Source organism: Primulina huaijiensis, chromosome 18 (genome assembly GCF_012295235.1).
Source record: "Primulina huaijiensis isolate GDHJ02 chromosome 18, ASM1229523v2, whole genome shotgun sequence".
NCBI classification, from domain to species: Eukaryota; Viridiplantae; Streptophyta; class Magnoliopsida; order Lamiales; family Gesneriaceae; genus Primulina; species Primulina huaijiensis.
In genome coordinates this window covers 8,334,952-8,388,834 of record NC_133323.1, presented here as the reverse complement: position 1 = coordinate 8,388,834, position 53,883 = coordinate 8,334,952, and the positions used below count along the sequence as shown (strand labels likewise).

At 35.7% G+C, this 53,883-nt stretch overlaps 4 protein-coding genes and 1 long non-coding RNA gene across 14 annotated transcripts; 3 read left to right on the top strand and 2 right to left on the bottom strand.

The window, feature by feature from the left end:
- Nucleotides 1–8,079: 8,079 nt before the first annotated feature.
- LOC140964424 (probable protein S-acyltransferase 22) lies at nt 8,080–13,132 on the top strand. Its single transcript, XM_073424201.1, has 9 exons — nt 8,080–8,881; nt 9,029–9,142; nt 10,198–10,596; nt 10,720–10,788; nt 10,865–10,936; nt 11,393–11,521; nt 11,622–11,702; nt 11,790–11,966; nt 12,089–13,132. Exons 1-9 carry the CDS (start codon nt 8,840–8,842, stop codon nt 12,860–12,862), a joined length of 1,857 nt encoding a protein of 618 aa, XP_073280302.1. The 5' UTR covers nt 8,080–8,839; the 3' UTR covers nt 12,863–13,132.
- An 11,346-nt stretch (nt 13,133–24,478) lies between these two features.
- On the top strand, nt 24,479–25,237 carry LOC140963898 (uncharacterized). The gene has a single exon (XM_073423382.1). The coding sequence runs from the start codon at nt 24,479–24,481 to the stop codon at nt 25,235–25,237; it is 759 nt and encodes a 252-aa protein (XP_073279483.1).
- A 3,392-nt stretch (nt 25,238–28,629) lies between these two features.
- Nucleotides 28,630–29,762, bottom strand: LOC140963789 (uncharacterized). Its single transcript, XR_012172755.1, has 4 exons — nt 29,713–29,762; nt 29,443–29,618; nt 28,910–29,364; nt 28,630–28,807 (listed from the first exon to the last, which is right to left on the bottom strand). It is a non-coding gene; the product is annotated as an uncharacterized lncRNA (long non-coding RNA).
- Nucleotides 29,763–33,067: 3,305 nt separating this feature from the next.
- On the bottom strand, nt 33,068–34,345 carry LOC140963897 (uncharacterized). Its single transcript, XM_073423381.1, has 4 exons — nt 34,171–34,345; nt 33,593–34,085; nt 33,343–33,513; nt 33,068–33,262 (listed from the first exon to the last, which is right to left on the bottom strand). Exons 2-4 carry the CDS (start codon nt 33,851–33,853, stop codon nt 33,068–33,070), a joined length of 627 nt encoding a protein of 208 aa, XP_073279482.1. The 5' UTR covers nt 33,854–34,085; nt 34,171–34,345.
- Nucleotides 34,346–34,782: 437 nt separating this feature from the next.
- On the top strand, nt 34,783–37,767 carry LOC140964892 (homoserine kinase-like). 10 transcript variants are annotated; one of them, XM_073424866.1, is made up of 2 exons: nt 34,783–36,149; nt 36,856–37,767. In XM_073424866.1, exons 1-2 carry the CDS (start codon nt 35,013–35,015, stop codon nt 36,964–36,966), a joined length of 1,248 nt encoding a protein of 415 aa, XP_073280967.1. In that variant the 5' UTR covers nt 34,783–35,012; the 3' UTR covers nt 36,967–37,767. The 10 variants fall into 10 exon arrangements, with proteins under 10 accessions (XP_073280967.1, XP_073280972.1, XP_073280976.1 ...); XM_073424871.1 differs by having other exon boundaries at nt 34,783–36,171; XM_073424875.1 differs by having other exon boundaries at nt 36,954–37,764.
- Nucleotides 37,768–53,883: the final 16,116 nt, after the last annotated feature.

Genomic DNA, 53,883 nt, shown 5'->3' with positions numbered 1-53,883 from the left:
TCACTAAATCGGCCGAGATGCATAATCACATGCATAAAATATTTTGGAACCATTTTAAAAGTAAATCACCCAACTAACATTTGAAAATCAAAGGAAATAGCCCATACTATAACCTCTCAAAAACCACTCATAAATAATTAAAAGTCATAAAAATATTCTTAACATAACTTAAAATCATAAATAATAACTAGCGCGGAAAACTAGCGTCGGTCCTCGGGTTATGTGCACCTTCAGTCCAGTCAGATCAACCACCAAGACCTCCATAAACATAATCATCATAATCACATGCATCAATCACACCTAGTGAGTCTAAAGACTCAACACGTCATATCCTTGATAACAAGTAATACGTAATACAGTTCACATACAACAGTGAAAAATACTTGTACTTAAAATATCATTTTCATGAAGATGCATAAATTTTAAACAAAACCATTTTTATGATGCATAAACTTTAAATAAAAACTTTTTCATAATGATGCATCCTCTTTAAACATAAACATTTTCATAAACTTTTTCATATCAACATAAACATATTCATATTCATATCCATATCCATATTCGTATCCATATTCATATTCATGTTCATATTCATGTTCGTGTATGTTGAATTCAGATCGTGATTGTGACTCGTATTCTTAATCTTAATGGGCGATGGATCCATCTAAAGAAACCACAGTACTGGGCGGCGGGGGACACCAGCAACACTCTCACCGGTCAACTGGGTCCTGGCCAACGTATTAACATATTCGTATCACGTATTCGTATTCGTATCCGTATCCAAGGAAACACGATCGTCGGGCTCCCACTGGGACCATAACCCTCACGATATTTCCAACATGTAGTAGTCACAATCCCTTCACGTCCTTCAACATGTCGTATTTCCATCACTTAACAAAAATATGCATATAATATCGTTTTTCTTTTAAACCAAACATGCAACATATCTTTTAAATGTCGATGTTAAATCATAAAAATCCATAAACATTTAAAATAACATTTTGACATTTAAATCATAAACCTTTAAAATAACCATTTTAACATATAAGAATCCTTAACATTTAAAATAGACATATTAACATATAAAAATTTATAAACATTCATAATCATTGAAAATAATCATATTAGCATATAAAACAGCATTCAGGACACTGCCATGACGATTACTAATTTATAAGTGTGAAAAGACCGTTTTACCCCTAGACGTAAAATTTCACGTTTTTGACATTTTCCTAATTCCATTGACTCTAACATGTTCCAAATAATTATTTAAGCTTACATGAATTTTCCTATATTTTTATTTAGCTTAAAACGAGGACTTTTAAATTAATCTTTAAATGTGAAGTATTAATGCGTTTTAATCCCGAATTAAACCAAACCTTAATATAAAATTTCCAAATTAAAAACTTAGACTTATAATAATTATTTAAGCTTAACCCTAATTTTTCATAATTTTATAAGACTTAAAACTAGGCGTTTCAATTAACTCGTTAATTAGTGTTTCGTGCGGCGATTAAATCCCGATTACATCCAAAACTCGTTATTTTGATCTCAAATTTTTAACATAACCTTTTTATTATTTATTCTACCCTTCCAAGTCATGAGCCACCCACGTGGACCCTTGGATCAATTTTTCTTTCTTAAATTTTCGTTTTTGACACCTTATCGAACACACCGAGCCATCTCCTAATTTACTCGAGCCACGCCCGAGCCACCTTGAGCCAAAACCTAGCCAACACACCTAGGGACCCTACTGACCAAGCCCAGACCGTAAAACAACCCCTGGCCCGACCAAAAGCTTGCTGGAAACTCACCCAATTTACATGCATGTGTACGTGTGTAGTGTTTTGGCACAATAGGACTCCTCCTCCTTCTAGGACACTACCAGCTGTTAAACACTTGACCCAACCTGACCCTAACCTTCCCTAGACCATGACTAGACCACAGCTAGACCATCCCCAAGCTTCCTCACCCAGCAGCGAAGCACCTGAATCAGAAAACACCAGCTGCGCACATGCTGCCTCCAAGGTGCTCCCCTCACGTTTTTGTGTTTGGCTCGAGCCAGCAGCGACCCAAGCCACTCCAGACCCTGCCCCAACCCTGGAACATCTCCCTGAACCCTGACCGACCACCTAGCCCAGCCCAACCCGAGCTACAGCCCCTGAAACTCCCGAGCAGAACCTGCGCATGCTTTGGGGGAGAGTCCCACTTCACGTGGGCTCTTCCCCAGCCCAAGGCTCGAGCCCTAGCCCTCTAGGACCCTTCCTAGGACCTAACCATTACCCCTAGGACCCAACCACCAGGCCTGGTCGAGACCCAAGCCCCCATGCAACACAAACAAACCTTGCACCTTACAAAACCCAAACAAAACCTACGGCCCCCTTTTCCTGTTTCTCTTCCTTCGATTTCAGCCTGGTTTTCTTTATTATTTATCATGTTTTTGGCTATAAACCATTCCATATTAATACCCTAGCCATGGCAGCCCCTTAAACAAAATAAAAACATATTTTTTTAACTAAATAACACAAGTTTAACACCTATATGCACATAGTTACGAAAATAAAATTGTATGTCATATTTTCTTTCAAATCATGATCAAATAAATATTATGGTGTGATAGATGTTTGAAAGAAAGAAATATGGCGTGCCTTTGCGTATTTTACGCACGAAAACGAAGCGATGATGCGACATAGGCTGAATTTTTTCTTCAAAAGACCGAAGCTTTTCCTTTGTAATTGTGATGTGTGTGTCGTGTTGCTGAACGGAAAAAATTTGTATTGTAAAGGGGTGTGGGGCGTGGGGTTTTTGTGGGGTTATGGGTAGGTTTAGAATATTATATAGTTAATTAAAAACCTTAATCAAGCTTAGGACCATTAGGAGGTTAATTAGGCCCATTAGTGCTTAATTAAAGTATTTAAAATAATTTTGTTTAAATAAGTTTGTGAATTTATTAGCTGGGTTGCCAAAACGTTCGTATTTTTGTTGAAAAACCAACACCGATAAAATTTACGTTCCGGCGTATAAAATCACCTCAAAACCCCTTATTTTTAAAAACACTAAAAAGCATCGACCATATTTTAAATAATTAAAAATAATTATTTAATAAAAACATTTTACATTTTTCAGCCCTCGGTCCCCGTTCCTCGATCGTCACTCGAATAACCTTTAAAAATATATTTTAATGCAACCATGTAGAAAAATATATTTTAAACATGCAATTATGTACAACATAATTAATTAATGCAATTAAAACATTTAATTAAAATACAAGAGAATTTAATAATTGCATGCATGTGGTTTGCGTGGACCTTAAAATTTTCGGGGCGTTAGAACAAGAACATGTTGAGTCTGAAGTTTCCAATGTGAGGCAGTCAACTCGAGACAGAAGACCACCAGGTTGGCTTTCAGATTATGTCACTGAAAGCAATATTGCATATTGTCTATTATCAGAGGATGGTGAGCCATCGAGTTTTCATGAGGCTACTCAAAGCTCGGATGTATCCTTGTGGATGATAGCAATGCAAGAAGAGTTGGAGGCATTAGATAGAAATAAAACTTGGGATCTTGTTACACTACCACGAGGAAGGAAAGCCATTGGAAACAGATGGGTCTATAAGATCAAGCGTGATGGCAATAACCAAGTGGAGCGGTATCGTGCTAGATAAGTCGTAAAAGGGTATGCTCAAAAAGAAGGCATTGACTTCAATGAGATATTTTCTCCTGTGGTTCGGCTTACAACAGTCAGAATAGTATTGGCATTGTGTGCGGTGTTTGACCTACATCTAGAACAGCTAGATGTGAAAACGGCGTTTCTTCATGGAGATTTTGAAGAAGAAATTTATATGCTCCAGCCAGAAGGTTTTGCGGAAAAAGACAAAGAGAACTTAGTTTGCAGGTTGAACAAATCTCTGTACGGTCTCAAACAGGCGCCGAGGTGTTGGTACAAGAGATTTGATTCCTATATCATGAGCCTTGGATACAATAGACTGAGTGCAGACCCTTGTACGTATTTCAAGAGGTCTGGTGATGATTATATTATTTTGCTGTTGTATGTGGACGACATATTGGTAGCAGACCCCAACAAAGATCAGGTCCAAGGATTGAAGACACAATTGGCTAGGGAATTTGATATGAAGGATTTGGGACCAGCAAACAAGATTCTAGGGATGCAAGTTCACCGAGACAGAAGTAACAGAAAGATTTGGCTTTCTCAGAAAATTTATTTGAAGAAAGTCTTGCAATGCTTCAACATGCAAGATAGTAAGCCAATTTCGACCCCTCTTCCTGTTAACTTCAAGTTATCCTCCGAGATGTGTCCTAGCAGTGAAACAGAGAGGATAGAGATGTCTCGAGTACCATATGCATCAGCAGTGGGAAATTTGATGTTCGTTATGATCTGTACAAGGCCAGACATTGCTCAAGCAGTGGGAGCAGTTAGTCGGTATATGGCGAATCCTGGACGAGAGCATTGGAACACTGTCAAGAGGATCCTTAGATACATTAAGGGTACCTCGAATGCTGCATTATGTTATGAAGGATCAGATTTTACACTCAGGGGCTATGTCGATTCAGATTATGCAGGTGATCCTGATAAGAGGAAATCTACTACTGGTTATGTGTTTATACTTGCAGGAGGAGCAGTAAGCTGAGTTTCAAAATTGCAGACAGTTGTAGCGTTATCTACAACGGAGGCAGAATATATGGCAGCTACTCAAGCTTGCAAGGAGGCAATATGGATTAAAAGGTTATTGGAGGAGATCGGACACAAACAAGATAATGTTCCTTTGTTTTGTGATAGTCAGAGTTCCTTGCACATCGCAAGGAATCCAGCCTTTCATTCCAGGACGAAACACATTGGAGTTCAATTTCACTTTGTGCGGGAAGTAGTCGAAGAAGAAAGTGTGGATATGCAAAAGATCCATACAAAGGATAACATAGCTGATTTTCAGACCAAGCCAGTGAACACTGATAAGTTTGAGTGGTGTAGATCCTCAAGTGGTCTAGTGGAAACATAAGTAGCAGAGAATGGCATGATTGAAAGGATGTGTGGAGATGTATTTGATTCTCAATCAAATCTCCAAGTGGGAGAAATGTCGGCAAGAGTTTTAAATGAGGTGGGGACAACATGTTTTGAAATAATTAAAACGTGGGTTGGCTATTTCGTGGAAAGATGGAAGACGCGTTTTATACGCGTCTTCAAACGGTCAAGGGGCTCTATAAATAGAGCTCCCCCCTTCATTTTGATATCATCCCTTCTTCGAGTTTTCTCTCATCTTATAGCATTCTATAATATTTATGAGGTGTTTGTTCTCCTGTATTAAGAGAGTGTTTGTTCTCTTTGGAAACACAGTGAGTGAGTTGTACACCACAAAATATTATAGTGGAAATTCTTTTCATCTTGCCCGTGGTTTTTACCCTAATAATTTTTAGGGGTTTTCCACGTAAATCTCGGTGTCCAGTTTATTCTTTATTTTCGGGGTTTTATTATCTCAAATTCCGCACGTGGGACCAACAAGACATTGTTTGGTGTGCATGATAAGGGGTGATTGATTTTTAATCTTTCACTTGTCATGTATTTGGTATGCATGATTATCTTCTTGTTGGTGGTTATGTAATCCTTCGAGGAGAAAAGATGATGTTTGATTAATTTAAATTTTCTTTTAANAATATTTTAATTTTATTTATAATTTTTTAAATAAATTGATTCTAGAAATTTTATTTATTTATTCAATCATTTTAAGAATATATTACTAATTAATACATGATGATGGTATTTTAGTAATCATAATATAATTAACAAAAATAATCAAACAAGTTAAAATCATGTCAACAATCATATAATTTATCATAATGTGTTATTTATCCTTACTTTTTATTTTATAATAACTCTTATTATATATCATTTACTTATCCTATCACACGAATCAAACGATGCCTAAGAGTACATCTAGCAAGATTACTGGAAAAAATTTGAAATTCAATGTATATTTTTTGTCCAACCCCATTATATTGCTAGCACACTGCGTATTTTAGGAGACACAAGTCAAATAATTGGATTTGGATTTGGATTTTTTATTCATAGATTTGGAATTCTGTGTTTGGTTCATTAAAAATAATTTATTTTATATTAAAAAAAATCTTGTATTGCTGTTTTTTAAAATTATTTGTTTATTAACGATATTTATATAAATATTCTTATTTTTTTTATCAAGGAAAAAAATTATTTTCAAACATATAAAAAATATTTTTAATTAATTTGTTTAATAAATGAAAAAATTATAAATTTTATCATTAAAAATAAATTTATCAAATTTTGAAAATTTAAGTTTTTATTATTAAAATAAAAATTTTTTAATAGAAATGTCTTATTTGTAAAAAAAATTAATATAAAATATTTAAAATTGATTTTGAAATATTTTTATAAAAAATACATATGATATAAATGTTTGTGAATTGATAATATATATTTTTGGATAAATAATACTTTATGAAATTTGAGAAGAACATTTAAAATTTATGAGCAAATTATAAAAATTTATTAGTAAAAATATTTTTATTTCTTTCTTGAGTAGGTCTTTCACAAGAATGTCTCACGGTTCTTTATTCATGAGACGGATCAATTATATCCATATTTACAATAAAATTAATATATTTGACATAAAAAGTAATACTTTTTCTTGGATGACCTACATAAAATATTTGTTTCACAAAATTGAATCGTGACACCGTCTCACATGAGTTTTTGTGTTCTTTCTTTGACTCAAGTTCCATGAAATCTCGTGAAATCTTACCTATTTTGCAAAAAATTCACTTAGTTAAATCGAATCTCATCAAATTCCACCAAATACCAATCTCATTTTGAAATTTCATCTTTCCCAAAATTAAAATGGTATTTTCAATTCCAAATCCCACCAAATCTCTTTAAATTCCATGATTCCAAACACACTGCTAGGGTTTCTTAGCTGGATGTGAGAGAAGATTTTGAGATGAAATGATTTATTTACAAAATGATCCGGTTCATGACCCGTTTGACTCATGTTTTTTTTTCCTTAGCTAGATGTGAGAGAAGATTTTGAGATGAAATGATCCATTTACAACATGATCCGGTTCATGACTTGTTTGACTCATGTTTTTTTTTTAAAAAAAAAACACCAAAAAACACCTATCTTCTATTCTCTTAAAGACATATTTAAAAAATACTTTATTAAAAAATATTTTAATAAGCTTTTTACCAAAATATAGTCCAAATATATTTTAAAAGTTTTTCACTCGTAAAACACTAAAAACGTTTTATAACATAATTTCCAAATAGACCCTATATATTTTAAAATTCAGACATAAAAACTCTCTGCAAATAGACAAATATGTCTGAATTTTTAAAACCCAAGATTTTAAATTACATTTAATTTAATGTTTGAGATTTTATACTTTTTTGGCTATATTAAGTCACTCATAGTTATAATTTTTCTTATTTTAATAACTACTTCCTCCCTACTCGATGCATTAAAGACTATCAATCAATGTCGTCCTCCATCACCAATTCCTTGACATTACTCCAAAGTGTAATTCTCATACTTTCAAGATCAAAGTATAAAATCGATAATAAAAAAAAAAAGAAGAAGAAACTTTTATGGAGCAAGTGTTGATCTTATTCCAAGCTACTCCTAGATCCAAACTGCGTCCATTTTAGGCAGTAAAAAATAAAAATTAACAACTCCCTTTGGACTTTTAGGACAAAACAACCGAGATTGAAATATTTCTTTAATATCCCAATAATTCAAATAGGATTTTGTTTTCTTTCATTATTAAATATATCCCGTGGATTTGTTTTCGAATATTATCGTATTTTGAATGAGTTAAATGTTTTTCAACTTTCATATAATCCGAATAAGATGGCATAATCATGTAGTTTTTTTTAGTAAATTATTGAAAAAAATCGATTTTTTTTAATAAACTATGATATCAACTTGTGGCAGTAAAAAAATTATTTGACTCTTCTTCTGCTGCTGCATTCCCAGTAAAAGAAAGTTGCATAAAGAAACAATGAGAGAGAGAGAGAGATGGCCAGATAGGAGTAAAGGAAAGCAATTAATGAAGTCGTTAGAGTTTTAAATCACTGCTCCCAGGGAAATAAATAATAAAAGAATAAAAAAAAGGGAGCAGAATGTACAACTGGCTGTGTGGCGGGTGTATCTCTGACCTGTGACAGACGATATATTGAATTTTTCTGGCCAAGGAACGGAAAAAGACAATGCTAGAAACAAGGGAAAAAAGTGAGAGGTGGTAATGTTGTTGAGTAGGTAATTCAATTGTAGGCTTAAGAAAAAGCAGAAATTACCAGTCTCTCTCCTCTCTTTGCTTTGCTTTGCTTTGCTTTGGTGGAAGCGAAAGGCTTGTCAAGAAACAGGGAGAGAAAAAAGAAGAAGAAAAGGAGAACACTCATGCGTTTAATTATCATTTCAACCCCAAAGGTGAAACCCTTTTTTGTTTTCTTTTTTCACTGTTCACCATCAATGTGTAGCCTTGAATTGGTTGGTGGGCTATGATTGAGTTGAACAGAGGTCTCAGCACATCTTGATGGCTTCATTTCCGGACCCCACTTTGGGAATGTGTTTTCGTTCGATCTCAGCTTTTCAGGAGGCAAGTTTTTATGGGATTTTTTGATGTTACCTTTTTCTGGTGGAAGATTCATGAAATGAGCTTGCAAGAAGTTTAGGTTGGTGTACAGTAGAACTTGTTTTTTAGACTAGTAGTAGTAAAAAACTTGGCCTTTTTTTTCCTCCTTACCCGTACATTTTCTTGAAAACAAATTTCTTGGTTACGAAGTCCAATCATAACAATGAGGAAGCATGGATGGCAGCTTCCCTACCATCCTCTCCAGGTATTATTTTCTTCGTTTTTACACAGTTACTCTCAAATGTGTGTAATGTTCTGCGAATGGATGCATATATTTATATTTCTATATTTGGCTTTGGATTTCTTTGAGATGTTGAAAATGGTTTGAACTCAGATGTGTGTGTGTGTGCAGGTGGTAGCAGTTGCTGTTTTTCTTGCTTTGGGATTTGCTTTCTATGTTTTCTTTGCCCCTTTTCTGGGAAAGCAGTTGTTCCAATACATAGTCATGGGGATTTACACTCCTCTTGTAAGCACCGTGCTTCCTTCTTTTGAGATTATTTTACTTTCCCTTTTGGCATTGACGTTTACATTTTTACTGGGCTGTTAGAAAACGTAGATCTGTGATTTCAAATCTTGATTCTTTCTGATTGATCTTCCCTTTATCAGTTTAATATACCGGATGAGTCTCTTGTTGAACTTCACTCCTCTTTACTCTGTTTTTTCATTTTCAATTTTTTTTATTTTATCTTTAAAGAAAATTGTAAATTGTAGATAAGTATTAAAGTTACTGAGGCCCGTCACCGATGTAAAGGACTCTAAGATGCTTGTTCTTTGGCGATTTGTCACATATACAGGGGCATTAGGGAGCCACAAGTTCCTCCATCAAAGATTTCACTAAAGTAATTTAAAGATTATAGTTTGTCTATATTATTATTTGCTTTCGGGAAGTACAGAATATTGATTTTTTACTGTCTTTTTATCTTGTAACTTTACTTTTTCATGCACTGGTCCTGGTTCCATCTGTGCTGAGAAGTAAATGGATTTATTTTTGAAAATAAAGGAGTCCTAATGGTTCAAATTATTTAAATTGAAACTGCCCAACACGAGTGATAATTTAAAATGTAAGGCTTCTTGGTTGGCTGCGAGCTGTATTCATGAAATACATTGGCCGGTTAGGTGTAGTAACATGTCAAACTTTGGAATGCTTGACAATTTGTTACTCGAAGTCTGTGACATTAGCAACATTTTCCACATCTTTTGAAACTGATAGCTGAGGCGGCTGGTGCATATAATCTAATTCACTCTAAAATGTTTTACATACAGACCACATGATTCAATGGCAGCAATAAAATTAAAATATGGAGTTGCCTCGCTTTCCTACTTTTTCTTTTCTTGTTGGTGAGCATCATCATGTATTGCTAATATCCAAGTTAATTAACCTGAAAGAAAAACTCATGAAGCATAGTAAACTTAATTGGTGCTTGGTTTTTTGTCATTCAGAATATTCTTTTGTATGGTTGTGGGGTTGAAATGTGAATATGTACTTATATACTCTTACACTTTTGTGTTACTGTTTCACAGATTATATGTGTGTTTGGTCTATATGTATGGTGTGCTGCTGCTGATCCTGCGGATTCTGGAGTCTTTAGATCGAAGAAATACCTTAAAATTCCTGAAAACAAAAAACAACCCGAATTGAATGTGCCTATACACGGTGGACAGTCAACTTCTTCAATTCAAGACACCAATATTACCATAATCCGGGAGGATACTAATCAGGGGAGCAAAAATGGCATTCAGTCAACAGCAGAATGTGTTGCTGAACCTGAAAAGAAGAATCCCTCGCTTCATCATAAGCCCTTCTTCATTCCTCTGCTGGCTTTATTTCCTTGTGCTTATGTTTGTAACTCTCATGAAGAATCTTCTGAGCAACAAATGAGTGGAGATGGGATGTTCTACTGCAGTTTGTGTGAAGTAGAGGTATGTCGTAATTGCTTTCTGCATCAAGATCTTCATCCCCACATATATCTAAGATGTTGCACTAGACATTGACTATAAATTTCTTAGGTTCAAGTGGTTCAATTGACGAGTACCATTTTGCAGGTTTATAAGTACAGTAAGCATTGTAGAGTTTGTGACAAATGCGTTGACCGCTTCGATCATCATTGCAGGGTAAGGCACGCCACTTTCTCATGCTGGTTAGAGTTTTTGAAACAAGAGCTTCTTATTACTTTCTTTGTTGTTGTAGTGGCTAAACAATTGCATAGGCAAAAGAAACTACCGAAAGTTTTTTACACTCATGGTGTCTGCGCTTCTCCTGGTATGCTCAAACACTTTTTGTTCACTAGTCTGAGTATTTTGTATTATATGACTTCCCGCTTAATCTTGTTTTCTTAGGAATTTAGACACTGTCTGTATTATTTTTGTTTACATGTTTTAGCCTATTTATTGTAAGCTATGCCAACGTATAAATCTTATTCCATGAATATCAAGCTTCATCTTCCTCTTTTTCTTTTATTTATTATCCCTTTAATTTAGCTTGCTTGATCCCACATCAGGATTTCCTCCTTGAACCGAGAGTTTTCATGTCATGTCCCTACTCAATCTATTGCCATTAACTCAACTCTCTTTGGGGATTAAATTGGCGATCACTTATCTCGTCGGATTTTAGCTAAATCCTTGAAGTTACCTTTAAAGTGTGATTGAATTGTCAGGCCAAAAAGTTTATAATTCAGTGAATATTGACATTTATTCTTGATTGGACTTGAGATTGCAGTTTATACTTCAATGGTCAACTGGAATCCTTGTGTTGATATGTTGTTTTCTTGAGAGGAAAAGATTCTCAAAGGACATTAGCTCCAAGTTAGGAAGCAGTTTCACTATGGTTCCTTTTGTTATTGTTGTGGTGGGTATTTTTGGTACTTCATTTCAGGAGTTCAGTGTGCACTTAGTTTACATTTGCTGTATTCCAAATGATAAATGAAAGTCTTTTTTGCATAATGCAGTCAGTCTGTACCTTGTTGGCCATGATTGCAACCCTGCCACTTGCTCAGCTCTTCTTCTTTCATATTCTTCTGATAAAGAAGGTTTGACTTCATCTTCCTTTCAACATAATGCAGTTTTTTGGCTTATAATCTTGACAAATTTGACAGTTCTCGGTGTTGGATTGACAGGGAATTAGCACATACGATTATATTATAGCTCTAAGGGAGCAAGAACAAGCTGGAGGGCAGCAGAGTCCTCAGATGTCTCCTGTTAGTTCTATTACTGGATTAAGCAGTGCCAGCTCATTCAACACTTTCCATCGAGCTGCATGGTGCACTCCTCCACGGCTTTTCCTTGAAGATCAGGTTAAAGTTTTCTGAAGTCATCATATATTTTGAGTTCTTTTTAATTGCCATTTCATTCTGATTGCGAAGTAATACCATAAGGCTTATTTATTGATAACGTGACTTTTATGGTGGTTCTGCAGTTCGATGTAATCCCTCCTGAGACAGGATCTGTCAGTTCACGAGGCAAAAAGATGGTGGTGGAGGAGCAATCGAAGAAAAAGAATCATTCTGCTGTAAAGATAAGTCCATGGACTTTGGCACGTTTGAATTCCGAGGATGTTTCCAAGGCTGCTTCTGAGGCAAGAAAAAAGTCCAAGATTTTACGGCCTGTGGTAAGACAAGAAGTGCCTTATTCTCTTGAAACAGACAGCACTTTTGGAAGTAGTGGCCGTCGCATGACCCCAAAGCCTGATAATAGTAGAAAGATAGGTAGCAAGCGAATTCGTCTTCCTACTGAGATGCCCAATATATTGAGTGGAGATGCCAAAAGCAATAGATATAACCATACTATTATCTCTGAGAAATCGACAAGCTTGATGCCCGTACAACTTGAAGCTAAAAGTGCTTTCAGGCCCGGGCGTGCCATGCCAAGCTCAACTGGTAATGTAGCATCATCTCCTGATAGTAGCTTAGATTCTCCTGATATCCACCCTTTTCGAGGCTCCTCACTGGGAGTCGAAGAAGCTAGGCTATCGGCTGCTGCCATGGTTAATCAGAACGAAATCCCATTATCAAGATCGACTAGTGGTGGATACGATGCGTCTGGTGGGGAAGATAGCGACCAAGTACCTACAAGAATTCTGCACAGATCCAGCAACTGGAGTGGCCTCCTGTTTGGCGCCGAACAAGATAGAACCATCAAGAAATTTATGCCACCATCTTCATCTACAATGTCATACCATAGAAAGGTTTGAAGAAAGTAAGCCTCGTGTGTCCATGTTACAGACTGTAGATTCTTATGATTTTTCCTTTATCTGCTGGCATTCAGAATTCTAATGCAACTTTAGGTACTAGGATATGGGTAAAACATCGTAAAGGGTCGTCTACGACAAGATCGAATTGTTCAGCTGCGATGTTCTATCTGTATTTTCGTGCTCATTAGATGGAATTTAAAGAGCACAGATTCTTGGAGAACTTAGTGCATTATACATGTTCTTAAGATTATCAAGGCATTTCTTCGATCATCCTTAGTTTGAGACATGACTGAACCATCAGCTCAGTTTTGCCTGGGAAATAAAAATTTAATGAATTCTTAGCGATAGGCATCCGTTTTGTGTGTGCATAAAATAATACATAAATATTATAAAATTAATATATGTGATGAACATGAAAATTGACGAGTAATGCTACATGTACAACTAAATTTGTACATCAATTCTTAAACATAATAAGTTCATTAAAAAAATTCTATTTATCAAAATCTCATGATAAATTCAATATAAAATATCACGAAATAATAGCAAAATTTCACGATATAATAACAAACGCAAAAACTCTTGTGAGACGGTATCACATGTCAATTTTGTGAAACAGATATTCTGTATGAGTCATCCATGAAAATGTATTACTTTTTACGTCAAATATATTAATTTTTATTATAAATATGTACATGATTGATCAGTTTCATGAATAAAGATCTGTGAGACCGTCTTATGAAAGATATGGGTGTCAAAATGCAACACGACCCGTCAACCCGACACGACCCAACACGAAAAAAAAATCAGGTTCAGGTTGGGGTTTTTCGGATTCGGGTTGGATTCGGGTCGGGTGGGTTCGGGTTAGTGCTGGGTTAGATGGGTTTCGGGTTGGGTCGCGTGTTGACCCGAAATTTTTTTTTTTGAAAATATTACCTAAATTTTTATATATTGTATGTTTGAACAAAATTTATTGTATATTTATATGTTAAATTTTCATCATTTAATATTTATTTTGTATATTTTTTTATTTTTTTAACAATTGTTTATTTGATTTAGTAAATATACTTTTAATTTTCTACGATTAAACTTTCAAATTTAAATCGAAAATTTTGTTATTATGTGTTTAAATTAAAATATTATTATTTTTTATTTTTTCAAATTTTTTTCATTAATTTTTTTTTAAAAAATAAATAAATTTCGGGTTAGGCGGGTTAGACGGGTTGATTCGGGTTAGACGGGTATTCGCGGGTTGACCCGAAACCCGACCCGATTGACACCCCTAATGAAAGACATACTCAATAACAAATCTTACTATATAATCGTTGTAAATATTGTTGTATGATATTTTAGTTGTACCTTAATTTAATAAAAAAAGTGTATAAAAAATGAAAATAAAAAACTTGTTATGCCCAAAAAATTAAATTACAATTAATATTTAAAAAACATTGTAATATTAGTTCTATATATTTTTTAAAATCAAATTTTAGTCTTAATTCCTAATTTTTTGTTTTTTTTTATCTGAAATTCTGTTTTTTTTTTTTTTAATTCTGAGTATCGTCTATTCAAAGTTAATTTTTGGATGAGAAATGAGAATTATTTTTTGATGAAAAAAGAAATTAGAATCATTAAAAATTAAAAAACACAAGTAATTATATGCTAAGATGCTTAAAAAAATAAAAAAATAAAATAGTAATATCAGTTTTGTTTTTAAAAATAATATTTTTTTGAAAATAAATTTCATACACCAACAACATGACAATAAAAAATATATGACCCATTTTAAATTTAATTAAATAAAAAGGCTTTTGACTTTTTAAAATCGAGAAAAGGGAGTTGACTGCTGTTAGTTAGGTGAGTTCATTTATTAGGTCATTAATTAGTTAGTTATATTTTACTTTTTTTTAAAAAAATATTTTTTTAATTGATATGTCGGGACCTTCCCGATTTGAGGTTTCATTTATTCCTGTTACTTTTGTGTTCTTCACGAAAAAAAAATCAAAAATCATTTGAAATTTGAAGATTCTTAGAGAAGTAAGTATATACTCGAATGTTGTTCAGTTTAGTTCTGGTTGTATTTTGTTAGAATTTTGTTAGTGGAGTTGGTGTGTGTATTTACAGTCTAACAACGTGTTGATTGTGTGGGTCGAGTAGGTGGATGAAGTGTGATTCAAACATGATAGTATGGCTAGGTCTGGATAGTGTCTAGACCCACATATGGGATGGGGTCGAGGTTCACGTGGGTCGAGGACTGCCTCGACCACGTGTGGGTCGAGGTGCAAACATGATAATATGGCTAGGTCTGTAGTGTCTAGACCCACATATGGGATGGGGTCGAGGTTCACCTGTGGGTCGAGGTGTTCAATCACACCTTGACAGATTGGTCGAGGTGCCACGTTTCTTCACACCTGTGGGTCGAGGTGCTCGACCTAGGTTCGAGCTCTGCACGTTCGTATGTGTGGGTCGAGTGATGTGTTGGTCGAGGTTGTAAATATGTTAGATGTTGCAATTCATTAGCATATTTTTTTAAATAAATAATATTGTCTATAATTTAATATTCTTATTTATGTTTTGTAAGTTATGCCAAACGTTATTCTCTTTGAGTACAACGGCGAATGGCAAATTAATGAAGATAATATATTTAAATGGCATTCATGGCCGAGTGGTAAGTGGACAGCTATTCTTTTGGATTCTGATATTTGTTCAATGATATATATAGAAAGTGAGATATACAGAATTATGAATCTAGGTGGTACAGAAAAATTTAAATTAAGTTATCTTCCTGATGTGAAGCATTGTAATATTCGTCCAATTTATATTGAGGATGATAATGATTTGAAAGCATACTTATATTTTGGATGTGCAAAAGAAAGACCAGTACTTTATGTCGAATTTGAACTAAGTGTTGTTTCTCTTGATATTGTTGAAAGTGAAAATATCATATCACCGGATTTAAATTTGACTCATTTGGATGATGAGTATGTCGATGATGAAACAAATATGTATGATCACTGTTTTGATAGAACTTTTGTCTCAAATGACCATTGCACCAATAATGATGTATTAGAAGATATAAATACATCAACTGAAAATATGCAAGAGAATGATGTGAGAAACACATAAAATGATGTGGAGGATATAGATGCGGTACATGTGGATGATAATGATGTCAACATCCACCACATCAGTGCAGCTCATGATACTGAGACTCATGTTCAAGCTGATACATATTCATTTACCGATGGTTCAAGCTTATTTATTGGTCAAAGATTTTCAAGCAAGACCGAAGTGAAGAAAGTGCTATCCAAAATTGCTTTGACCTCGTCTTTTGAGTTTGAAAGTGTCAAATCTTCTCGAAATATCTATTCAGTTTGTTGTGTGAATAAAGGTTGCAGCTGGAGAATTTGGACTTCAAAACACGAGAACTCAAAAGATTTTGTGATTCGTACATACTGCAACACACACAATTGTGACTTGACTGGAATGCGTAAAAGGCATCGAGAAGCCAGCTCATCTGTCGTTTGTGATATGTTGGTAGAGAACTTTCGAGGACAACAGAAAACACCTCAACCAAATCTATTATGACAATGATGCGGAATAATGGGGTTGACATTACCTATTACAAAGCCTTGAAAGGCAAACAACTTGCTCATGATATCTTTAGAGGTGATCCTGAAAGAAGTTTTGGTCTTCTACCTTCATATTTGAAAATGGTCGAGAGAATGAACCCTGATAGTATAATAGATCTAGTAGTAGATGAGCATAATAGATTCAAGTATTTGTTTTTAGCATATGGCGAATGTGCAAAAGATATAGATGCATGAGAAAAGTCGTATCTATTGATAGTACATGGTTGAAAAGAAAGTACGACGGTATTTTACTTGTGGCCTCAGCACAAGATGGAGATTTTCATCAATATCTTTTGGCTTGGGCTGTTGTTGATGTAGACTCCATTGCTTCGTGGAGTTGGTTTTTGACGAAGCTCTTGGAAGTAGTGGTTGATGAGAAAGAGTTGGTGATTATCTCAGACAGACATCCGAGCATCATTGCTGCAGTTGCCAACATTTACAAAAATGCACATCATGGTCATTGTATATGGCACTTGTCACAAAATATGAAAATCCGTTGCAAAAAGAAGGGTTATACCGAAATGTTTATGCGGTTAGCAAAAATTTACAAGCAAATTGACTTTGACCTAGAGTACTAAAAATTTAAGAAAATATATCCCGATGCTGCAAAGTTTTTGAATGAAAGTGATTCATTGGATCGATGGACTCAAGCATATAGCCCAAGATCTCGGTATAACATTATGACAACTAATGGTATTGAATCAATAAATGCAAGATTGCGTGAAGAAAGACAACTTCCAATCATTGCACTACTAAATTCTTTGCAGACTTTGACTATATCTTGGTTTTCAAGGTATCGAAATGCATCCATTGCATCAACAACAAATTTCACTACAATTGTTGAGTCCATTCTGCGTGAAAGGTTTACTATTGGTCGGGGATATCAAGTTTATGAGCTGGGCCGTCTTGAGTTCGATGTTCGAAGTACTACAAATAGTGACATTGTGGATTTTGAATCGAAGAGATATACCTGTAGAGAATTTGATATTGACAAGATTCCATGTTCTCATGCAATCGAAGCGAGTTACTTTTGTGATGTTAATTTTTATTCCTTGTGATCAGAGTATTATTCTGTTATGATATGGTCTATATCCTATTCTGAGCCAATTTATCCTATTCTGAATCAGAACGAGTGGCCACTTGATGATATGTTAGTACTGCCACATGTGATCAATAGAAGACGTGAAAGGAAAAAACAAAACAAATTTCCATCCGTAGGAGAATTTGGTAGAAGATAGGATTGAATGATATGTAATTTGTTTGAATTTAAAGACAATCGATTTGATTTTATTAATATGTAATGTGTTTTTGGTGAATTTTTAATTTTGGTCGAGGGGTAATTAGTGGGTCGAGTGGACAATATTGTAATGTGTGCGGAAGATTTTTAAGTTTGGATCGCGCGGGTGGTAAATGATTTCAATTTTGGGTCGAGTTTGGGTCGATATGGGTCGAGTGGGTAGGAGATTTTGAGTTTTGATCATTTTATAATATATAATTCACTTTATATATGATTAGAATGTAAATATATATATAAAAATTTATTTGTGTAAACATTTTAATATGGGTTATATATTATAATTTAAGTATGTTAGTTAAAAAATTCATAACAAGTACAAGAATGTATCTCTTATTCTAACAATGTGGGTTGAATTTATACTCGACTAAAATTCTTAACAAATTTTATAATGCCACGAAAATTCTTAACAAATTTTATAATAATAGAACTAAAAAAATTCATTACATATTCACTTGAATGAATGTATATCGTAGCATATGAAATTAATGTTTATTGTTATAAATGAGTCGAGGATATTACATGCACATTACAATCTAGCTTTATGGGTCGAGAAGCCAAAATTATGCTTCTCGACAAGCTCGACCCACTCGACCCACCAAAATTTGGTCGAGTGGGTCGAGTGTAATCTCGACCCAATTTTGGGTCGAGTCATAACCTTCGACCACACGACATCCTGAATTGGTTTCATGTTTCATAGTTTAAAATAGATACCTACACGACCCATCCTCGACCCAATGAATCGAACCAATTTTTATTGTTTAAAATAGATTGAGTATATGGATCACATACATTAACTAAAAATCAATATAATGTAACTAACAGTCAATATAATGTATCACATAAATGTTTTAATCCGACGACCATAATTTATCCCAAATACAACAACAACAATAATGCCTAAATTCTTCAATTTTCTCATCGTTAAGTTGATAGGGGCATTTTCCCTAAACATGGTATAAGATGCTGCCGCTAAACAGTATACTCCACATTCACCGCTGCAATGAAAAAACAAACATTAAATATAAATTGATATACATTAAACAATAATGAAATAATAATTATTAAAATAACAAATTTTAACCTGGTTTTTTTAGTAGGAAAATTTTCTGGCCTAACTATACTCCATGTTTCTGAAGCATCAACACCCAACATATGTGAAAGCAAAAGGGACAAATGGTTAATAAGTTTAAGCAATGTCTTGCCCGACCCATCTACGCTGCGGTCCGAATCCATGATTGTGATATTCTTATGGCTAGGCAAAACCTTTAACAAAACCCAATGTCCGGGAAGATGAAAGGGTTTCAAAATTATTTTGGCTTTGTTCCATGGAATAGCCGGCCACTCACCAATTTCTGCTCTCACATAGGGCATCAAACATTCTATATTATTCTCTCCGCACTCATTGAAAGCACTCGAAACCAGCTGATGAAAATCGACGCCCATCAATGACACCTCAGGTGACATTAAATGTGAGTATGTCCTTTGTAATTGGAGCAACCCTCGACAACATTCTTGAGTATGCTGAAAGTGATAAAGTGAAATATGTTAATTACTAACTCAACGTAAAAAACAAAAAACAAAATAAGAAAAAACTTACGGTATCGGTTAGCCAAGAAGCAGGTGTCCCCAATACACGAAACCACGAGCTATCGTTGGATGAACACAACACATATATCCTCGTATTTTCAATACAATAATTGATCTCAGCATTTACTCGTGACCACGATCTATTGGCGAACATTCTAGCTCTTTTCTCAAAAGTCAAAGACATCATATCATTCATAACATGATGACGCAGTTCTTCGTCTGTCATAGGCTATTCCTCCATTGTGAACAATCTTAACTTATGGCCCGAAGTTCTTTCAAAAGCTCGAGTCAAAGACGGATCGCTCACAAGTCGAATATTTGGATCCACCTCATCTGCTGTCATAAATGGAATATCTTCAAATCTATGCCTTGATGTCTCGCCTTGATCTGAGAGAATAATACATACAATTTGTCATTTTTCATATTAAAAATTAAAAATCATATAAATATTGATAAAACTTACCAACATTGACATTCATTGAAGGTAATCTCCAAATTATATCCTTAAAACTCGAGATATCGTCATGCATATTTTTTCAATTGATTTTTGATATCGACTTGGTCTTTTAGTATCGTCCCAAATTTATCCTCCAAACTTGTGAAACGAAGTTCATACATATCTGCAACAGATGTATGATCTCTATGCATAGATGTATGTCTCATGTGAGTCAATGGAGGAGACGGTTGATTCATGTGTGAAGGACTAGGAAATGGCCGAAAAGATTTTCTGACTTTATCTCGAGATGATCTGGAGTATGTATATGTGAATGGCTGGAGAAACGGTTGATCCTCAGTCTCAGTCTGTACACCCACTTCATCCTCTGGGTCGCCCAATGGATCTTGAGCGCAAACTACTTTGATACCTTGGAAAATTAACTCCGTAATGCGATTGATTATCACATTATTAGAATCAACAAAATTGCCAGTCATATAATATACAGACAACAGCTCATCCGTGGTGGGAATGAGCATCCCCAAAATATCCTATATTAATCATTAACAATAAACATGAAATTAGTTAACGGTTAACAAAAAATATAATAGATAATACGAAAAATAAATAAAATGAATTTTTTGTATTTACCTAGGTATATATATTTTTAAATGCTTTGTTCACATCATCCATGGAAGGAGAATGATTTTTACTCTATTTTTTAGTCAACCAATGACACATCTGAGGTATCGGTACATTGGGACCTTCTCGATGTCTAGCGAACACTTCAGCAATTGCTGGAAAATATTCATAGGCCAAAATCTAGCACAAAAAAATAAACATATTATTAATATGATATAAAATAACAAGGATATTTCATTTAATGAACAATATTTAGTTACTTGTAAAGGATGAATAAATCCACTTATATGGAAGCTACCGAACCCACTGAAATCTGGATCATTCCCAAGGCGTGCTACCAAATTTTCATAGCTTCTGAACTTAGTTTTAAGATCTTTTCTAAGTCCATAAATTACTTCTTCTAAAGCTATTCTACCCCAGGGATAGTTTATAAAACTATCAAAGTTATTTACTAATCTAATCCATTCTAAATCCACTGTATCATTTTTATTTTTTCTTTGTCTACCTAATACACCTACCACGAACAAAAGACAGGCTAATTTTACCTTCTCAATGTCTATTTCTTCCCCTGAATCATTCTCATATTCATCAATTCTATCTATCAAATCCCTCAAACCTATACAGTAACTTTCACCAAAATGTCTCTCCCTAAATTCATCTTCTTCAGGTATCATAGGATAAAAGTTCGAACAATTTAGGCTAGTTAACAAATAATACTCTAACAATGAAAATCGTAAAGGTCGTTTATGATATATCATCCAAAATTCATCATTTCCACTGTCATAACTTTGCCTACTAATCAAAAACCATAACAATTGATTGAAATTATTATAATCCTTAGCACATAAAATTAAATTACCGAATTGAGTATACTGCACCAAATATTCTATCTCTTTCTCATTTAAAAATGATACAATCTTCTTACAGATTTCAACGTATCTTGATCCTAAAGTTAACTTGCATTCAAAGAATTGATTCCTTCCAAGTTTAGTGGGGAAGTAAATCAGCAAAAAAAAACAAAACAAATAAAAAGATTTTTAGTTGTAAAAATTTAAAATTAAACCGTTTTGTTCATTTTAAATTGGGTCGAGGTGGGTCGTGTTTGTTTCCTGAGCACCTTGGGTCGTGAGCCCTTCACCCTGGGTCGTGAAGCACGAACCAGGAAGCTTCTTCACCCTGGGTCGTGAGTGGGTCGTGACAGGACCCTGGGTCGTGAGGGGTCATGTCACGACCCAGGGTCGTGTCGTGAAGCTGTCGTGAAACACGACCCAGGTGCTCGAGCTCTTCACACTGACGAGACCCAATATATTTCATATCTCAAAATAAATTTCTTACCAATACGTGGTTTTCTCGTTAGATTTGTTGTAGAGGAATTTCTTGTAGACTCATTGTTAATTGTTAGCCAAAAAACCAGAACAATGTATGCATGATGGAAGCTGGAGAAGAAAAAGATTTTTTGTGAAGATAAGGAATGAAGTGAGACCTAAGATTGATTCGAGAAAGATGAAAAAGATTGAGTCGAGAAAGTTTTTTTTATTTAATTAAATTATAAATTTTATTATATATAATATTTAAATACACTAATAAAAAAATTAATTTTTAAACAAATTTAAAACAAAAGATAAAAAAGTAAATTAAATTCACTCCCTGTTTTTTAATAAAAATTTCCGTCACTCCCGTTTTCCTCATTTTCCCCACCAACAAATCCTGTGATTTGGAATCCGAGCCAATTAAAAAAATGGGATTAAGATATAAAGGTTTTAAAAAACAAGACTCTGACTTTTTTATTTTTTTAAAAAAAAGATTTGACTATTGATTATTATATTAAACTTTAATTAAACTTAAAACTTCATAAATTAATTATTATCTTTCTATTTCTTCTCAACATTTTCCCTAATATCGAGCTTCCCAAATTTAAAGAACTCATCTACCTTCATCTATTGCATCTACTGCTTCGGCTTGACATTAAATCGAAATTTACCACCTATTGTTGCTAAGCTGTTGTTGCTCATTCCTCATATCTAGATCTAAATCTACTCCCGCATATCTTGCCCTATTCTTCTGTATTTGAAGTCGTCTGTATTTGAAGAAAAATCACAGTAAGTTTTCTACATTTTTTTGAACCTCGTTCATTGTATTCTTCATGCAACGATCGACCAATATTAAGATGAAAAAAAAATTTTCAACCAAAATTAAGATGGTCGATCAAGAAGAATTCTTCTTGGTCGACCAAACTATTATTGGTCGACCAAGTTTGGCCGATCAAGAATTCTTCTTGGTCAACCAAACTCTTATTGGTCGAACAAGTTTGGTCGATCAAGAAGAATTTTTTTCTTGGTCGACCAAACTCTTATTTGTCGACCAACCGAAATTAAGTCGGTCGACCGTGATGTATTCTTCTTGGTCGACCAACAAATTTTTGAATTTGTTGGTCGACCTCGTTTGGACAGTTTATTTTTTATTATTAAAAAATTTTGCCCATTCTAATTATCATATTTTTGGTGTATTTTGTAGATATGCCAACAATTATTGTTGTTCATTTCGATGGAAAATGGGAAGTGACGGAGGAGTTGGTGTATAAATGGAGTCTAGGACCGAATGCAAAGTTTGTTGCTATTCCAGTGGAGGATGATATTTGTTATTTTGAAATTTTAAAAAATGAACTATATAGAGCTGGGAAAGTAGGAGACACTGCCAAGTTGAGGTTGAGTTATATTCTAGATTTGCCGTGCAACATTCAACCCATTTATATAGAGAATGACCATGATTTGAAAGAATATTTGTATCTTGGTTGTCCGAGAAGTAGGCCAGTGCTTCAAGTTGAAATTGAATGTGTTGCTTCTTTTGATGTTTTTGATAATGTGAACGGATATGGTATTGATGAAAACAATTGCAATGTTAACGAAGAAAGACATTTTGATGATTATTTTCACTTGAATATTGTTTCTGTGGATCGTAATAATAGCAGTGATTTTTTCGACGAAGCACATAATGTGGATGCCATGCATGTGGATCGTAGTAACACATATGAGTTATATGATGAAGCACATAATGATGCAAATGAGGTCGAGGCAAATGTGATTGCAAGTAATGACGCAAATTTGGTTGCGGATGTGGATATTCATAATGACACATTTTCATTCACAGATGGTTCAAACTTGTTTGTTGGTCAAGAGTTTTCAAACCGAGAAGCGGTGAAAAAAGAGCTAATTAGAATAAGTTTGGAAGCTTGCTTTGAATTTGAGACCATTAAAAGTAGCCAAAAAGTGTATGCCGTAAAATGTGTAGTGTCTGGTTGTAAGTGGAGAATCTGGACCTCAAAGATTAAGAATGATTCACGTGCATTCTCCGTTCGAACATATTGCAATACACACACATGTGGTTTGACTGGGAGACGAAAGAGAATCCGTGGAGCGAGTTCTGCTGTTGTTCGTGATATGTTGGTAGATAATTTCGAAGGTCATGCAGTGCCAATTGTACCAAAAGCGGTGATGGAGATGATGCGCAATAGTATGAATGCCGATATATCATACTACAAGGCTTGGAAAGGGAAAGAACTAGCAGACAATATGTTGAAAGGTGATCCTACGAAGAGTTTTACTAAATTGACTTGTTATTTGTACATGGTTGAGCAGATGAATCGAGGAAGCATAACAGACTTATTTGTCGACGAGGAAAATCGATTCAAGTATATGTTTCTTACCTTTGGTGCATGCGTTAGAGGATATCGAAGTATGCAGAAAGTTGTATCAATTGATGGTACGTGGTTGAAGGGCAAGTATAATGGTGTTTTACTGGTGGCATCAGCACAAGATAGAAATTATCACCAATATCCTTTGGCGTGGGGAATCGTAGATGTCGAGTGTACTTTTTCGTGGTGTTGGTTTTTAACGAAGTTGTTAGAAGTAGTAACAAACAAGGATGAATTGGTGATAATTTCAGATAGGCATCAGGGAATCATTAATGCGATTTCTACTGTCTATAGAAATGCGCATCATGGTCATTGTACGTGACATTTATCACAAAACATGAAAACTAGATGCAAAAAGAAGGGTGCAACCGAAATGTTTTTGCACATTGCAAAAATTTATAAGACTTTCGAGTTTGATATTGCATACAATGATTTTAGGAATAGATATCATGAGGCAGCGCAATATTTGGACGAGAGAGACTCACTTGATAGATGGACTCGAGCATATTGTCCGAAGACTCGTTACAATATTATGACAACAAACAGGGTTGAGTCGATCAATGCTAGACTGCTTGAAGAGAGGAAGCTGCCAATCATTGCCCTCTTGGATTCTTTGCAGAAGCTGGCATCATCTTTGTTTGTCCGATATCGCCATGGATCAATTGCAATTAACACTAATCTGACTCCTGCCATCGAGGGGATTCTTCGTAGCAGGTTCACAGATGCCCAAGGAATGCAAGTTTTTGAATTAGGACATCTGGAGTTTGATGTTAGGAAGCATGGACATTCGGCCATAGTGGACCTGCAATCAAAAAGATGCACATGTCGAGTTTTTTATATTGATAGAATCCCATGTGCTCATGCTATCGCAGCCAGTTGGTTAGCCAAGATTGATTTATATGATCTCTATTCAGAGTACTATTCTACAATGTCATGGTGCATGGCTTACTCAGAGACTGTGTATCCCGTTCTGGAAGAAAATGAATTGCCACGCAACATTAATTTTCCATTGGTGTTGCCTCCTTTGGTAGAGAAGAGAGTTGGCAGAAGAAAACAAAACAGAATTCCTTCAATCGGTGAATTTAGCAAAAGATAGAATCATATGCTACTGGATGGTCGACCATTAGCTTGAGGGTCGACCAAAGTTTTATTTTTGTTCGACCATTAGCCCGATGGTCGACCATTAGCTTTTTTATTTTTAAATTGATATTAATAATTGTCAAACTATATAACATAATCGTGACGATTCATATTTTTATAATATAACACAGTTGTGTAATTGTGATTATGTGATTCATATGTAAATTATTTCACGATTCATATTTTTTAAAATGTAATATAATTTTGAGATTGTGACACATGTAAATTATAAAATATAACATAATTTTGAGATCGTGACACATATAAATTATAACATATAACATAATTGTGAATTTACGAGTCATATTTTTTAAAATGTATCATAATTTTGAGATTGATTCATATGTAAATTATAACATATAACATAATTTTGAGATCGTGACACATGTAAATTATAACATATAACATAATTGTGAATTTACGATTTATATTTTTTAAAATGTATCATAATTTTGAGATTGATATATGTTAAGATCGGTTTGGGGGAAAAAAATTGAGTTGCAATAGCTCGGTTCTTGAAATATTGAACACCGATGAACTAAATCGAATTTGATATGAAATCAAGCGGAAAACACTCGAAATAATCCTTCGTAGAAACAGATTAAATATTTTGTAAAGCATTTAAAATATATGCAAGTTGAATGAGTAAAAATATTTTAGTTGAAACATTTTATCAAACACTTGGTATGCAATATTTTGGTATTTGAAGAACACATAAAATGTTTCAACAATGCATAATTAAAACTATGAAAATGATAATTAAATGCAATAAATAAATAGACACGAATTTGTTTATGGATGTTCGGAGACTTCAAATGCTCCTACGTCACCCCTTCTTCCCCTTGGAAAGGATTCACTAGAAGACTTTGATTTATACAACTACTTGTACAAACTCAATCAGCTGGGACTTACCCACTGCCTAAACTGAACTCCTAGCACTCAAGATTGTAGGCAACACCTCACAATCAGCATATTGTTTAATGTCTCATATGCAAAGACTACATACACAAGTTTATTGTCTTTGTGCAAGACTCACTCAACTAATCTTTGAAGTTCAACTCTCTTGTATATATGTGAGTGATTGTGTGTGAGGAATTTATCATTTACAGTGTACATCTCAAGTATCCTCGCACAAGGGCTTGTGCTCTCAACTAGCTGATTTTTTCATGCTAACTGGCCATGCTTTGAATCCTCTTCAAAAGCTTTTGTTTGATCTTCAAGATGATGTCTTTATAAGCCCCAACAATGATATATACGTTAGACACAAGATTATGACCGTTTGGAAAGTTTCTGTACTGTTTCTGAAATTGTAACTGTCAAATTCGTCTTGCTGGGCATTTTCCTGACTGGTCAACTCAACTGGTCGTTCAGTTCAACTGGTCAGCAGCTGGTTCAGTTCAGTTCAGTTGGTCAGCTGCTGGTTCGGTTCAGTTCAGTTCAACTGGTTCAGTTGGTCTGGTTCAGTTCAACTGGTCTGGTTCAACTGGTCTTCAGCTGGTCCGGTTCAGTTCAAGCTGGTTCAGTTCAACTGGTCTTGTTCAACTGGTCTTCAGCTGGTCTGGTTCAGTTGGTCAGCAGTTGGTTTAGTTCAGTTGGTTTTGTTCAGTTTCAGTTGGTGTGCTGAAATCAGTCTAACTGATTTCAGTTTGTGCACAACCAGTAGCTTCATCTTCATTTATCAACATCTTAAGTTTCGATTCAGACTTTGACTTCTGAAGATGATTTGTAGATCTTTGTCTTATCTTTCCAACGCTTACTGAATCGCTTCATTTCAATAACCGAGCTGAGAGATATGACCAAAATACCGCAACTGCTCAAACCCAACTGATTGCTGTTTTCGTGTGATCAGTTCGGTAATTCAGCGATCAGTTAGACCATGATAACATCTGGTTTTGCCCAACTGACGTGAAATACGACTTGTTCCAAATTGAGTTTTCTAAACAGCCTAGTTGGCGGATTGTTATTTGGATTATCCAGCTGAGAAATATAATCAAAACACAGAAGCTTGCCAGAAATTCAGTTTGTACAGAATTCAGTTTCAGCTTGCTTCTTGTGTTAACAACTTCACACTTGAGTAAATATGTTAGAAACACAATAACAAGTTTTGTTAACATCAAAATCAAGATTGCGAACTTGAAAAGTTCCAACAATATATATGTAAATTATAACATATAACATAATTTTGAGATCGTGACACATGTAAATTATAACATATAACATAATTTTGAATTTACGATTCATATTTTTTAAAATGTATCATAATTTTGAGATTGATTCATATGTAAATTATAACATATAACATAATTTTGAGATCGTGACACATGTAAATTATAACATATAACATAATTTTGAGATCGTGACACATGTAAATTATAACATATAACATAACTTTGAGATTACGATTCATATCTTTTAAAATGTAACATAATTTTGAGATTGATTCATATGTAAATTATATCATATAACATAATTTTGAGATCATGACACATGTAAATTATAACATATAACATAATTTTGAATTTACGATTCATATTTTTTAAAATGTATCATAATTTTGAGATTGATTCATATGTAAATTATAACATATAACATAATTTTGAGATCGTGACACATGTAAATTATAACATATAACATAATTTTGAGATCGTGACACATGTAAATTATAACATATAACATAACTTTGAGATTACGATTCATATCTTTTAAAATGTAACATAATTTTGAGATTGATTCATATGTAAATTATATCATATAACATAATTTTGAGATCATGACACATGTAAATTATAACATATAACATAATTTTGAATTTACGATTCATATTTTTTAAAATGTATCATAATTTTGAGATTGATTGATAGGTAAATTATAAAATATAACATAATTTTGAGATCTTGACACATGTAAATTATAACATATAACATAATTGTGAATTTACGAGTTATATTTTTTAAAATGTATCATAATTTTGAGATTGATTCATATGTAAATTATAACATATAAAATAATTTTGAGATTGATTATTATGTAAATTTTAACATATAACATAATTTTGAGATCGTGACAAAAAACCCTAAACCCTAAAACCTAAAACCTAAACCTAAAGCACTGTGGTCCACCAAAAAAGAGAGTGGTCGACCAAAAAGCACAGAGGAGGCCGACCAAAAAGCACAGTAGTCGACCAAAAAAGAGAGTGGTCGACCAAAAAGCACAGTGGAGGTCGACCAAAAAGCCGACAAAAAAGGAGAGTGGTCGACCACAAAACACAGTGGTCGACCAAAAAACTAGAGTGGTCGACCAAAAACTACTATGGAATTACATAACAATAACAAACAATGTGTGTCCAATAATTACATAAAATTGTCCGATACATCACAACAATGACCAATCATTAAGGAACATATTACAAGCTAAAAAACATCTAAACTCATATACTAAATTTTCATCTAAAGTTAATACTAATTGCGCACTCTTCGTAGACAAAGAGTATCCAGCAACGACTAACACAAATGCTCCGGAATCTTCGCTGTGAAAAAAGAAAATAAAATGAAAAGTTATTATTTACTGTACAATTAAAAAAAAAGAATAATGAAGTTATTATATTTTAATTAGAAAGTTGACAATGTACTGTATAATCTTGGCACTGAATTCATCATGAAGCTTTATATTCCATGGCCTCTCAGGGTGTGGGTTGTTCCCAACAATGGATAGCAGACGAGCAGCGTTTATAAGTATAGGCTCTATTTCCTCATTCAGATATTTGAAGTTGGGATCGTGCCTTCGTTGCAAGTCATATATAATGCACTTATTCACCCCTGTAACGAGTTTTAGCAAAAACCAACGCCTATCTCTGTAGATAGGGATGAGAATTCTTCGTGCCTTCTCCCACGAGATACAAGGCCATTTTGGATCACTTCTTTTCACTATCCCCACCAGATCTGTGTTGACAACATTATCTCTATCTTCGGCCAATACTGAAATCGAACTGTAGAAATGTATGTCCATCAACGACACATCTGGCGACATCACTTCAGGATGTCGGATCTGCATCTCAAGCAATCCACGGAGAGCTTCGCCGATGTGCTGAATTCAACAGAACAAAAGGTTTTCAATGTTTTAAAATAAGTTTTCTACATATTTAAAAGCTTTGTAAATGCTTACAGAGAAAGTGAGACGCGAGTTTGCGCTCGCCACGGGCCCGTAGTACGACTTCTCATATTCGACATAAAAACCTCAAATCATATTTGGCGAACGGTCGAGCATCGATGCCCTAACTCGCGCCAGCGAGTTGTTTACCTTCAGTGTCATGGTCTCCGCAAGTGGCCTCACACCGTCGTCTTTAATATCCCCAAACTGACAGTTCGCTGCGTAAATTGATCAATTATAACAACTTTAATGAAAATATGAATAGACAAGGTGTAATGTAATAACCTCTCGACGTGGTCGCCTCGCCACCTGACATACGCGCATCCGGACTCACTAAACAAATTAAAATAATAATGACAATTATACTAAATAATTCTATTACATAAACATAAATATAATTAATAAAATTAACTCACCAAAATCGGCCTCGGATGATTTCCTCTTCCGGTCTCTGCTATAGGCTATGCTATAATCTTTGTCCTGATGCACTGGCATGTTAGACCTCATCTCAGCAAAACCAGCTCTGATCTGTTCAGTCAAACTCGATCTCAACTCATCGAGACCAAGATTAAAACTCGATTTCAAATCATCTAAAGCCATATTTATATTCCGGATACACGCCCTGGTCTCAATAAATTCTGCTGACATCTTAACATGCATAGACGCAATAGAATCCTCCAAGGCAGTCAACCGCCTCTCGAAACGATGCTCCAAGGGTGACGGGTGACCGGTGGCGGGAAGGATTGAGTCCAAAGTGGACTCTAGGATCCGTACGCATAGGAGAACTGGTGCTAGAGCTGGATCTATTGAGATCACCAGAACAGGTGCCGGAAACATCCTGAGATGCATTTGCAGAAAGCGTGTGCTGGACTGATCTACTCATATCACCATAAACGTTGCCGGATACATCTGGACTTGAATTTGCCGAAGGCGTGTGCTAGACTGAGGGAGACTCCAAAGGGGGCCAATTAAAAAAGTAGGAGTGAGACATAAAGAATTTAAAAAAAAAAGACTCTGATTTTTTTTTTTTAAGAAACAAGGAGGTTGACTTTTGATTATTATATTAACTGTAATTAAAATTTTCAACTTAATTATTTCTCCACCCAGAAGAGTTGGTCAACCAAGTATTATGGGTCGACCAAGATTAATTTTCTCGGTCGACCAACAAAATTTTCTTGGTCGACCAAAATTTTGTTGGTCTACCAAGAAGAAATTTTGTCGACCAAGAATTCTTCTTAGTCGACCCATAATTACATGGTGTGTCACGCTTGTTTTTTTAATAATTTTTGTTTATTCTAATTATCTTATTCTTTTAGTTTTTGTTGAAATCAAAATTAAAAATATCAATAAAATGTCCAATAATTAAAAGATCAATACAATGTCTAATTATTATAAAACATATTACAAGAACTCAGATACAAAAACAATCATTGGGTCGACAAAGATTTGGTCGACCCAAGCAAAAGATTTGGTCGACCAAGCAATTTAGGTAGACCAAAATTGCTTTGGTCGACCACAAAGCAATTTGGGTAGACCAAAAATAATTTTGGTATACCCAAATTACTTAGTCCACCCATGGTCGACCAAATTTTGGTCTACCCAAATTACTTGATCCACCCATGGTCGACCAAAGCAATTTGGGTAGACCAAAATTGCTTTGGTCGACCACAAAGCAATTTGGTCTACCCAAATTGCTTGATGTTGGGTCCCAACACCAAAATTTTGGTCGACTCAAAGGTAAAGCAACAAAGGTCGACCCAAAAACAACAATATCTACTTTGTGTTGACCCAGCTAAATATGTGAATTCATATGTTAAAACATGTAATATTATATAACATATTTTTGAAATTGTGATTCATATGTTAAAACATGCAACATAGTTGTGAAATTATTATTCATATGTTAAAACAACATGTAATATAGTTGGTTGTGAAAAAATTGTGATTCACATGTTAAAACATGTAACATAGTTGTGAAATTATGATTCAAATGTTAAAACATATAACATAATTGTGAAATTGTGATTCATATGTTAAAACATATAACATAATTGTGAAATTGTGGCTCATATGTCAAAACACATGTAACATAGTTGTGAAATTGTGACTCATATGTCATAACATATAACATTATAGAACATACTTGTGAAATTATGTGATTCATATATTAAAACTTATAACATAGTTGTGAAATTGTGATTCATATGTTAAAACAACATGTAACATAGTTGATTGTGAAATTTTGATTCATATGTTAAAACAACATGTAACATAATTGATTGTGAAATTATGATTCATATGTTAAAACAACATGTAACATAGTTGATTGTGAAATTGTGATTCATATGTTAAAACATGTAACATAGGAGATTCATATGTTAAAACATGTAACATAGTTATAAAATTGTGATTCATATGTTAAAACATATAACATAATTGTGAAATTATGATTCATATGTTAAAAACATACAACATAATTGTGAAATTGTGATTCATACGTTAAAAAACATATAACATGATTGTGAAATTGTGGCTCATATGTCAAAACACACGTAACATAGTTGTGAAATTGTGACTCATATGTCATAACATGTAACATTATAGAACATACTTGTGAAATTGTGACTCATATGTCATAACATGTAACATTATAGAACATACTTGTGAAATTATGTGATTCGTATGTTAAAAACATGCAACATTGATCAAAATTATGTAATTATCCATCAAAATTAAGTAATTATCGGTCATATTAGTCAAATCTATGGATTCATGTGTTAGAAAAAAGGTCGACCCAAAAGCAACCTTGTTCGACCCAAAATCAACATGGGTCGACCCAAAAACGACCAGCAACAAAATTCCACAATAAATACTTAAATCAAAATTAAAAAGATTAATACAATGTCCAATAATTAAAAGATCAATACAATGTCCAATGATTATCAAACATATTGCAAGCTAAAAAATATCTGAACTCAGATACAAAAACAAACACTGAATCGACCCAAAATTTGGTCTACCCACCCAAGCTTGGTCGATGTTGGGTAGACCAAATTTTGGGTCTACCCAACATTGGTCGACCCAAGCAAAAGTTTTGGTCGACCCAAAATTTTGCTTTGGTCGACCAAAGCAAAATTTTGCTTGGGTCGATTTCGGGTAGACCAATTTTTGTGGTATACCCAAATTGTCTACCAAAAATTTTTGCTTTTGGTCGACCCAAGAAAAATTTTTTGGTAGACCAATTCATTTTGCTTGGGTCGACCAAGTTGAAAATGTTGGTCATGGTCGACCCAAGCAAAATGTTTTGGTCTACCCAGCATGTTATTTTAGTCGACCCAAGCAAAATGTTTGATAGACCAAAATTTTCAGTGATTTATATGTATCCAAAGCTTTTAAATCAATTTTGACATCAAATATTGCTAGTGTTGATTTCAAAAATAACACAAAAAATTGCATAAAGTTAAAAAGCACTTAGGTCGACCAAAAAACATTGGGTCGTCGACCCAAGAAAAAGAAAACCTAATTTGGAGTCGACTGAATGAGATGGATAGATTTAATGTTAAGAATTTAATAGTATATTTACACTTAAACAGAATGACATTTATGTAAATTGACTTATGAATCCTTTTTTTTTTTTAAATTAGTAACGATGGAGTCCATTTTCCCTAAATTTTCCCTCCAAAGGGTGCTCGCTACAAATGACTGTTTGACCTTGCCTCCAGAGCTCGAGCACTCGAGTGATGACCGCATCAGGCGCAGAATCAACAAAAAGCCCGGTCGTGTAATAAGGTGAAACTAGCTCCTCAGGAGTAGGAGTCAAAAATCCAATACAATCCTGCATATAATTAATAACATATCATATTAATTAAAATTAATGTCCAGAATTATTATATCAAATCAATTCATATTACTTACATCTATAGGAGAATCACCAAAGGCTGCAGCGATATCAACACCAGTTGGGGCACGGTTTGACGACCACGTGTTAGTCACCCACTGAAACATCCTGGGCAACATCAAACTGTCCACATCTCTTCTCCTTGCTACCTTTTGTGCTACGCTCGGATAACATTCATAAGCAAGGATCTGTAACATAAATTTCAAACAATGTTACTAGTAGAAATAAAGATAACATATCCACTTTAACATTCAAAAAATAATATACCTGCAGAGGCAGAACAAAACCGCCGACAAGGAAGCTGCCGTCAACTTCTTTCCGACCCCGTGCCTCGCTGAGGTAATTATATCGCCCTAAAAGGTCCTTCTTCAAACATCGAACCGCATCCCGATATGCTACTCTACCCCAGGGATAATGGTTGAACCTATCCAAATCATCAACAAGCCTCAAGTATTTAGGGTCGATCTTCATCGTCTTTTTTCCCGTCGCCTCACCAAATACGGCACAACAGAAGTATAGACTAGCCATCTTTATCTTCTCCAAGTCTATGCTAGTCTCATTCTACTATTGGACAATAATCTTTCCCTCCAAATCACTCAAAACAATCTCAGACTTACCGGGAAATTGTGTGGTGCCAAATACACCTATATCTGATAAATCTTCGGGCTCTATAGCGCAATCGAGACCCGTTATTAAACAATACTCTAACAAAAAAAATCTAACTGGCCTTTTGCGCACCACCATCAACAAATCATCACTACTACTATCAACTATATGATTACTCATCAAATACCATATAATTTGACTGGAAATGTTAAAATCTCTATAATGCCTAACCAAATTACCAAAAGGCGACTGCTCGAAAAAATGGGTTTTCTCATCGTTGTTCAAATAACGATGAATCTTCTCAGCAATCTCTTTATATCTCGATTGAATTGTCAATTTGCATCGAAAAATTGCATCCCTGCCTAGTTTTCTCAGCAAATAGACCTGTGACAAAAAAAATAGGATAGTAAAGTTAGGAAAGATTGGTCGACCAAAAACATTGGTCGACCACACATGGTCGACCACAAACATTGGTCGACCATAAAATTTGGTCGATCGACCATAAAATCATAGTCGATCTCAACTCATCGACGCACACTGCAGCAAACCTAAATCGACAAAAACACAGAAGCAAAAAATCGACATCAACGTGAAAATTACCACATTTTCGTTTGACATTCCTTCGATTTAGTTTGCGTTGCCTCGAGTGAAGGGTTTTTCCGGGAACAGAGGATAGGGTTTACGGGGGAGGGTTCTCTGTTCTTTTGCAAAGATTTGTTTTTGTTGATTTAATCGTGTGTTTAAAGATTTTAAACTTAAAACACAAGGACATGAAAATAATTATACATAGGAATCCTTTTTCTTAGGAAAAAAACACATTTGAGTCTCTTTTACCTGATTTTATCTTTGGAATCCCTAATTTCTTGTTCAGTCAGTCATCTTTTCTTCTCCAATACCTCTACCGCGTCACTCTTCTGTGTTCTTCAATGTTTTCTATCTGCCAATTTATAGTACCCAAGTGTTTCAGAGCGTCACGTTCAAGGTTTGGATCACTATGAAGCACGAAACAAAGAAGCAATATCGGCGGAAGACATTGTAGGAGGCGTGCCGCCCTGTGGTCCGTTCGCAGACTCCAGAAACGATGGCCGTATCTTCTTGTGAAATGAGCTTGAATCCTGTTTTCAGCCCCACTTCCACTGCAAGAGTATCCAAATCTCCGTCTTCTTCCTCTCACTTCAATCTTTCATCTTCCTTGAGATTCAGTGTATCTGCCTCAGCTCAACCATCTTTCAATTCGAAATCTGTAGCAGTCACCGTTGTAGAACCCCAACCTGTGTTCACTTCCGTCATATCTTTCGCCCCTGCTACTGTCGCAAACCTGGGTCCGGGCTTCGACTTTCTGGGTTGCGCTGTGGATGGGATCGGAGACTATGTCAACCTTCGAGTCGACCCGGATGTTCGCCCTGGTGAGGTTTCCATTTCCGAGATCTCCGGAGCTGGGTCGAAGCTCAGCAAGAATCCGTTGTGGAATTGCGCTGGTATCGCTGCCATCGCTGTCATGAAGATGCTGAAAGTTCGATCGGTTGGTGTCTCCCTCTCCCTCGAGAAGGGTCTACCCCTCGGCAGTGGTCTAGGCTCCAGCGCAGCAAGTGCGGCTGCTGCTGCAGTGGCCGTTAACGAGCTTTTCGGAGGGCTGTTGTCTCCGTCAGAACTGGTTATCGCGGGGCTTGAGTCGGAGGCGAAGGTCTCCGGCTACCATGCTGACAATATAGCTCCGTGTATCATGGGAGGTTTCGTTTTGGTTAGAAGCTATGATCCACTTGAACTAATGCGGTTAAAGCTCCCTCAAGAAAACAAACTATTCTTTGTGTTAGTAAATCCGGAATTTGAAGCTCCCACCAAGAAAATGAGAGCTGTATTGCCAAAAGAAATCACGATGTCCCACCATGTGTGGAATTCTAGCCAGGCTGGGGCATTGGTTGCATCTGTTTTGCAAGGAGACTTGAAAGGATTGGGCAGGGCGTTGTCATCGGATAAGATAGTCGAGCCAAGGAGGGCTCCATTGATTCCGGGAATGGAGGCAGTAAAGAAAGCTGCAATTGCTGCTGGGGCATTTGGGTGTACAATAAGTGGGGCAGGGCCAACTGCCGTCGCGGTGACGGATGATGAAGAGAGGGGTATAGAAATTGGCGAGAGAATGGTTGAGGCCTTCATGAAAGAAGGTAACTTGAAGGCTTTAGCTATGGTGAAGCAACTTGATCAAGTTGGAGCTAGGCTTGTAAGCAGTGTTCCTTTATAATGTAATCTCATTAGCTTATTTCCCGCTTCTGATGACTTATGCAATTGATCAGAATTTTTGACTCTTTGGCGAGTTTTTTTTATTATTCTAGAGACAAAACTCCAGTCTTTGGCAGGCTTGCCAGCGTTCTCTGTGCTGGGAGGAATTTCTAGTCAGTTATGTTAGTTTATTGGCCTTCTCTTGTTTACATAGATGATCTCAGGATCATAATAAAAATCTTCAAGGCTCTCCATTTTATTACGTTGATTAAGAATTTCTACACACAGTCGATTGGATATCTCAATGTGATATCGGCTTCTGTTGCACTCTGGCCGTTTTATTCTCACACTTACTTCTTGTATAGTTTTGCAGTAACATTCTTTCTCGCAGATCTTTTTAATGATGGTTGGGGAAGTGGAGTCTGTTCTATATCAGCGGTACTGCTATATAGTATTAGCTTGCTAAGAAACACAAATATCCTCGATAGTTTTGTAATATGTGTTTTCACTATCTTTATGTTGAGGTGGGGATAGAAAAAATTGCTTGTTTCCTGATATGCAAGTATATGACATATCTAAACCTGTGTTATTTGTGAAGGGTATAATGTATACATTTTAGCTTTTGTGACAAGAACACTGTGATTCTAGGTTTCCTCGTGCTGTTTCTGGACAAATTTGCTGATGTAGTTTATGCCTACCATGTGTAGAAGCATCTGCCCTTATTATGGTGCATGGCTGTCTCTGTGGCAAAACAATCAACATGGAATGTTTTAACTAGAACACAGTTGCGCGTCTTTACTATCAGGTATAAAATATAGTGTCAGAAGCACTGTCTTGCAGTATACAACAGTGGTGGGTGATGATTTATAAAAGGAAGTTCTCCCTGAAGCACATGGCCATTCACCTTCCAATCTGTGCTTAGCATATTTGCTGGTTGCATGGTTCATTTTCAACGACCCGTTTACTGCATGAACATGAGGGGTTGTGTGGTTTTACTCATTGCCGATCTTGGTGAACTTCAGCAACAAAATCTTAGTTTCTAAGAACTTGGCTTCCATTCAAATTGTTTGGCCTGAAAGAGAGTGGGAACCCAACAGTGGGGCTGTCTAATGGTTGGGTTGACTGGTGGGAATCCGTTGCTAGTTAGCCTCGTGTTTTTATGAAATTTGTGGTTTGTCCATTGGATTCCATTGGACTGGCCTACACTAGTCTTGACGGTATTTAGCTCGCCTAGCAATATCGACATGTAAATTGTCTAAATCTGTTGCTTGTTTTGGCTTGTGATGACAAAAATAGAAGTCATTATTGTTTGCACCCACCAATATCTTAACAAGTCCTTCTGTTCTATGCTGCGGGGCTTTCTCATACCACCTGTTATAAATAAATTTTCTCGACGTCTTTTTCGTGAGGTTGAGATGCTAATTGTTTGAATTCCCATCTCGACGTGTCTGTTTACAATAAGGTGTCTTAGGGAAGATGGTTGATCAGAAATTTTGTGATACTAAGGATCTGCCCGACCATATATTCTTACCTGCTATCTATTTCCAGTATTCCAAATTTCCACTGGAAGTCTTGTTCCGTGAGATCATAGCCTTTTAGGTTATCATACATATCCCTTTTTTGGCATCTGGCTACGCTTTATTGTAAACGACTGTATCACACACATGTACGTAGATTAGTGTGTATATATTCATATATAGTATGTTTAAGTTTGATAAAATATGACTTCGCCGCCGATAGAGGAGGTCATCGATCGGCTCGATTACTGATCAAAATCGAACTGTCAATTAGAAATTTTTGTTTTCCAAGTAAATTGAAGTGATCGGATTTTTTTATTTTTATTTTTATTTTATCAGAATCAAAAAGACCAAATCGAATTAAAAACAGCTTAAATAAGTCGATATTCGCGTTACTTGATTATTCCAGTTTGAATGAAATTAGCTGTGTATATTACACAAGCATGCAGATGGTTAAAATATAGACGAGATGCTACCATTTTGTCATTTGCTTTTAAAGTTAATTATGGGCACTAGTACTTTTTATATTTGCGAACGACGATACATACGTAAAATAGTGATTATTATGTATATGATCATTAATAGATCAAGTTAATTCATAAAATTTTGTTATAATTTTTAATTTTTATTTGGATAAAGATGATACACTTATATTAAATATACGATTTGTAGAGATAATATTTGAATTTTTGAATTTTTAAAGTGAATTAGATATTGTAGTTATGAATATATTATGTGAAAAATATTATTTATTTCAATGAATATGATATTTTCGTAAAAACTAATTGATATCATAATATCATATCATTAAGAACATCAACCTATATATATCACAAAAACTTTCGTGATGCGAGTTCACGAGTCAATTTTGTGAGACGGATATCCAATTTAACTCATAAAAAATATTATTTTTATACCAAAAGTATTAGTTATTATTGTTAATATAGAAGTGTTGACCTATCTTATAAATAAAGATATGTGAAAACGTGTGACTGCTCTATGTATAGAGTTTAGATATTTAAAATCTTGCCAAAAATGTATTTATTTTAGTAGGAAATTAGAAGGACAATTTGGATAAAAATACATCTGGTCATTATTTATTTAAGATTCAGTCTCCATCAGTTTTTTTTTTGTTGTGTTTTTATACCTGACAAAAGTCCAACTTACTTTTTACTCCATGTTTCATGTTTTTTGTTTTTACCTTTTTTAATTGATAAAAAATTGTATGAATCCTTATTTTTGTTGGTCATCTTCCCTTTCTACTCCTCCTTCCCGCTTCCCCACTCCTCTTCTCTTCTGTGCGAGCAATCGTTTGTTTTTCCTTCAATTTCCTACTCGCCATTATCTATGAAACCCTTTCCCGTTCCCCATCGGCACAATATACCATATTTTCCGCAAGTCTATGTAACTGAATCTTCCGACAAATCTGTCGCTCAAAACTGTAAATATGCGTAACCAAGCGTAGAAAATTCCAGCAAAGCAGAGTCCCTACCAGCGCAAACCACACGTCCCAACATCCATTGCCGTCCTGTTGCCGGAAACGTTGCAAAAACCAGAAATTCTAGGTCGAAGCAGCGTAGCTGAGGAGGAGAAAATAGGCGCTTTATTTTCGGATTTCCGTGGAACTACCACCCTATAAAACTAATAAAGGACAATTAAAGGGTACACATTTCAATTGTCGTTTATTTGTCATCATTTTTGTATTTGTAATGGTTTTTGTGCGTAAAAACAATTTATTTTCTTCAATCTCATTTTCAATACACAAATGGATTTATGGCGTTGTATGTTCATAATAGGATTGTGATTTGCGAAAAGAACCTCCGGCCCCATAAAAGGCATCAGAAGTGAAATAGTTGAAGAGGGCATGAAGCAAAGTTTAGGGCTGCGATTTGTGGAAAGAAGCTTGAATCTACGATATAGAATTTGCTCAGACAAACACCATTTGCACGAAGAAGATTGAACAAAGTAATATGCTTGATTAAATCCAATTTAGTGTTTTTTTTTGTTAATAAATTTTGGTGCATTATTGTGAAATTGAATTTTAGCCCATTATTCTGAAATTGAATTTTGTTGTTTTGACCGAATATGGACATTAATGTGCATGATTTTGGGAACAAGTTTTGTTTAACAAAATGTGTTAGTTTAGATAATATACTTGGAATGATAGTTATGTGAAATTAGTTCGGCTTGTCAAAATGAGTTTGTTTTGGTTTATTTTGACAGAATGTGTTTGGTTTGGTTTGACAGAATGAGATTATTATTTTATATTAGTTTTCGCATGTAAGATCATTATCATGTTTCCACATGTAAGATCATTATGTACTATCGTGAGATATTTATTTGAGATTGGTTGTTCATGTTTGTACCAACTTATTTGTCTAATTTCGTGATTTATTCGTGTCAATTTAATGTGAAATTTTTTGAGTTATTATTCGTGTCTAAGATTGTAATTATTTTTATGTGGATTAGAATGACAAAGACTAAAAAGAAGAGTAAAGAAAATACGGCTAATAATAATGGAGAATTTGGACCCTTTGTTAAAGAGGGTTACTCAAGGTGTTTGCCAACAAAGTTTTTAGCCGTGATGGAGCAATTGGTTCCTAAATTGGGTTAGTTACAATTGAAGAGGATAGAAGCTTCACCTCTCACACCTTGGTTGAAGATCCAGAAGCTTTCTATAAGCACATCAAGAGTCTATTCAATTCTTAAACTCTTTGAAGTAGAGACATGCAGCTTTTGTTTTGGAAGCAATACCATGGTGCCAGAGGGAATTCTGTATATTTATAAGGTTGTCAAGCGTAGGTCAACCTGTTAACCTCGATTTAAAGTTGGGTTCAAAAACTTCCTTGATCGTCATTTCAAGGGAGTGAATTGTGTGCATAGAAATGTCATTGATAGGATCGATTAACGTAACAAGAGTGTTTAGAAGGGGGGTTGAATAAACACTCACAATTAAAACTGATCTTTTCGAGTTTTGAGTTCAGTTTGGTGAGAAACTGAATCTCGGAATCTTGTTGGTCAATGACAATCAGTTAAACTGAAGTAGTTGCGGAAATTAACTGACTGAAAGATAGAATACAAAACTGAAATAAAATACACAAGGATTGTTTCTGGATGTTCGGAGATTTCAATTACTCCTACGTCACCCCTTCTATCTCAAGGATAGGATTTCCACTAAAAGACTTTGATCGAATACAAGATTTGTACTGACCCACTTCAGTTTGGACTTATCACTGCCAAAAACTGAAACTCTTAGTATTACAAGATATTCTCAGTGCGTAACTGATCTTAGCACTATCGAATTTAACGATTATTACAAAGTGCTAGTGAGCTCAGATTGTAGCCTTGACTGCTACGAATAAATCAAGTAAGGGTGAGCTGAGATTTTGACAGAGTAACAGCAAGCTTTTAATAGAGTGATCTGTGTCTTGTCCCTCAGCTGTTCTTCTGTCATATTTATAGCTGTTCTTCTGTCATATTTATAAGCTTTCCTTCCAACGGTAACTTGAGATATGTTTCAATATTTGTTTCCGTTGATTGCCACTTCATCATTCCTTGGGCATTGTTTGCTTCATTTATTGTAATGCGGCGTCTTAATTGCTTTAGCCGAAATGCGTTGTTCTAAGCTGTATTGATTGAAGTGCGGCGTTTCATATTCAGTTGCAATCTGCTATGTCTCTTTGTCGGTTGAATGTTCTTTCCCGAGACATGATTAATTGAAGGAAGCATACGGTTGAATATATCAGCTAATCGGTTTCCAACTGATCAGTTTAGATCTGCTGATTTCAGTTGTTAAGTTCAGTTTGCTAAATATAGTTGCGCGTATCAGTTGGTTGATCAGTTTGTCAAACTCTAGAATTTATAATTTGGTTCATATTATGCCAAACGCCGGAATTTCGTTTCCAACAACAACTGATAAATTTTCTTTATTAGATCTGCTGATTCCAGTTGTTAAGTCCAGTTTGCTGAATATAGTTGCGCGTATCAGTTGGTTGATCAGTTTGTCAAACTCCAGAATTTCATATTTTGTCAAACGCCGGAATTTCGTTTCCAACAATTTCTCCCTTTATGGTGTTTGACAAAACTAAGTGAATAATAACTGATCATTTGAAAACATTGTAGATAAAATAAGAGGTTTTGTAGATAAAATAAGAGGTTGATCTTGATCAGCTGAATAATAATCCACACAAATACAAGATAGATAGACTTGTAGAGATTTTTCTTCAACGAGAAGATTTCTTCTGTTGTTCTAGAATCTCTTCCTCCTTTTTGTCAAACAGCTCCATCTTCAAGGATAATCTTCGAACATCTGTTGATAGAAATTTGACAGAGTTGGATACGTTTTCAACAGCAGAGGTTAGAGCGATTTGAAGTACATCTATCTTTCTTGATACAAGTGTCTCGACAGCATCAACTCTCTTGCTGATAGAGTCTTGAGCCACTGAGAGACTCTTAACCAATCCTCTGTTCTTCTGAATATCATCCACTGTTCGAGAGAGAGATGTCAAAGCATCTTGAATTGTCGTCAGTTTCTGATAGTTGAATTTTTCAGAATGTTCCAGTTTCAGAGAATGCTCTAATTGAGTATGCTGGATCTTGTATACATGATTGATCATTTCATTCATTTTCTGCTGAATTTCCTTAATATCTTACAGAACTTTATCAAAATCTGTAGAAAATTGAGGCGGAGACTGACAAGATGTTCCTGGTTCCGTTGAGACTTGATCAAAGACCACAATGGTCTTATCAGATATCATCGTTTCAGAAACAGTCTGTGCTGGAACATCGTTTCAGTTACTGCCACTTGGACTGTAGGAGGTGAAGATTGATGATGATCAGTAGAGATACTTTCCTGCTGAATAGGAGAGACTGCAGGATCTTCAGTTGATTGATCAGGAGCTGATGCATCTTCTTGAAAATCAGTTGTGACTTGAGCTGGCTCACCAGTTGGAAGTTTTTCTGCAATCTGTTGATTTGGTGATGGGCTAGCCACCACTGCTTGATCTTCTATTTCAGCAACAACAGACTGAAATGGTACTTCTGTTGAGATAGGAACCTCTTGAGCGATTTGATCAGTTGAGTGATCAACTTCTTCAGAGATGGGTTCACTCATAAGAGATTCTTTTGCCACTTCTTGAATGATTTCATCAATGTTGGCAAAAGTCAGCTCAGCTTCAGAGTACATCTGATGTTCTACAGCAGATGATTGTGGCATATCATGAACAGGTCTTTCAGCAGCTGGTTGTGGAGATAGCTCTTTTTGCTGGGAGGAGAGTGTATCTTCTTTTGCTTTTGAACTGGAGGATTTTTCAGGGAGAACCAATTCCTGATCCTGTTCCCAAAATCTGATTTCCATTTGTAGCCCACTAAGATCTGTGTCCAGTTGGGTGAACGCAGCTCTATCATAATAGGCAGTTGGACCTACGGGATTGTAGTTGGATTTCAGCTCTTCAACTATTTTATTCAGCTTTTTGACTCGAATCTGATCAAAGAAATATTTTTGCCTCTCCAATGCCTGGGCAATCGTAGCAGCTTTGACTATTTTCAAGACAATCTCTTCAAGTTTAATAAACTTTTTCAGTTGGGATTTGCGCTTCAGCTCTTTGGCAAAAATTTCAGTCCTGAACTTTTTCCAACTATCAAAAGATTTCAGTTTCGCTGTGGCAAATGCATTGACCTGTTCCCAAACCAGGTCAATGTGAGTTTGGATGGCATTAGATGGCATTGGCTCTTCAACTAGCTTGCCTTTTCCTTTGTCAGTTGTGAGAATGTGAGGAATATCCAGACCAGAATGAGTAGTGTCCACTGGTTCCCTCAAGATAACGCCTTTAGGTCTGGCCCGAGGCAAAATGGTAAGGCGACTTACATGAGTCAAGGGAGCTCTTATTTTAGCGGGTGCCTCTTCTTCAGCAACTGAATCATCAGGTGGAACAACCTGCAAAGGTATAGCCTGAATAGGCTGTTGACCAGCTGATTGAGTCAAGCTCTCAGTTGGAATGAATTTCACCTCTGTTATTGGTTTAGTTCTTTGCGTCCTCGGTCTCTTGACAAGCTTAGGAGAAGGAGTTTTCTCCGAATCTGATTCTCTGATAATCAGATTTCGTTTTGCAGTCTTCAGTTGGGCCAAAGTTTTGGCCTTCTTGACTGGTGTTGGAGCCGGCGGTTGCGTCCCAACCTCCTGTTTGGTTTTTGGTGGCAAGATGTTCTTGGCAGTGAAGACCTTGAACTCTGAGGATTTTCCAGCATTGTCAGCTACCAATCCCTTTAGTTTCAGAAGATAACTGATTGAAATGGCAAAGCCTCTTGATTGTTTGGTAGATTGAAGCATATTCCTTAGAATATTGAAGATAATGTGCCTCCAGTTAGCTTTCTTCTCTCCCATGATGATGGTCATCACTTGGAATTTCTCAAGAGTAAGGGCAGCATAAGAGCCTGCTTTAGCCAATATGCCTTTCGCCACAATGTCGGCTAATAACTGAACCTCATGCTTAAGTTCCTTCTTAAGATCGGAAACTTTAATTTTCCGCCCATCAGCAGACAGCAAGGATTGCATTTCTTCAATGTCAGATATTTTGACTTCAGAGAAGCTGACGTACCCATCAGTTGGCAACGAGAAAATTTCTCCGAAGGTCTCTTCAGATAGGATCAACAGCTGACTATTGACAGTTACAGAGATACTTCCATCAGTAGTGACAAACCCCTTCATATAGAATTCATTTACTTCCTTGGGGTAAATCTCCTGCGAAGATTGTCCCAAAAACATCCTGAGACCAGCAGATTCAATCTTCAGAAAGACGTTCTTAACATCAGCTTCTTGAACTGATAAAAGTGAGTCAAAATCAATGGCCATAGCGTTCAACATGTGAGCTGGGATTTGATTCGCCATTTCGAAAAGTAAACTGATCTGAAATTCGTAAAAGATAAGCTTTGGAATTAGTATGCTCTTAGGAATTGATTGTATGCGTAAGAAAGAAAACTGAATTGAGGCAGGCATAGTACATTTGTTCGTGACTGTTCAAATTCGGGACACGTGTCAGTCCAAAAAAAATTTGAATAAAAATATGTGTACGTGTGCTGTAAGCGTGTGTGCAAAAAGTAAGCGGTTTAAAATAGGCCGCGTTATGTGACTGCAGTCACGTTAGTTGATTTGGAATATAATAAGTTTTTTAATTTGTTACCTTATATGAGAAGATTTGTAAAATATCCAGCTGAACAATCAGTTGGGAGACTTATTCATTTCAGTTGAGAATTCACAAACAATTGTCCTCTCAGTTAACATTTTCAAAAACTGATATTCCCCCTTAATCGGTGCATAGAATAATTAAGGTGACGATATAAAATAAATTTAAGGGTCAGAAAGATTATCGTTTGCTGAAACGTTGACGGCCCTTCAGCTTCCATGACTTTCAGCTATAAATAGAAGTAAAACGGTTAGTTTCAGTTATATTGGTGAAAATATTCAAGACAAAAAGAATGGCAGATACGAGAAGCTCGAGTGCTTCGCCGTTTGCTCTGGAGGCCAGGAAGGCTGTTATAGAAGATGAGGTCTTCTATAAGAGTCTTCACTACTGGGAAAAGTTACAGAAGCTTGAGTTCCTATACAATACTGGGGAGGCTACCACTCCAGAACTGGTGGCAGAGATGAAAAAGTTGCGGGAGCACTTGAACATAGCTGTGTGGGTGGACGTCTTTAAGGATGGTCATCTCTATCAGCTAATGCTTCGAAAGGAGCTGAAAATCCTTAAGCGCATAGCTGGTTCTCAGGGCTTTGACAAGACATCTACCTGACCTTTATCCGCTTGGTTGAAAATGTGGATAATTGTTGTAGAGGAAAAATATGATGATGTAATCCGTGCAAACATTATGGTTGAATAAAGTATTTATATGAGCTTAACTTTGTTTTTCTCTTTCCTGCAAATGATAAACTTCATCAGTTGATATATATATATATGAATTGCGAACTTTAAACAGATGAACTGATGAAAGATTAACTTCTATCAGTGGACTATGAACTGAAATCAGTTAAGCATTAAGTAATAAATGACAAACTGATATCAGTTAATAATGAACAACTGATAAATAAGAAGCCTGGGTAAATGAGAAAAACGCTTCGGTTGACTCGAGACTCTTTAGCTTTTTCAACATTTAATGTCATCTATCTATAAAAAGGACGATAGAGATAAAATTTGAGATAATAACAGTTCAATATGTCGGATTCAAGTAATTTTGATGCACGCAGCAGTACGCATATTCAAGTTACCGAACAATTAAATCCTTATTTAGAAGAGTTGAAGAAAATGATGGAGGAATATGTCTTGACGAAAGTGATGTCAACATGGTTCAAAATTCATGATTTGCAGAGGATAAGTAATAGTAGTGCTGCTCCTTCTCGTGCTCAAGCAGCAACAGCAAGAAAATACATTGATCGTTTTGAAGTCAGGCATGTTACAAACCTGGTTGATGACAATGTTCTGTTACATGCAATGTTATGGAAGGAATGACATGTAATTGAGAAGATTTCTACAACTGAATCATTTTCTAGAATCCGAATTTATGAGTTGAATGATTGGATTACAGAATGGCAGGATTCAGTTGGTTCTAAGTTATCTTCTGTACTATGGAATCGATTTTATTCTTAATAAAGTATCATTTCCAATTTGTTGTTGTGTTCTTATTTTCTGCAAATAATTTTATTAGTAAAACAGCATTAACAACAATTTTAAGACAAGTCAATTAAACCAAGAATATTGCGAAAGAAAGAAAACTTAGTCTCGGGTAATGGTTTGGTGAAGATGTCAGCTGCTTGTTGCTCAGTTGAAATGTACTCCAGTCTGATGTCCTTCTTCAAAGCATGATCTCTAATGAAGTGGTGCCTGACATCTATATGCTTGGTCCTTGAGTGAAGAACTGGATTATAGGTGATGGCAATTGTGCTCGTATTGTCACAAAATATGGGCGATTTATTTGTGATTACTCCATAATCTTTCAGTTGTTGCTGGATCCAGATCAGTTGTGCACAACAACTACCAGCAGCAAAGTATTCTGCTTCAGTTGTTGAGGTAGCTATGGTTGTCTGCTTTTTGCAGAACCAAGAGAACAGTCTGGCTCCTAGAAACTGACAAGATCCACTTGTACTTTTGCGATCGAGCTTACATCCTGCATAATCTGCATCTGAATATCCAACTAAATTGAAAGTAGAGTATTTAGAATACCATAACCCAACATTTTGTGTACCCTTAAGATATTTCAAAATTCTTTTAGCAGCTGAGAAATGTGATTGCTTAGGATTTGCTTGAAATCTAGCACAGATACAGACAACAAATACAATATCAGGACGACTGGCGGTTAGGTACAACAATGAACCTATTAAACCTCGATATAATGTTGCCTCAACTGATATTCTCCCTTGATCAGTGTCCAATTTTACTGATGAGCTCATGGGAGCATTTGCAGCTGAACATGATTCCATGCCAAATTTCTTCGGCAGCTCCTTTGTATATTTAGTTTGACTGATGAATATACCAGTCTCCAGTTGCTTCACTTGCAGTCCAAGAAAGAATGTCAGTTCACCCATCATGCTTATTTCAAACTTATCCTGCATTAGCTTAGCAAACTTTTCGCATAATTTGGGGTTAGTTGACCCAAATATGATATCATCAGCATAAATTTGAACTAATAAAATGCGATCATTCTTAGTAAATTTGAACAAGGTCTTATCAACTGATCCAACAGAAAAATCATGATCAGTTAGAAATTTTGAAAGAGTTTCGTACCAAGCTCTGGGAGCTTGTTTAAAGCCATACAAGGCTTTGTTCAAATGATATACATGATCAGGAAAGTTTTGATTTACAAAACCTGGGGTTGTTCAACATATACTTCCTCTTGTAGTTCACCGTTCAGAAATGCACTCTTTATATCCATCTGATATACCTTGAATTTCTTGTGTGATGCATAAGCAAGAAAAATTCTGATTGCTTCCAGTCTTGCAACTGGAGCATATGTATCATCATAGTTAATTCCTTATTCTTGCCTATATCCTTGTGCCACTAATCTTGCTTTGTTGCGTACAACTGAACCATCCTCGTTCAGTTTATTTCTGTATACCCATTTTGTACCTATAATAGTTTTTGAAATTGGTCTTGGAACTAAGTTCCAGACATTGTTATACGTGAACTGATTTAGCTCTTCTTGCATTGCATTTACCCAGTTAGGATCAGCACGAGCTTCATCAGTTTTCTTTGTTCTAGTTGTGAAACAAAAGCTGAATAGATAAATAACTTTAGTATTTGATTGCGAGTTGTTACTGGATCAGATGGATTTCCTATTACCAGTTCAGGTGGATGTGATTTTCTCCATCTGTACTCAGTATTTGTTGTATCAGCAATTTCTTCAGTTGGTAACTGAACACAGTTTTCAGTCTCAGTTGGTGCTTCGTCAACTGGTATTCGAATGTTATCATTATGCTCTGTCAACTGATCATCAGCAACGACTTCCTGCACATCTGATTGGTCCAGTACTTCTGGTTCAGGTGTTTGAAGTATGTTTTGATAGCTATGACTTTCATTTTTGTCATCATATTCCAAACTGATATCTGTAAGTCGATCAACTAGCTCAATTTGATCAGTTGGCTTATTAGTTAGTTCAGTTTCATCGAAATCAACATGAGCAGATTCTTCAACATTTAGGGATTTCTTGTTGAAGACTGTATATGCTATACTAACTGATGAGTATCCAAGAAATATTCCTTCTGCAGATTTAGCATCAAACGCTTTTAAATAATTTTTACCATTATCAAGAATAAAATATCTGCAGCCGAATATTTTGAAATAAGTAATTATACTTTTTCTTCCATGCCAGATCTTATATGGTGTTTTCATATGATTCTTATTAATCATTAATATGTTCTGAGTATAACACGCAGTGTTTACTGCCTCTGCCCAAAATCTTTGAGAAATACCAGAATCAGCAAGCATTGTTCTGGCAACTTCTTTAAGAGTCTGATTTCTTCTCTCAGCTACACCATTTTGCTGAGGAGTTCTGGCTGCTGAGAGCTCATGCTTAATTCCAGCATTTTCTAGAAAATTTGAAAGTGTTTGATTGATGAATTCAGTTCCTCGATCAGATATGATTCGATCAATTCTGATTGATTTTTAATTTAAAAGTCTTTTGAAGAGCTTTATTAGTTGCGAAGCAGTATGGTCATTAGATTTGAGAAAAATAACACAAGTAAATCTTAAAAAATCATCTACGACTACCAAGGTGTATTTCATTCCCCCTAAGCTCATGACTGGTATAGGACCAAAGAGATCCATGTGCAACAGTTCTAAGCATCGGGATGAAGATTTACATCCCTTGTTTTTAAAAGAGGATCATACTTGTTTACCATACTGACATGTTGAGTAAAGTTTTTCTTTTGAAAAGTCTATTTTGGGCAAATCTGTTACAAGTTCATGTTTACTCAGATAGGCAATGGATTTAAAGTTTAAATAATTTAGTCTCTTATGCCACAACCAGTTTTTAGATGAGTGCATAAGTTTGATCAATCCAACTGACTTTATATGTGTTTCCACAACGTTTGCCAGTTAGTATGATTTCATCAGTTGAAGTTTTGACTAAACATGAGTTTTTGTCAAATTGTACTGAAAATCCACTGTCGCATAACTGACTGATGCTAATCAAGTTATACTTCAGGTTTTCTACTAATAGAACATCTTTAAAAGTAAAGTTAGCATGGATAAGCTTACCCTTACCCACAGTTCTACCTTTGGAATTGTCTCCGGAACTGATGTTTGGACCAGTGTATTTGATCAGTTGGGATGACGTACTTGCATCTCCTGTCATATGTCGCGAGCATCCACTGTCCAAATACCATATTGAGTTCTTGTTTGTACCTGTTACCTGTAATCACACATATAATATAACTTGATACCCATATCTATTTGGGTCCTGAACTGATTAGTCCCTTGGGAATCCACACTTGGATTAGTCTAACAGACTTTCCAGTAGCTGTATTCCAAATGGTTTTTCTCGGCTTTTGTGTGCTCGGTGTGTAGTGTACAGATAATACAATATTTGTTTTAGCTTTATTCAACTGATTGTTCAGTCTATATCTCTTCTGAACTGGCATGCAGTTATAGTAATTGAAATAGCTATTCGAATAGTTCTTGTGAGACCTCTTTGATGACTGACTCTGTGAATCAGTTGAGAATTTTTGACTATAACCAATCCCATATCTTCTAGCCTTGTTCATATTCTCAGTAGGTTGCTTAATCAGTTTACTGGGCTCAATTTGTTCTTGTATCACTACTGTTTTGACAAAATGAATGTATTTCTCTTTGTCTATTTTTGACTTTGGTTGAGTATCATTTGAATATATTTCTTCTTGAGTGTTGAACCCTAAACCAGTTTTATCAGAAACTGATTTTGTGAATTCTGCATCTCATTCAATGCAGTGGATGACTTGTTCCAAGACTGAATCAGCTCAGTCTGTTTTGAGTTTTCAAGAATCAATTTCTGGATTAATGACTGATTTTTGTTTCTCTCTGCTTTTAACTCAGCAATTTTCATTTTTAGACTCAACCCATCAACTGATTCATCAGTTTTGGTTTTATTGTCTGTGGGATCAGTTTGCTTTACTTTGATTTTTTCAAATGATGATGCAAGCTTTTGATACTCATTTACCATGTCATGTAGTGTTAGAATGAGTTCTTCTCATGTGAAATCAGTTGAGCTGAAATCAAATACCTGTTGGCTAGATGATTCTTCTTCTGCATCATTAGTGATGTGAATCCACGTACGAATAAAAGCAAACACGATTAAATATGAATCGCGCCCTCAATTTAATATCGAACAAGGAATTCGTGTTGTCCCGATCTTTTGAATCAAGTGTGTGTGTTGTGATTTTCACCTCTAAACTATGAGAAGTTTAGCAACAAATAATCACGAGATAAACAATCGAAAATTATGACGAACCTTCAAAGAACAAGTCTAAGACAATCCGCACAAGCACGATCGACAAACGCCACAAAGTTAAAAACTTTGATAAGTTTGATTTTTGTTTACAAAGCTAAAGCTTTGAAAAAGTTGAGAGAAAACTCAAAAACTTTTATAAAATATCAATGATAATCTGAAAAGTGTTTAATTTTTCGTCCATATATTGACTACAAATCAAAAGATATGATAAATCTAGTTACCTAACTAATTAAAACTCTAAAATAGGAAAAGATAATGTTTCTCGGAACAAGGCGCGCTCGAGCGCGAGATTCAACCGCTCGGGCGCGGAGTCTTCTGGACAGGTCGCGCTCGGGCGGTAATATTTTACCGCTCGGGCGCCGCTGCTTCTGGAGTTCACGTCCTGGACAGTATGTTTGGCGCTCGGGCGGTAAGATTTGGCCGCTCGGGCGCCGTGGTATCTGGACTCCTCTTGATTTAGCACTTGAATAACGTTCCTTTGGCTCCCAAACTTATTTCCATGCATCTCGAACCCTTCAGCACTTTGCACCTCGCTTGTAAGTCCTTCTTCCTTGCTCATAAGCCCCTGCAACGCCTCTTTAAACTTCTTCAGTCGTCCCCTCGTGATTGGTCCCGCTGGTAACTCTAAGGGATCCCATGCTTTCCTTGGGACGTGCACATCCGTGTTCGCATCATCCTCCCCTTCTTGAAAAGGATTTGTCCTCAAATCCAGCTCGTCACCTACATCAAACAACGACAAGTCACTAACATTGAAAGTAGAACTCACGTGATACTCACCTGGTAGATCGAGTTTGTAGGCATTGTCATTGATCCTTTCAAGTACTTGGAATGGTCCATCACCCCTAGGTAATAGTTTAGAACGTCTCTTCTCGGGGAACCTTTCCTTCCTCAAGTGTAGCCACACCCAATCACCTTTCTCAAATATCACCTTCTTCTTTCCCTTGTTGGCTTGCTTTGTGTATCGTTCATTCTTCTTTTCAATATTAGCTTTGACCTTCTCATGCAAACTCCTAACAAATTCCGCCTTCTTTTTCCCATCCATGTTTAACCTTTCACTCACAGGTAAAGACATCAAATCTAACGGAGTCAAAGGGTTAAAACCATAAACAATTTCAAATGGCGAATAGTTCGTAGTAAAATGCACGCAACGATTATAAGCAAACTCAACAAATGGCAAACAATTTTCCCAATTCTTCAAGTTCTTTTTAAGAATAGCACGCAAAAGTGTTCCTAATGTCCTATTGACAACTTCAGTTTGCCCATCCGTTTGAGGATGACAAGTAGTAGAAAACAACAATTTTGTGCCAAGTTTAGCCCATAAAGTCTTCCAAAAGTAACTCAAGAATTTAACATCGCGATCAGAAACAATAGTCCTAGGCATGCCATGCAACCTAACGACTTCCCTAAAGAACAAATCCGCAATGTGAGACGCATCATCAGTTTTATGACAAGCTATAAAATGTGCCATCTTAGAGAATCTATCAACAACAACAAATATTGAATCCCTCCCCTTCTTAGTCCTAGGCAACCCCAAAACAAAGTCCATAGAAATGTCAATCCAAGGCTCACTAGGAACAGGAAGTGGTGTATACAATCCATGTGGTTGTGTCCTAGACTTAGCTTGTCTACAAGTTATGCACTTATCACAAACACGCTCAACATCACGCTTCATGTGTGGCCAATAGAAATGTTCATGCAATGCACTTAAAGTTTTTGCCACACCAAAGTGTCCCATCAAACCACCCCCATGTGCCTCCCTAACAAGTAATTCACGAATGGATGATCGAGGGATGCACAACCTATCTTCTCTAAATAAGAAACCATTATGCAAATAGAATTTGTCATGTGGACCATGCATACAAGTTTCAAACACATTCTTAAAATCGTCATCTAGCACATACAACTCCTTAACATGCTCAAACCCCAAAATTTTAGACTCCAAAGTAGAGAAAAGTACGTACCTTCGTGATAGTGCGTCGGCCACTACATTTTCCTTACCTTGTTTGTACTTGATTATGTAGGGGAATGTCTCTATGAATGCCACCCACTTGGCATGCCGCTTGTTCAGCTTTTGTTGCCCCTTAAGGTGCTTTAGAGACTCATGATCCGTATGAATCACAAACTCCTTAGGCCTTAAGTAGTGCTGCCACGTCTCTAGAGTCCTCACAAGTGCGTAGAACTCCTTATCATACGTGGGATAATTCAGGGCGGCTCCATTGAGTTTCTCGCTAAAGTATGCCACCGGTCGACCTCTTTGCATCAAGACTCCACCAATACCTACACCTGAAGCATCACATTCAATTTCAAAGGTATTAGCAAAATCAGGTAAAACAAGTAAAGGAGCATTAATTAATTTTTGCTTAATAAGATTAAAAGACTTCTCTTGCTCCTCGCCCCAATGGAATGGAACGTTCTTCTTGATCACCGCTGTCATGGGTGCTGCCAATGTGCTAAAATCCTTTACAAACCTCCTATAGAAGCTTGCAAGTCCATGAAAACTTCGGACTTGACCAACAGTAGTAGGCGATGGCCAATCTCGAATAGCACTTACCTTGTCCTCATCCACTTGTATCCCCTGTGAGCTTACCACAAAACCAAGAAAGACAAGTTTGCTTGTACAAAAATCACATTTCTTTAGGTTAGCATATAGATTTTCAGCCCTTAGTGTGATTAGTACAAGTCTCAAGTGATTAACATGCTCATCTAAGTTTTTGCTATACACTAGGATATCATCAAAATAAACAACAACAAACTTTCCTATGTGTGCACGCAAAACATGATTCCTTAACCTCATAAAGGTGCTAGGAGCGTTAGTTAAGCCAAAAGGCATGACCATCCACTCATATAACCCGTATTTGGTTTTAAAAGCAGTTTTCCACTCATCACCTTCCCTCATCCTAATTTGGTGATAACCACTTCTCAAATCAATCTTGCTAAAGATACAAGCACCATGCAACTCATCTAACATATCATCTAGTCTAGGTATGAGATTCCTATACTTAATGATTATGTTATTGATTGCCCTACAATCCACACACATACGCCATGAGCCATCTTTCTTAGGAACTAATAAAACAGGTACAGCACAAGGAGACATGGACTCACGCACAAAACCCCTATCTAACAACTCACTTACCTGCCGTTGAATCTCCTCAGCCTCCTCCGGATTGCTTCTATAAGCTGGACGATTTGGCAATGCTGATTTGGTGCTCAATCCCCCTCAATGGTGGTAGCCCTTGAGGTAGC

Bases quoted from the DNA above. Each gene is read 5' to 3' on its own strand.
- LOC140964424 (XM_073424201.1), top strand. From the start codon at position 8,840: ATGAGGAAGCATGGATGGCAGCTTCCCTACCATCCTCTCCAG. The intron at 10,937-11,392 runs GTATGCTCAAAC...TTGAGATTGCAG, and splicing joins TGGTGTCTGCGCTTCTCCTG to TTTATACTTCAATGGTCAAC. The intron at 11,703-11,789 runs GTTTGACTTCAT...TTGGATTGACAG, and splicing joins ATATTCTTCTGATAAAGAAG to GGAATTAGCACATACGATTA.
- LOC140963898 (XM_073423382.1), top strand. From the start codon at position 24,479: ATGAAAACTAGATGCAAAAAGAAGGGTGCAACCGAAATGTTTTTGCAC.
- LOC140963897 (XM_073423381.1), bottom strand. From the start codon at position 33,853: ATGGCTAGTCTATACTTCTGTTGTGCCGTATTTGGTGAGGCGACGGGA. The intron at 33,514-33,592 runs GTATATTATTTT...TTTATGTTACAG, and splicing joins GTTTTGTTCTGCCTCTGCAG to ATCCTTGCTTATGAATGTTA. The intron at 33,263-33,342 runs GTAAGTAATATG...AATTATATGCAG, and splicing joins TTGGTGATTCTCCTATAGAT to GATTGTATTGGATTTTTGAC.
- LOC140964892 (XM_073424866.1), top strand. From the start codon at position 35,013: ATGGCCGTATCTTCTTGTGAAATGAGCTTGAATCCTGTTTTCAGCCCC. The intron at 36,150-36,855 runs GTAAGCAGTGTT...TACCATGTGTAG, and splicing joins ATCAAGTTGGAGCTAGGCTT to AAGCATCTGCCCTTATTATG.